This window comes from Elephas maximus, chromosome 20 (genome assembly GCF_024166365.1).
Source record: "Elephas maximus indicus isolate mEleMax1 chromosome 20, mEleMax1 primary haplotype, whole genome shotgun sequence".
NCBI lineage: Eukaryota > Metazoa > Chordata > Mammalia > Proboscidea > Elephantidae > Elephas > Elephas maximus.
Genome location: NC_064838.1, coordinates 76,917,283 through 76,989,371, shown reverse-complemented (window position 1 = coordinate 76,989,371; position 72,089 = coordinate 76,917,283). Strand labels below are relative to the sequence as shown.

The following is a 72,089-nucleotide window of genomic DNA, read 5'->3' as shown; positions in this document are numbered from 1 at the left end:
GAGACTCTGCGAAACTCTTCTATTAGTTTCAGTAGTTTTCTGGAGGATTTCTTAGGGTTTTCTGTGTATAAGATCATGTCATCTGCAAACAGAGATACTTTGACTTCTTCCTTGCCAATCCAGACGCGCCTTATTTCTTTGTCTAGCCTAGTTGCTCTGGCTAGGACCTCTAGCACAATGTTGAATAAGAGCGGTGATAAAGGGCATCCTTGCCTGGTTCCCGTTTTCAAGGGAAATGCTTTCAGGCTCTCTCCATTTAGAGTGATGTTGGTTGTTGGTGATGAATTTTCCTTCAATTCCTATTTTGGTGAGAGCTTTTATCATAAATGGGTGTTGGACTTTGTCAAATGCCTTTTCTGCATCGATTGATAAGATCATGTGGTTTTTGTCTTTTGTTTTATTTATATGGTAGATTACATTAATGGTTTTTCTAATATTAAACCAGCCTTGCATTCCTGGTATAAATCCCACTTGGTCGTGGTGGACTATTTTTTTGATATGTTGTTGAATTCTATTGGCTAGAATTTTCTTGAGGATTTTTGCATCTATGTTCATGAGGGATATAGGTCTGTAATTTTCTTTTTTTGTGATGTCTTTACCTGGTTTTGGTATCAGGGATGTGGTGATTTCATAGAATGAGTTAGGTAATATTCCGTTATTTTCTATGCTTTGAAATACCTTTAGTAGTAGTGGTGTTAACTCTTCTCTTAAAGTTTGGTAGAACTCTGTAGTAAAGCCGTCCGGGCCAGGGCTTTTTTTTTGGGGAGTTTTTTGATGACCGTTTCAATCTCTTTTTTTGTGATGGGTCTATTTAGTCGTTCTACTTCTGATTGTGTTAGTTTAGGTAGGTAGTGTTTTTCTAGGAATTCATCCATTTCTTCTAGGTTTGCAAATTTGTTAGAGTACAATTTTTCATAATAATCTGATATGATTCTTTTAATTTCAGTTGGGTCTGTTGTGATGTGGCCTATCTTCTTTCTTATTCGGGTTATTTGTTTCCTGTATTTCTTTAGTCAGTCTGGCCAATGGTTTATCAATTTTGTTACTTTTTTCAAAGAACCAGCTTTTGGCTTTGTTAATCCTTTCAATTGTTTTTCTGTTCTCTAATTCATTTAGTTCAGCTTTAATTTTTCTTATTTGTTTTCTTCTGGTGCCTGATGGATTTTTTCGTTGTTCACTTTCTATTTGTTCAAGTTGTAGAGACGGTTCTCTGATTTTGGCTCTTTCTTCTTTTTGTATGTGTGCATTTATCGATATAAATTGACCTCTGAGCACTGCTTTTGCTGTGTCCCAGAAGTTTTGATAGGAAGTGTTTTCATTCTCGTTGCATTCTATGAATTTCTTTATTCCCCCTTAATGTCTTCTATAACCCAGTCTTTTTTTCAGCAGGGTATTGTTCAGTTTCCAAGTATTTGATTTCTTTTCCCTAATTTTTCTGTTATTGATTTCCACTTTTATGGCCTTGTGGTCTGAGAAGATGCTTTGTAATATTTCAATGTTTTGGATTCTGACAAGGTTTGTTTTCTGACCTAATATGTGGTCTATTCTAGAGAATGTTCCATGTTTGCTACAAAAAAAGTATACTTTGCAGCTGTTGGGTGGAGTGTTCTGTATAAGTCTATGAGGTCAAGTTGGTTGATTGTTGTAATTAGGTCTTCCGTGTCTGTATTGAGCTTCTTAGTGGAAGTCCTGTCCTTCTGCAAAAGTGGTGTGTTGAAGTCTCCCACTACAATTGTGGAGGTGTCTATCTCACTTTTCAGTTCTGTTAAAGTTTGTTTTATGTATCTTGCAGCCCTGTCATTAGGTGCATCAATATTTAATATGGTTATATCTTCCTGGTCAATTGTCCCTTTAATCATTATGTAGTGTCCTTCTTTATCCTTTGTGGTGGATTTAACTTTAAAGTCTGTTTTGTCAGAAATTAATACTGCCACTCCCACTTTTTTTTGATTGTTGTTTGCTCGAAATATTTTTTTCCGTCCTTTGAGTTTTAGTTTGTTTATATGTCTCTAAGTCTCAGGTGTGTCTCTTGTAGGCAGCATATAGACGGATCGTGTTTCTTTATCCAGTCTGAGACTCTCTGTCTCTTTATTGCTGCATTTAGTCCATTTACATTCAGCATAATTATAGATAAGTATGTGTTTAGTGCTGTCATTTCAATGCCTTTTTATGTGTGTTGTTGACAATTTCATTTTTCCACTTACTTTTTTGGGCTGAGACGTTTTTCTTTGTAAATTGTGTGTTCCTCATTTTCATAGTATTTTACTTTATGTTTGCTGAGTCGTTACTTTTTTCTTGGTTTTTATTTTGAGTTATGGAGTTGTTATACCTCTTTGTGGTTACCTTAATATTTACCCCTATTTTTCTAAGTAAAAACCTAACTTGTATTGTTCTATATCACTTTGTTTCCCTCTCCATGTGGCAGTTCTATGCCACCTGTATTTAGTCCCTCTTTTTGATTATTGTGATCTTTTACATATTGACTTCAATGATTCCCTGTTTTGTGTGTTTTTTTCTTTTTAAAATTAATCTTAATTTTTTTGTGTGATTTCCCTATTTGAGTTGATAACAGGATTTTCTGTTCTGTAACCTTATGTTGTGCTGGTATCTGATATTATTGGTTTTCTGACCAAACAATTTCCTTTAGTATTTCTTGTAGCTTTGGTTTGGTTTTTGTAAATTCTCTAAGCTTGTGTTTATCTGTAAATGTTTTAATTTCACGTTCATATTTGAGAGGGAGTTTTGCTGGATATATGATCCTTGGCTGGCAGTTTTTCTCCTTCAGTGCTCTATATATGTCATCCCATTGCCTTCTTGACTACATGGTTTCTGCTGAGTAGTCTGAACTTATTCTTATTGATTCTCCCTTGTAGGAGACCTTTTTTTTTATCCCTGGCTGCTTTTTAAATTTTCTCTTTATCTTTCGTTTTGGCAAGTTTGATGATAATATGTCTTGGTGATTTTCTTTTTGGATCAGTCTTAAATGAGATTCGATGAGCATCTTGGATAGATATCCTTTCGTCTTTCATGAAGTCAGGCAAGTTTTCTGCCAACAGATCTTCAACTATTCTCTCTGTGTTTTCTGTTATCCCTCCCTGTTCTGGGACTCCAATCACACGCAAGTTATCCTTCTTGATAGAGTCCCACAGGATTCTTAGGGTTTCTTCATTTTTTTTTAATTCTTTTATCTGATTTTTCTTCAACTGTATTGGTGTCAATTGCTTTATCCTCCACCTCCCTCACTCTGCATTCCAATTCCTCGATTATACTCCTCTGAATGCCTGTTGAGCTGTGTAATTCTGTAATTTTACTGTTAATCTCTTGGATTTCTGAATGCTGTCTCTCTATGGATTCTTGCAGCTTATTAATTTTTCCACTATATTCTTGAATAGTCTTTTTGAGTTCTTCAACTGCTTTATCAGGTCGTTCCTTGGCTTTTTCTGAAGATTGCCTTATTTCATTTTTGAGGTCATCCCTGATGTCTTGAAGCATTCTGTAAATTAAATTCCAGGATTGTATCTTCATTTGGGAAAGATTTTGATTGTTTCGTTTGGGGAGTTGTAGAAGCAATCATGGTCTGCTTCTTTATGTGGTTTAATATCAACTGCTGCCTCTGAGACATCTATAAGATATTGTAATGATTTATTCTATATTTGCTCACTGAGTCTTATCTTGTTTTGTTTTCGTTTAATGTACGTAGATGGGCTACTAGATTGTGCTGTCTTGATTGTTGTTGTAGCCCTTGAATCACTTATGTCCTATTACCAGCTGGTTTGAGCTTTTACCAGATATATAAGCCTAAGAGTCCATTCGCTATTCTTGAGTCAAATCTGATTTTGGGTCATCAAGTGTGTGGTGCAGACTGTCACCTATCCTTCTAGAGAAGTAGTGGTGGTAGTTGTGTGCACCAGATTCTCATAGCAGCAGAGTTTCACACTCCGGGGAGGGGGCAGGATGCTGACAGGCATCCCCCAAGTGCCAGTGCAGTAGGTGTGTCTCTATTCCTAAAGAACTTTGGTGGGTGGGCTCTGCAGCTGTACCTTAGGCCCCCAATGCAAGTACCTCTACAGATTGGTAGATGTCACCCTCTTAGACCCCTAAGGCAGGAGGCTAGTTGGTCTGGGGGGAGCTTCAGCCCTCAGTTCCCTGTTGTGGGTCAGTGAGGGCTCTGGTGAATACACAGAGATATCAGACCTGGAAAACTTGTCTTTCCAGTAATCAGCTAAAGCAGTTACATTCAGATCCCTATCAGAAATGCCTATGCATTATAGTAGCCACCTTGTTCCCTGTAGGGATGAAATTCCAAGACTGTGGATCATATATGTTTGGCTGGAGCTGGTTCTGTGTTTTCAGTCCAATTGGGGAAGGTTTTTTGTCCCTGCATTTTCTGTAGCTGCTTCTCTCAGGCCAGGAGAATGGGATAGGAAAAGACCAAAAAAAAAAAAAAAAATCTGCAGCCCACTTCACTCTCTAGCTCAGGAAATTCCAATGTTAATGAAGCCGCCTGGGAAGGGGAGGGGAGGGTCCAGATAAATAGGAGAGAGTAGGACCCCGGAATATAGACAAAGTTGCTTATCTTCCTTGGGATGACTCTTTTGTCTGAGATTCCCGAGGGACAAGGGGCGTGTTGACTGTGTGCGCTGGCTGGGTAGAGATTGCCCCTAAGGGTCAGGCCCTTGTGCTGTGCTTGTGTTGTCTCAGAAGCCATGGTCAGTTCCTTCACTCCCAGTCCAAAGCCGAGCGCCAAGGTTCCCAGGCTGAGACGCTGCACTGCAGGCTCCAAAACCAGTCGCTGCCTCCCGGTGACTGCTCCTCCTGTCAGCCCCATCGCTGTGCTGCCTGCGTGCACTGGCTGGGCTTTCCCCGAGGTCACTTCTGGGGGCTAGGGCTGCATCCCATGTTTGCGCCGTCTCATGATGCTGTGCTCAGCTCCCTTGCACCCAGTCCAAAGCCCGGCACCAAGGTTTCCTGACTGGGACGCTGGCTCCAGGCTTCCCCATGGTTGTTCATTCTCAGTCTCTGTCACTCAGGTCAACTCTTTAGATCTGTGTTTGATGGTCAGGGTTCGCAGATTGTCATGTATGTGATCGATTCACTTGTTTTTCCTAGTCTTTGTTGCAAGTGGAATCTGTGATAGCTTCTACCTAGTCAGCCATCTTGGCCCCGCCTCCCCCATTTACTTTTAATATGATCACTTTATCTCAGTTTTTCATCTATTAGGAAATAGAAAGAAGCCCTGGTACAGAAGTGATTAAAGGCTTGGCTCCTAACCAAAATGTCAGCAGTTCAAATCCATCTGGTGCTTCATGGGAGAAAGATGTGGCAGTTTCCTTTCATAAAGATTTACAGACTTGGAAACCCTGTTTAGTTTATTTTAAGAGGCTCCAGATAAGCAAATCATTATTGAAGAAAAAGAATAAAGTAGGAGGTCTCACACTGCCGCATCTCAGATCCTACTATACAGGCACAGTGTCCAGAACAGCCTGGTTAGTAATGGCACAGTGACTGACAATGGAACAGAATTGAAAACCCAGACATAAATCCATCCACCTATTTTCAGCTGATCTTTGACAAAGGACTGAAATCCATTAAATGGGGAAAAGACAGTCTTCTTAACAAATGATACTGACAAAACTGGATGTCTATTTGTAAAAAAAAGAAAGAAAAAGAAGGTATGTCTTACATGTACACAAAAATTAATTCAAACTGGATTTAAAAAATATATATATAAAATGATAAATATCGTGGAAGAAAAAACAGGGACAATGCTAGGAGCCCTATTACATGGCATATATACTATACAAATCATAATTAACAATGCAAAAACACGAGAAGATAAACTAGACAACTGGGAACACCTAAAAATTAAACAGGCTCATCAAAAGACTAAAAAGAGAATCTACAGATTGTGAGAAAAGAAAAAATTGGCTATGACGTATCCAACAAGGGTCTCATCTCTAAAATGTATACAATATTTTAACACCTCAACAACAAAAAGATGAATAACCCAATTAAAAAATGGGCAAAGGACATGAACAGACACTTCAGTAAAGAAGACATTCAGGCGACTAACAGACAAGTGAGGAAATGCTCGAGATCATCAGCCATTGGAGAAATGCAAATCAAAACTGCAATGAAATCTCACCCGAACAATACTGGCGCTAATCAAGAAAACAAAAAATAACAATTAATGAATTTCTTACAAAAAATGCATAAGAACTAAACATTAAAAACTTAAATAATGATCATAAGTTCAAAATCATATGGCTCTTCCAAACAATTTCTTGAGCCATATAAAATTATTCCACAAATTAATTTTTTCTCCCTCACTAAAACACCTGTTTCTCCCACTATATTGCTGTTTTATTTGGAATTTTATCTAGACTTGAATAGAGAAAGAAGAATGTGCAAGTTAGCCAAGAAAAATTATTAAAAAAAGGTATACCTAATAATTTGAATTTGCTGAATTATGTATGTCTAGATGCAAAAGACTGCTGCTCTTTCATTTTATTTTGAATAAGTTTATGTAGGCAATTACTATGAAACATGTTCTCCAACTTCAAATACTGTTTTTGATTTTTTTTTTTTTAATGATGGGTGAGATTTCTGTTGAGAAGTATTCAGTAATTAGGTCTGTGATCCAAAAATACATATAAAAATGAATAAATTAAGTATATATAATATTTGTGATGGCTGGGTGGCCAAAATAATAGCATGAAAAACAGATTGGGAAGGCATTCATTGTCCCTATCTTTTGCATATGCTGGTTTTCTGAGATCCATTTCTATGCCTCCGGAGCAGACTATCACACTTATTCTGTCTCACAGGAGCTCCTTTGAAAACAAGTTCAGGATTTAGATTATATTTACTGAACTTTGCATACATGCCAAGGTAACCTGTACATAACATATCACATACACACACACACAGATAGAAACACACATTATACAGCATTCACTTTATAATTGACTTAATATTACATTCTTATTTCCTTGAGTTTGTTTGTTCTAGTCTTTCCTGAATAAAATGCCTTCTTCACTGATTCTTCACTGAAATATGTCTTCTAAAATCCTGCCTGTTTTCCAGGCCAACTTCAAATAATACCTCTTTAATGAAGAGGTATTTCTAATGTCCTCAAATGGATTCAAACTATTCCTTGCCCCAAACCTTCCATGATTCTTACCATAGTCTGCCATAGGCAATTTCTTTATTGCCCATCATCACCGTGAGATTATGTATTCTATGAGGGCAAGGCCTAGGTCTTATCTTTACTATAATTTGTAGACTTCCAAGAAAAAAATAAATAACAACAACAAAATGTGTTTATTGAGAAACTACTATACTCCAGGTATCCTATAAGAAAGAAGGGTGGAGTTAATGTTTATTCAATTAAACAAAGTGTCACAGATGATATCTATATTACCTTTTGGCCTTCACTATCAGATTATGAGTTACCTCATGTTATCACAATTTCATAGATTTAAAACTAAAGATGAGATAGATTGCTGGCCTTTGTCCTTAAGAGACAAAACCAAGTTTAACATCTTTAAACCAAAAATTCACTTCCTCACCACTGTACAATATTAACTATTAATTTTATTGATATCTTTAAAAACCATCTTTATGGACACCCCTTACTTACAAGTTAAGGAAATATCCTACTAAAATAACATGCAATGAGAAAAGATTTTAGTGTCCATTATCTTGCTGACTGTATTCTTGACATCCTTATTCCTCAGGCTGTAGATCAACGGATTCAACATGGGGATCACCACTGTGTAAAACACAGAGGCTACTTTGACGGTGTGCCTGGAGTTTTTGGAGTTGGGCACACAATAGAGGAACAGGATGGTGCCATGGAGGATTGTGATAGCAGACAGATGAGAGGCACAGGTAGAGAACGCCTTATGATGACCACTGACTGAATGCATTTTTAAGATGGTGACAACGATAAACACATAAGAACTGAAGATGATGAGTAATGTACTCACCTCATTAAAAGTAACAACGATGAAAAGCAGCAACTGGCTTAGAGAAGTATCAGAGCAAGAAAGAGACAGAAGTGAGGAGAACTCACAGAAGAAGTGATTGATTTTGTTGGGACCACAAAAAGATAATTTCAAAGCAGAGCATGTGGGTATCAAGGAACACCCTACTCCCCATGCATATGATCCCACCGCCAGCATAGCACAGAGTCCCTGGGACATGGCAACTGTGTAGAGCAGAGGGTTGCAAATGGCCACAAAGCAGTCATAGGCCATTACAGCTAATGAAAAGATTTCAGTCACCACAAAGGTACAAAAGAAAAAGAATTGAACTACACATCCTAGAAATGAAATGGTTCTGTCTTCTACAACTAGGTTCACCAGCATTTTGGGAGCAACGATGGAAGAATAGCAGAAATCCATGAATGAGAGGTGGCTGAGGAAAAAGTACATGGGGGTATGCAGTATGGGATTAATTTTAATGATTATAATCATTCCAAGATTCCCTACAACAGTGACACTGTAGATGGCCAGAAATACCAAGAAAAGAGAAACCTGCAGTTCTGGGTAATCTGAGAAACCTAAAAGGGTGAAAGTGGCCCCACTTTTATTTCTCTCCGACAATAACATGGCTTCTGTTTGTCAAAATCTGAAAGTCAGTCCTGGAATTGAAAATATACATATATATTAAAGAGAGTAAGGATATAGGAAGCTTAGTCAACTATCCCTTGCCAAAACTGGAAAAGATATCTTTTTCAGAATCTCTGTATTTGTTTATTAACCAAGGTATGCCAGTGGTTAAGCTTTTGAGGGCTAACCAAAAGATTGGCAGTTCAAATCCACCATCTGCGCAGTGGAGATCTACCGGGACAGTTCTACTCTATCCTATAGGGCCACTCTGGGTCAGAATGGACTAGACAGCAATGGGCTTTTTTTTTTTTTTTTTTTTTTTGTCCCATATTGTTTTCAAGGAGTGGATGATGGATTGGAACTGCTGACTTTTCTGGTTACCAGCCGTAGCATGCTGTAGCTCTTAACCACTGCACCAACAGGGCTCTAAAGTTTGATAAACTTCTAAAATTTTAAAACATGATAACCATTCTTTTTTTTTTTAATTTTCTTGAGAAAAAGAAAACCATTAAACTGAATTTTGCTTAAGTTCTCAACTTTAATTTTTAGTACTTACAAATATATAAAAATGAGATTTAAAGATTATATGATAATTTTAAATAAAATTTTCACATAACACTTCCAGTCTTCCTTCAATGCTTTAAGTTCATAAAAGACAAGCTTAGCCTGAGGCAGTGACAGGTTATGTCAGCTCTACAGTCAATAAAAAATAAGAAAGTCTAAATTATTTTATTCTTTATTTCACATTTATACACCATGCTTAACAATATACAGCCTTAACACTTCCCATTTGTGTTTTTATTGTTAATTTTGTATAGTACTCTAAACTTTGCTTTTTGTTCTGACACAGTAAATCTGATATTGAAATAAATCTTGATTATTTTTTAATAGCCTGTGTGGTGCCAATGGTTAATGCATACAGCAGGAAACCAAAAGTTTGGAGGTTCTAGTCCACCTAGAGGAACCACTGAGAAAACAACTGGTGATCTACTTTTGAAAAATCAGCCATTGAAAACTTTTTGGAGCACACCTCTACTCTTACACAAGGGGTCACCATGATTCCAAGTTGACCTGTTGAAATTTTTTTTTTTTTAAATGTTCTCCAAATCAAAGGAGTCCTAGTATTCAATTCTTCCTCATTTCTTGAGGAATAAATAAATTAAAAAAAAATTAGAACAGATGATAAAGATTATCTAGTCTACATTCTTATTCTAGAGGCAACATAACAGAAGCCAAAAGAAGCCTTGGCTTTCACAGTGACATGCAGATAAAGACCAGTCTATGATCCCCAGCTATGTATCTATTTCTCTACCCTAGACACTGGTCCATCTTATATATCTATCTACTAATACATTTCCTTTGTTAATGCTCACCCCCTTTAACTTAGAGCAAACTAGAGACTGTGAAACTATGGAAAATATTCCAAAGGCACTGTTATGTGCCACAGAGATATACTTGAGGGCAGCATCCAGATGAAACAGAAGAATGGGACTTAGAGATGTTACACACCAGGAGGGGCTCTGGTGGTTCAGTGATTAACAACTTGGCTGCTAATCAAAAGGTCAGCAGATCGAATCCACCAGGGGCTCCTTGGAAACACTATGGGGCAGTTCTACTCTGACCTATATGAGTTGGAATCAACTCGAAGGCAACAAGTTATACACCAGGAATAACTAAAGACTCTTTGACTTAGAAATTCCCTTTTCCAATGTCTTTCCTACTCATTTCTCTTCTTTCAACATGCCTAGGATACTCATTCTCTCCATGTATGATGCATGTATAAGAATTTGAAAAATGGCCTAAAAAAAAAAATCTGTTGCTACTGATTCGATTCCGACTCACACCGACCCTATAGGACAGAGTAAAACTTCCCCATAGGGTTTCCAAAGAGGAGTTGGTGGACTTGATCTGCCAACATTTCAGTTAGCAGTTGAGCTCTTAATCACTGCACCACCAGAGCTTCATGGAGTAGTAGTGCACAATTAAGTCATTTCATGAGGAAACATTAACTCAAAAGAATGATTGTATTTCTAGAATAGGTGCCCAGTACCTCTCAGAACCCAATGTACTGGGAAACTCTTTCTCTGTCTGTGATTTCTGGTAACTTTATTTTTGATTCTGATACCCAGCAAATCATTTTCATATGACCCAGAAATAAAGATGTCAGGTCATGTGCTAGACTGAGATCATCAATGGTCCTACCCTGTTCCTGTATAAATCTGAGTGCTGAAGACAACCTCAAAAGGCAACCTATAGCACAAATAGTCATTTTAATTATCACAGTTTTTTTTAACACCATGTTTCACATATCTAAGGCATTTAAAAATTGACTTTAATCAAGTATGTGTTTAATGTAATGGCTCTTCTTTGTCCCAAATGTTGATATTAAATTGATGATAAATTTATTCTCTCATTTAGTCCAAGAAATGCGATAGCTATAATCTTCTTCCCTATAATTTCCTCCTTTTTTATTGTTCTTTTAATCTCTAGGGGCTCATGTATTCCCTGCTTTTTGTTTTGTAACCTTAATTAAAGCTAAAGACTGGTAGATAGATTAATATAGAGATAGATTTTTCTTACTAAAGATTCTATGCAATCTTTGATTATTCCACTCTGCATAAATACTTGTCTATTCTACCTTCACATCTGCACCGAAAATTTACAAAAGTGAGAAAATACACATTCCGAAACTCAAGGCTCTCCTATTCCCCCACTTCAGGTACCTGTCATCCAGGTCACTATAATTAAGGAGCTCTGATGAACCAGATCCTCTATGCAAAGCTGGGCATAAAGGGTGTACATCCTGTTCTTTGCATTTTCAGATATGTACCTTTCACAAAATAGTACCTTTTGCAATGGCTCATTGGTCCTCAAGAACATCTAAAGATTAAATTTTCCCATTTTCAGGTTGCTTTAAAAAAAATTTTTTTTTTTTTTTTCTAGGTACCCTACATTGACGTTAAAGCCTTTGTCTTTAAAATCTTGAAAACAAACCTGCTAATGGCAAAGAGAAGCCCTCTCCTGCCTCTGGAAAACTTGGTTGGGAATCAAGTATATGTACCTTATATTTGTAGTCACAACCTTGGGACATGAACCCTAGAGACTCTCTGTTGCCCCGTTCTCTAAAGGACGAAAGTCAAACAATTAAAATTAACTACCTGTTCCAGCTGTACTAGAAAATCTAGAGAAAAATTATAGTATCATTAGGAACATTTTATATGAAACAATTTATATTTTAAAGTCATCTTCCCCAGTCTCCTGAACACTCCAATACTTTCCCATATTTATCAAGAATATGTATCTATTGGAGACACAATTATCAAATATTAATTGACTTATTACTATGTGCCATTCTGATAGGTGAGATATGACATCTCATGGTAGTTTTCATTTGTGTTTCTATTATTACAAGTCTGATTGAACAACTCTTCATACCTTTTAGAGATGTTTATATTCATTTAATGAGAACTTTTTAACCATAACTTATGTCCATTTTTCTACAGGACTAATTGTTGTTTCTCCTCCATTCTATGTGATATAAGTGGTAATTTTTTTACTCAGTTTATTTGTCATTTTAAGTTATGTTCTTTTGTTTTTGCTGTGAAGTTTTTTATATTTATGTAATTTAAATTAAAAAAATAAACAACTTTGTTTTCAGAATCTGTTTTGATGTGTGGGGCAAGAAAGAGATCCAATGTTAACTCTTACTCATATGGCTAAGGAAAGATGCCCATTTGGCTTTTAACATCCGTGTGTCCCAATAATACACGATCTTAATAATAAAACCAAAGAAATACAAACCCATTGTTGTTGAGTCAATTCTGATTCACAGTGACTCTAAAGACATTTTAAAATTTATTTTAAACTATGTAGGATTAGCCTGTTTACCCCATACATCTGTCAGTTTGTTGTGCTTGCTCAAAATGAAGAGGACTTGAAGCACTTACTGATGAAGATCAAAGATCACAGCCTTCAGTATGGATTGTACCTCAACATAAAGAAAAAAATCCTCACAAATAGACCAATAAGTAACAGCATGATAAATAGAGAAAAGATTGGAGTTGTCAAGGATTTCATTTTACTTGGATACACAATCAACACCCATGGAAGCAGCAGTCAAGAAATCAAAAGACACATTGCATTGGACGAATCTGCTGCACAGGACCTCTTTAAAGTGTTGAAAAGCAAAGATGTCAACTTGAAGACTAAGGTGGCCTGACCCAAGCCATGGTGTTTTCAATCGCCTCAATATGCATGTGAAAGCTGAACAATGAATAAGGAAGACAAAAGAAGAATTGATACTTTTGAATTGTGGTGTTGGCAAAGAAAATTGAATATACCATGGGCTGCCAAAAGAAGGAAAAAATCTGTCTTGGAAGAAGTGCAACCAGAATGCTCCTTAGAAGCAAAGATGGTGAGATTACGTCTCACATACTTTGGACATATTATCAGAAGGGATCAGTCCCTGGAGAAGGACATCATGCTTGGTAAAAGTACAGGGTCAGTGAAAAAAAGGAAGACCCTCAAGGAGATGGATTGACACAGTGGCTGCGACAATGGGCTCAAGCATAGCAACAATTGTGAGGATGGCACAGGTCTGAGCAGTGTTTCATTCTGTTATGCATAGTGTCGCTGTGAGTGGCAACTGACTCTATAGCATCCAATAACATCAACAGGATTAGCCACCTATTCTAATTTGATTTTTTTGGTCTTTTTTTTCCTGAATATCTGTGATTGTTTATTCATTTTGTATGAACATTAAAGCAGAAGTATTATAGTATGACTCCTTGAGAATCCCAGATGAATTTTGTATTACACTCATCCTGGTCCTAATAAATGTGAACTAAACAGAGCAAATCTTAAAAATATTTCCAGACCTGATACTACCAGTAATTATACTTTTGAGTAAGTAATATTTAAGTGTAATCTAGGAATATTGAAATGGCCTCAGAGATTTCCCTTTCTGAAAGGCAATTTAATATTCATGACCTCTCAGACAGACAGCCTCAGAGATAATAGGGCTAAAGTACAGTAGAATTAGAGTCAAAAGAGCTAAGTTTCTGTCCTAAACGAGTCATTTCTGATTATGTGAAATTTCTGTAAATCAGGAATTCCTTGGGCCTCTGTGTCATCATCTATGCAATGATATGATTCTTTTCACCTCTCCTTTTCAACATGATCTGATTGTTTCAATTGCAAGGCTTCTCATTCATAGAATTCACAGAACCCAAGGAACAAAGGTGTCAAAAAGAATTATTCCCCTTTTCCCACACAGCACAACTTCTGTGTCTCTCAACAGAGACTCTCTCTCTCTTCCACATATTTGAAAACTACCAGTGACACAAAACAGAAATAACTTTAAATGCAAGTCACTCAATGCCATATGAATTAAGAAATAAGAAAAACCTTTTTCTATAGTGTGTTGGCATCATCCTCTCAATATCTTTATTGCCCACATTTAATTGAGAGAGAAGACAACACACTCAGTCATAAAATTTATTGATCTTGTGGGTGATAGTTTAAGCAGATCCATTTACAAGCATCCTTAGATGAAATAGAATTCAGTGTATTTGTTCAGACAGGCAATAAAGAGACAAGGCATTGTGTCTCCGAGAATGCACTAGCCTTCATGATACAGGTTTATTACAAGCCTGATGCCAAGGTTTTGGAATTAGTTCATTCCAAAATAACTATTACCAAAATAACTTTGGTTAGCAACAAAACACTACCAACTCATTGCTTTGTCAAATATATTATTAAGTTGAATAAAAATAAATTCATTAATTAAGCACACCACCACCAAAGGATGTGAATAGACATTTCGCCAAATGGCCACCAAACACTTGAAAAGATGCTTGATGTCATTAGTCATCAGAGAGATACAAATCAAAAACAAAATGAGATATAATTTCATTCCCACTAAGATTGCTAATGGAGTCCTGTTGGTGAAGTGGTTAGCAGCTTGTCTGCTCACCATGAGCTAAGCAGTTTGAATCCACCAGTCTATCCTTGGAAATGATGGTGCATTTGTACCTGTCTTATAGGGTCAAATTGAGTCAGAACTGACTAGACAGCAACAGGTTTGGTTTTTAGTTTAAGATGGCTAATATAAAAAAAAGCAAATATTGGCAAGGTTATGGGAAAATTGGAAACTTTATCCATTACTGGTGGAAATGTGAAACCCTACAGCCTTTGTAGATAATGGTGTGGTGGTTCCTCAAACAACTGAAACTAGAACTATCATATGATCTAGCAATTCCACTCCTAGGTGTATACCCAAAAGACTTGAAAGTAGAGATTTATACAGCAGTATTCATTGCAGCACTATTCATAATAAGCAAGAGGTGGAAGCAAACTAAATGTCCATTAACAGACAAAGAGACAAAAAAAAATGGTACATACATACAATAGAATATAAGTCAGAAGGAGAAATAATGTCTTGATACATGCTACAATATGGGTGGAGCTGGAAGACATTAACCCAAGCTGTATGAAATCAGTCAATTACAAAAGGACAAATATTGTATTACCTCTATTACGTAAAAAGACAAGAAAAGACAAATGCATAGAAAGCAAAGTTTATTAGTGATTACCAGGTGAGGGAGGGTTGGGAAAAGGGTTAATGGTGATGGAAATATCTCTTGATGAATGGTAAATTTATACAGCCAATTATTGTAATTGCTCTCGATAAGTTGTACACCTGTAAAAAATTGAATTGGCAAAAGTTCTGCAATAGATGCATTTACAACAATGACAGAAAGAAAAAAAAAGAGTAGCTGCTGAGGCTGATTATATACAAATGAAAATTCATAGGATTTGATTCCTTTTTTTGGAGGTTTAGGGTCATGGATACCAGGGAGATTTCAGTTAATTGGCCAAATGACATGTTTAATGTTTCCATTCTACTCCTGGCTTGGTGCACAGTGCCTACGATATAAAAAACAGGCAAGTGGCCTTCCAAGCCATGATTGGTCTCTTTTTATCTAGAATAACAGAAGAAGAAGGAAAATAAGAAAAAGGAGAAAGAAATGGAATCTGTGGCTAATTGCTTCCTTGAACAACTGCCTCCTTTGCCATGAGGCTAGAAAAAACTGGATGGTTTCTGGCTACTACTGCTGAACATTTTGATCAAAGATTCTTTAGAAAAATTCTGATCAAAAGGGAGAAAATTTAGGACAGAATTTTAAATTCTCATGGACTCCAGATTTTCTGAAGCCTTGTAGGCTGAATGAACACCAGAACTATAACCCTGAGATAATTTATAAACCTTAAGACCAAAATATCCCCTAAAGTCTTCTTAAAACCAAACAATAGTTTAGTTTACCTAGTAAAAAAAAGTTTTCCTTGAGATTATGCTTTTTTTAAGAACTATCTTTATGGAATCAAAGTGACAACAGCAACACAAAAGATTACATAGGAATCTTAGGGGGTGGTAAGTTTGTTAGTAAGGGAGGAAAAACAAAGAAAATGAGAATGATTGCATATTTCAAAGAATGTAATCAATGTCTGTCTTAGTTACCTAGTGCTGTTATAGCAGAAACACCACAAGTGGATGGCTTTAACAAAAGAAATTTATTCTCTCACAGTTTAGGAGGTTAGAAGTTCAAATTCAAGGTGCTAGCTCCAGGGGAAGTCTTTCTCATTTTGTAGGCTCTGGTGGAAGATCCTTATAATCAGTCTTCTGTTCTAGGCGAGCTTCAGCTCAGGATCTCCAGGTCCAAAGGATGTGCTCTGCTCATGGCACTGCTTTCTTGATGGTTTTAAGTCTTTCTGTCTCTCTACTTCTCTCTTTTATACCTCAAAAGCGATTGACTCAAGAAACAACCTAATCTGGTAGACTGAGTAATGCCTCATTAACGTAACTGCCTCTAATCTTGCCCCATTAATATCATAGAGGTAGGATTTATAACACATAGAAAAATCACATTAGATGACATAATGGTGGACCATCACACAAAACTGGCAATCATGGCCTAGCCAATCTGACACACATTTTTGGGGCGCACTATTGAGTTCATGACATTCCACCATTTTGTTCCCACAAATTCATGTCCTTGCCACATGTAAAACACGTACTCCCCCTCAGATCATAGGAGAAGTCTTAAATCAATTCCAAGTCCAAAATCCAAAAATTCCTGTTCATCTGTAAAATCAAATACACAAGTTATCTACTTCCAAAGTACAGTGGTGGAACAGGCACAAGCTAGACATTTCCATTACAAATGGAAGAATTTGGACAGAAAAAGGAATAACAGGTACCACACAAGTCAGCAGAACACCTTACATTAGCTCCCAAGTCCTAAAAATTTTCCTCTATTCTCTGAGACCATTTAGGCAACCGCCATGCCCTCCAGACTCTTGGTGCTGGCCATACTGTCCAGATTCTGTGTGGAGGCCCCTTGGCTCTAGGATTCAGCTCCACTTTCCAAGCCCACCAAAAAGATAAAGCTACTCCCTTGGATATGGGTAGCCACATTTTCCTAGCACCTCTGAGTGGTAACCCTGCCAAGTCTGCCCCAGCAGGCCCTGCCATTCTTCTGCCCCTTGTGCATGGCAGCCTCATCCCCTCAGCTTTGACCAGTAGACCTGGCCCTATCCCACTGACACTCATGAATGGCACCAAGCTGATCAAGATCTGACTCTTTGATACCTAGAAAGCTGTGGCCCTATGCTTAGAAACTCCAGAAGTGGTGGTCCTACTCTTTGAAACAGAGCCAGCTCTGCTTCCTATTTTCCTAGTCTTTTCAGCTTCCACTACCATGGTTCCTTGGCCTCTCAGCCTCTCAGGCCTTGCCACCTGCATCTTCCCTGCTATGGCAGGTGTTCCAAAGCTCTTTAGCTCCACCAATAATTGCCATTAGGCACCTCACTCTGCCAATAAACTTGGGAAGGCTCTCAGCTCCCTTGCTCCATAGGTTAGTAAACCTAGCTTCACCAATAAGTGGCCAATGGCACCTCATTCTTCCAGAGAGCCTACAGTGCAAAGGCGCTCAGCTCTTTCATCCCTTGGATCAGCTCCAATGCTGTCTCTCACCAGTCTCCTGGGTCTGCTACTGTTTCTCAACATCTGCACCATCTCCAGTGTAACAGCTCTCCTCATTTCCTTCTGAGTCCTCAGCAGAATTGTCTTGACTTCCATAATCCTAACAACAGTCCCTTTAAGGCAACCTAGACTTTTACTACTAGGGACTTCAAAAATCTTCTAGCCTCTACCCATTCACAGTTTCAAAATAGCTTCCACATTTTAGGTATCTGTTAGAGAAGCACCCTACTCTCAGTACCAAATTCTTAATTTTCTAGTGCTGCTATAACAAAAATACCACAAGTGGATGGCTTTAATTAAGACAAATTTATTCTCTCATGGTTTAGGAGGCTAGAGTCAGAATTCATGGTGCCAGCTCCAGGGAAGGTATTCTCTCTCTGTTGGCTCTGTTGTCATCAATCTTCTTCTGGTCTAGTTGCTTTTCGGCTCAGTGACCCTCAGTCAAAAGGATGCATTCTACTCCTGGCAATACTTTCTTGGTGATTTGAGGTCCTTCTGTCTCTCTGCTTGCTTCTCTCTTTTATATCTCAAAAAAGATTGACTCAAGGCACAATCTAATATTGGAGATTGAGTCCTGCCTCATTAACATAACTGCCTTTAAACTTGCTCATTAACATCGTAAAGGGAGGACTTACAACACATAGGAAAATCACATCATATGACAAAATTTTGGACCCTCACACAATTGTGGCAATCATTGCCTAGCCAAGTTCACACACAATTTTGGGGGACACAATTCAATCCATGAGAATACCTGAACTGTACATATAGAAACTGTTGAACTGTTGTATGTTCTCCTCTGTATATTTTCAATCACAACAAATCAAAATAAATTTTATTTTTAATTCCTAAAGTCAAACGAAAATAACACTCAAAATATCAAAACTTTTTGGTACACAGTCAAAGTAGTACTCATAAGGACATTTATAGCAATAAATACATTAAAAAAGAATGATCCAAAATCATTAACTTAAACTGACAATTGAACAAATAGAAAAGGAAGCTCAAAAAAAGTCAAAGGCAACCAGAAAAAAGGAAAAGAATTAAGATCAGGGTAGATATAAACGAAATAGAAGAACAACAAAAAGAATTGACTAAACCAGAAGATGGTTTCTTAAGGGCATATGCAAAGAATTAATAAAATAGACAAACCACTGGATTGAAAAAATAAGATAAAATGGTCAAATAACCAAATGAAGAAAAGAAACTGATGACATTATAACTGACCCAACAGAGATAAAGAAGATCATAACTAACTACTATGAAAAAATGTACTCCAAGAGGTTTGAAAATATAGATGAAAGAGACAAATTCCTAGAAAAGCACTACCTACCCAAACTAACACAGAGAGGTAGAAATTTTAAACAGACCCATTACAAAGAAGAGATAGAAGACACTACTAAAAAAGGGGAAAAAAAGCCCATGACCAGATGGAACACTACCAAACATTCAAAGAAGAGTTGACATCAATCCTACTTAATCTTTTCAAAAATATAGAAGAGGAAAGAACACTACTAATTTCTCCAATTTCTTTCTGTGAAACCAGCATAACTCTGATACTTAAGCCAGTCAAAGACATCACACACACACACACGATACACAACAATATCCTTTATGTACACGTAACCAATTTTTTCTGTGAATTCTAGCCAAAAGACTAAAAATTACCATGATTAAGTGGGTTTCATACCAGGATTACAAGGGTGGCTCAGCATTAGAAAATCAATCAGTACAATCTCCTGTGTAAGCAAAACAAAGGAAAAGAATGACATGATCATACCAGTTAATGCAGAAAAGGCATTTGATAAAAATTCAACAATGTTTTCCTGATAAAAACTTTTGGCAAAATAGGAATAGAAGAAAAATTTCTCAACATGATTAAGGACATATGCAATATATGCAAAAACAGAAGTCAACCTTATAGTAAAAGGAGAAAGACTAAGAGTCTTCTGTTTAGAATGAGAATGAAACAAGGATGCCCATTATCACCACTCTTATTCATCATTGAATAAGAAGTCCTAGCCAGAGCAACAGGAAAAGAAAGAGAAATAATTGTACCCAAATCAGAAAGGAAGAAGTAAAATGATCTGTATTTGCAGATGACATGATCCTATACATACAAGACCCTAAAGATTCCATTAAAAAAAAAAAAAAAAAACCTGCCAGAATTAATAGAAGGATTTAGCAAAACTGCAGGGTACAAGATCAACGTGTAAAAACGACTTGGGTTCCTCTATACTAACAAAGACAACTCTGAAAAATAAAATAAGAAAACAAAACAATTTGCAAAAGTATCAAGTCAATAAAATACCTGGGAATTAACCTAAAGAAAGACATAAAAGACTTAAAAAACACAATGATAATTATAAAACAGTATTACAATAGATTGTAAAGACCTACAAAAATGGAAAGAAATTCCATGCTCATGGACTGGAAAGCTTAAACTGAAAATGTCAATTCTACCTACAGCGATCTATGGATACAATGCAATCCCAATACAAATCCCAACAACATTCTTCACTTAAATGGAATAACTAGTAACCAACTTCGTGTGGAAAGGAAAGAAACCCCAAATAGCCAAAATAATGCAAAGAAAAAGAACAAAGCAGGAAGCCACACACTCTCTGATATCAAAAGATAGTATACAACCACTATAATCAAAACAGCCTGGTACTGGTTGAATGATAGACACACAGACCCATAGAATAGAATTGTTGTTGTTGTTAGGTGCCGTCGAGTCGGTTCTGAATCATAGCGACCCTACGCAAAACAGAATGAAACACTGCCCAGTCTTGCGCCATCCTTACAATGGTTGTTGTACTTGAGCTCATTGTTGCAGCCACTGTGTCAATCCACCCCGTTGAGTGTCTTCCTCTTTTCCGCTGACCCTGTACTCTGCCAAGCATGATGTCCTTCTCCAGGGACTGATCCCTTCTGACAACATGTCCAAAGTATGTAAGACGCAGTCTCGCCATCCTTGTCTCTAAGAATTCTGGCCGCGCTTCTTCCAAGACAGGTTTGTTCATTGTTTTGTCAGTCCATGGTATATTCAGTATTCTTCACCAACACCACAATTCAAAGGCGTCAACTCTTCTTCAGTCTTCCTTAGTCATTGTCCAGCTTTCACATGCATATGATGTGATTGAAAATACCATGGCTTGGGTCAGGCGCACCTTAGTCTTCAGGGTGACATCTTTGCTTTTCAACACTTTGAAGAGGTCCTTTGCAGCAGATTTGCCCAATGCAAGGCGTCTTTTGATTTCTTGACTGCTGCTTCCATGGCTGTTGATTGTGTATCCAAGTAAAATGAAATTCTTGACAACTTCAGTCTTTTCTCCGTTTATCATCATGTTGCTCATTGGTCCAGTTGTGAGGATTTTTGTTTTCTTTATGTTGAAGCGTAATTCATGCTGAAGGCTGTGGTCTTTGATGCGCATTAGTAAGTGCTTCAAGCCCTCTTCACTTTCACCAAGCAAGGTTGTGTCATCTGCATAATGCAGGTTTTTAAATGAGTCTTCCTCCAATCCTGATGCCCCATTCTTCTTCATATACTCCAGCTTCTCCTACTATTTGCTCAGCATACAGATTGAATAGGTATGGTGAAAAAGTACAACCCTGATGAACACCTTTGCTTACTTTAAACCAATCAGTATTCCCTTGTTCTGTTTGAACAGCTGCCTCTTGATCTATGTAAAGGTTCCTCATGAGCACAGTTAAGTGTTCTGGAATTCCCATTCTTTGCACTATTATCCATAATTTGTTATGATCCACACTGTCGAATGCCTTTGCATAGTCAATAAACTACAGGTAAACATCCTTCTGGTATTCTCTGCTCTCAGCCAGGATCGATCTGACATCAGCAATGATATCTCTGGTTCCATGTCTTCTTCTGAAACCAGCCTGAATTTCTGACAGTTCTCTGTTGATATACTGCTGCAGCCATTTCTGAAGGATCTGCATCAAAATTTTGCTTGCATGTGATATTAATGATAAAAAATATATATATATTGTTCTATAATTTCCACATTCGGTTGGATCACCTTTCTTGGGAATAGGCATAAATATGGATCTCTTCCAGTCAGTTGGCCAGGAAGCTGTCCTCCATATTTCTTGGCATAGACGAGTGAGCACCTCCAGTGCTGCATCTGTTTGTTGAAACATCTCAATTAATATTCCATCAATTCCTGGAGCCTTGATTTTTGCCAATGCCTTCAGAGCATCTTGGACTTCCTCCTTCAGTACCATCGGTTCCTGATCATATGCCACCTCTTGAAATGGTTGAATATCGACTAATTATTTTTGGTATAATGACTCTGTGTATTCCTTCCATCTTCTTTTGATGCTTCCTGCATCATTTAATATTTTCCCCATGGAAACCTTCACTATTGCAACTCGAGGCCTGAATTTTTTCTTCAGTTCTTTCAGCTTGAGAAACGCCAGGCGTGTTCTTCCCTTTTGGTTTTCCATTTCTAGCTCTTTGCACATGTCATTAGAATACTTTGTCTTCTCGAGAGGCCCTTTGAAATCTTCTGTTTGGTTCTCTTACTTCTTCAGTTCTTCCTTTTCCTTTAGCTGCTAGACGCTCAACAGCAAGTTTCAGAGTCTCCTCTGACATCCATCTTGGCCTTTTCTTTCTTTCCTGTCTTTTCAGTGACCTCTTGCTTTCTTCATGGATGATGTCCTTGATGTCATTCCACAACTCATCTGGTCTTCAGTCACTAGTGTTCAATGCATCAAATCTATTCTTCAGATGGTGTCTAAATTCAGGTGGGATATACCCAAGGTCATATTTTGGCTGTTGTGGACTTGCTCTGATTTTCTTCAGTTTCAGCTTGAACTAGCATATGAGCAATTGATGGTCTGTTCCACAGTTGGCCCCTGGCCTTGTTCTGACTGATGATATTGAGCTTTTCCGTCGTCTTTTTCCACATGTAGGCAACTTTATTTCTGTGTGTTCCATCTGGTGAGATCTATGTAGTCGCCGTTTATGGTGGTGAAAGAAAGTATTTGCAATGAAGAAGTCGTTGGTCTTGCAAAATTCTATCATTCAGTCTCCAGCATTGTTTCTATCACCAAGGCCATATTTTCCAATTACTGATCCTTCTTCTTTGTTTCCAACTTTTGCATTCCAATCGCTGGTAATTTTCAACGAATCTTGATAGCATGTTGGATCAATTTCAGATTGCAGCAGCTGATAAACATCTTCTATTTCTTCATCTTTGGCCCTAGTGGTTGGTGTGTAAATTTGAATAATAGTCGTATGGATATTATCCTGTTACTGACAGCAATGTACTTCAGGAGGGATCTTGAAATGTTCTTTTTTGGCAATGAATGCCACACCATTCCTCTTCGAGTTGTCATTCCCAGCATAGTAGACTATATGATTGTCAGATTCAAAATGGCCAATACCAGTCCATTTCAGCTCACTAAGGCCTAGGATATCAATGTTTATGAGTTCCATTTCATTTTTGATGATTTCCAATTTTCCTAGATTCATACTTCATACATTCCAGGTTCCGATTATTAATCGATGTTTGCAGCTATTTCTTCTCATTTTGAGTCGTGCCACATCAGCAAATGAAGGTCCCTAAAGCTTTACTCCGTCCATGTCATTAAGGTCGACTCTACTTTGAGGAGGCAGCTTTTCCCTGGTTGTCTTTTGAGTGCCTTCCAACCTGGAGGGCACATCTTCCAGCACTATATCAGACAATGTTCTGCTTCTATTCATAAGGTTTTCACTGGCTAATGGTTTTCATAAGTAGACTGCCACATCCTTCTTCCTAGTCTGTCTTAGTCTGGAAGCTCAGCTGAAACCTGTCCTTCATGTGTGACCCTGCTGGTATCTGAATACCGGTGGCATAGCTTCCAGCAACACAGCAACACACAAGCCCCCACAGTATGACAAACTGAGAGACACGTGGGGGAGAACAGAATTAAGAACTCAAATTTAAACCCAGCCATCTATGGATAACTGATTTTTACCAAGAGATCAAAGTCCACTCTGTGGGGGTAAAAACAGTCTTTTTAGTAAATGGTGCTGCCAAAAATGAATATCACCTGCAGAAAAATGAAACCGAACGCATACCTCACAACATACAAAAAACTAACTGAAAATTCATCAAAGATCTAAATGTTAAACTAAAAGCCATAGAATTCCTGGAAGAAAGTATGGGAAGAAAACTATGGGACATAACCTTTTATAATGATAGGATAACAAACATTACAACAAATGCACAAATAGAAGAAAACAAAGTAGATGAAAGGGAGCTCATAAAAAATTAAAAACTTATGCTCTTCAACAGACTTTATAAAGGAATAAATAAACCTACCCAGAAACCCAACCCAGTGCCGTCGAGTCGATTCTGACTCATAGCGACCCTATAGACGGGAAAAAATCTTCAGAAATGAATTATCTGATGAGGGTGGTGATGGATAAAGTTGTGTGTCAACTTGGCTAGGCCATGATTTTCAGTGGTTTGATAGTCATGTGATGGTGTGATCACTTCCATGATGAGATTTGATGTTATGTGACCACCTCCATGATGGAGTCTCCTTTAAGTAGCCAATCATTTGAAAGGGAGCTTCCCTGGGTGTGTGGCCTGCTTTGAATATAAGTGGATATTCTGGCAGTGTTTATGGGCTTTTGTTCATTCTGGATCCTGCAGCTGGCTCCTGTTCATTTGATCTCCGGTTCTTGGGACTTGAGCTAGCAGTTCACATGCAGTCTTGCCTGCTGATCTCTGGGATTCATTGATCTTCACAGTCCCAGTGGCTACGTGCATCAGGAGAAGCCTCTATTGTGGCCCATGGACTTGGGACGTTCCAGGCTCTACAACCACATGAGCCATTTCCTTGATATAAATCTCTCTCTATATATACATTTATATGCTTTACTGTTTTTGCTTCTCTAGAGAACCTAGTCTAAGACAAGGGCCTAATATCTAAAATCTATGGAAAAGTATAAAAACTCACCAAAAAAAGACAAACAACCCAACTAAAATATGGGCAAAGGACATGAACAGAACCTTCACCAAAGAAATCATCCAAGCAGCCAACAAACATATAAAAATATGTTCACAATCATTAGCCCTTAAAGACAAAGGAATTAAAACTACAAAGAAATACCATCTTACCCTGGCCAAAATGGTACTGATAAAAAAAAGAAAAAAAAAAAAGAGAATAATAAATGTTGGCAAGGATGTGTGGAGATTGGACCACTTGGCCACTGCTGGTAAAACTACAAAATGCTACAACCACTATAGAAAATCGTATGGTGCTTTCTCAAAAAACTAGAACTAGAACTACCCTATGATCCAGCAATCCATGTAGATATATACCCTAAAAAAAAATACCCTAGAGACCTAAAAATAATGACAAGAACAGACATATGCACAACTATATTCACTGCTGCTTTATTCGTAATAGCAAATAAATGAAAACAATGGAAGCGTTCATCAGGGATGAACGGATAATTCAATTGTGGCATATAGTTACAACGGAATGCTATGTATCCATAAAGAACAATGATGAGTTGCAAAACATAGCATGGATTGACATAAGTCAAGCATATAAGGACAAATATTGCATGATCCCTCTTTTACTATTATATATGTAGAGAGACCAATGTTCACAATGTTCATTTGTGATTACCAGGGAAAGGTGGAATGAGGGGAATATACACTTTAGGTCTTGGAGACTTGATTTCTTTTTGGTGATGGGAAGTGTGGCACCAAATGTGGATGTAGTGAGCAGAGCAAAACCAAAGTAAAAATGAATGTTTAAGGACATATGGATGTGTATAATCATATTGGTAAACATGTAGATAGAGATGTGTGCATAAATGAAAACAGAAATAAGTATATGTATATGTAAATATACATATATGGGCACAGGCACATATATTCATTGACAACACAAATACGGATACTCCACAGACATAATCAAACTCTTTCAAAGATTGGGTTTCTGGATTTAAAGCTTAGAACAATAGTCTAATGGAACAATTCAGTAAATTGACACAACATAGCTCACAAAAGTCATAATCTGCATCCTAGTGAAGTGAGTAGCATCTGGGGTCTTAAAAGCTTGTGAGCAGCCATCTAAGACAGAACTACAGGTTTCTACTTTCCAGGAGCAAAACACTAAGAAGCCATCCAAAAACTCAAGAAAAAAACAAATCTATAGGAACCACAACATCATCTATCCTGAGACCAGAGAAGAAGATGGTGCCCAGCTACCAACATTGACCAGGGTCACAAAAGATGGTCCCATAGAGAACTGGAGAAAAATGTGGAGCAGAACACAAATTCTTATTTAAAAAATCCAGACAAATTGGAACATTAGAGAACAAAGGACTCCCTGAGACTGTCACCTCGGGGCTCTCTTTAAACATGTAACCAAGCCTCCCCCATGACGTCATCATATAACCAAATAACAGAGAGGCACACAAAACAAAGCGTATTACCCATAAGGTCAGTTCTCTACTGAAAAACCATCAGTACTAAGAGTACGTGAGAACTAATGGTCAACAATTACACAGAATCAAAGATGAGAAGATAAGGGGGCATGGAAACTAGTGTACTGGAATTGGAACAAACAGAACACAATTAAAGGGAACGTCTACACGTTGTGATAAATATAACCAATGTCACTAAACAATTGGTGTGGAAATTGTCAAATGGGAACCTAACTTGCTGTCTAAACTATTACCAAAAACTTAATTACAAAAAAAAAGGTACAAAAGAAGAAACAATTCCAGGATGGCACCCCGATGTCTAACTGCACCTCTTCCTTGGGTGGTCAGGCTGGCAAATCTTCAATTGTGCTTCTCACAGTTAATTTCTTAGCCCTTGGAGAATAAAATGGCTGTGTCAGGCATTCGAGGTCCTTTTACTACGGATGAACCTCTCAAAAATGTATTTATTAAAACAACAAACATTTGTTATTTGTCACAATTGCACGGGTCAGGTGGATAGTTCTGCTGATCTTATCTATGCTTGACTGACCTTGGCTCAGTTTATGGGATACACTGTCCGGTCAGCTGACTTCAGAGGATCTCATTCTCAAGTCTGGCGGCAGGCTAGATGTCAGCTGGTACAACTGAAGGACTGGGCAGCTGGGCTGTGCTTCTCCCATTAGCCAATACTCTAGTCTGTTTTTATTCATATGACACCTTCACCAGATTACAAGAGAGTGTACAAAAACATCAAAGCCTCGCAAAGTCTTGGAACTGGCCTTTTTGCCACCTCTGTTACCCAAAACAATTCTCAAGAGTGACTACATTCAAGGATTCGTCAAACTGATTCAATCACTTGATGTGTACAGCTGCAAAGGGTACTGGAAGGCTTTGGAAATTTGGACTATGTTTTCATTCTACTATAAAAATGAGTAACAAATCATTTTAAAGGAAAAGTCATTTCTAAAATATTAACTTCCAACAAAATTTGGAAGACAATCTACTTACATTTCAAGCATTTCAAAAAATAATTTTGAATGAAAGATGAACGTGAGAAATTGGCACATAACTTGGATGGAGTTGAAAGAGCTGAGTGCAATTGCTATTACAACATAATTTTCAACAGTTTTTATTTCCATTTGCTTTTAATATGACCAATTTATCACAACATTTTCAGCTATTAAAACATAGAAATAGAATTGATGCTGAAAGTACTGCCTTCTAACATTAAGTTTTGTTCTTACATTAAAATATTAATACATCTAAATTAAAAATCCAAAACTATCCTTCTGACGAAAATATTTCCAATAATGTTTTTTAAGCTTGATTATATTTTTATCTAAATTTGCAATGCAAATACAGCTTTAATAGTGTAGTTATTATTGTATTGTTATAAAATAAATAATTTAAAAAGAACTTTCAATAACACTAAAAGCATTTTAAAATACCCAAACAAACCCGTTGCCATCAAGTCGATTCTGACTCATAGCAATCGTATAGGACAGAGTGGAACCGCCCCACAGGATTTCCAAGGAACCCCTGCTGGATTTAAACTGCCAAACTTCTGTAGCTCTTAATCACTAGGATCTATGGGGACAGTTAAATTGAAATATGAGTTTAGGAGAAGAAGGAAAAACATAAATCTGATTGCTCAAAATGATCTTGTTCATACAGTTTGAATGAATTATGACATGTAATGGAGATTACATTTTTTCTGATATTTATGCATATGATGAAATATTTTATATGTCAGATTGAATTCCCAGGGTGTATATACATTTACAAAACTAATTTAATAGTATGTGGACAAAAAAATTTGAAAACTCACATATTATGTCCAACTTACAGGCGAATGGATCGACCATAATGAACCTGGAATGTCACAATTTGAAAATGAAAGAACATGAGATTGTATGAAAGTATTTACTGGAAAAGGTGTTTACTGGTGTAGCTGGATTCTTAAATGATTGCTGTAATTCTGTCAACAGTTGCTTTTACAATTGTAGCCAAGTTAATTCAACTATATGAGTCTCAGTTTCATCAGAGTAAAAGCTAAGTTGGCTGTGTCACTTCAACCACAAAATGTGGTTATCATTTCCCAACACAGAAAGAAGTGAAAGTTCTCTGTAAAAGGGGGCTGATTACATATCATTGATTCAATTTAAGGTTAATATTGATTATTCCCTAACATAAAAGTAAATTAGGAATTATATGAGTGTCAGATATGTAATGAAAGATAAATTAGTAAATACTCAAAGAAGGAAAAGTTAAACAAATGAAAAACCATTATCTCAGCAGATATTCAATACATAAGATGATGTTTCTACAGTCTTTATATTTGCATGTACAATGACTGTTTAATTAATACCTTCTCAACTAATGCATAAGAAATCTATTGCCATCCAGTGGCACTATAGAACTGAACTATAAACTGAAAATTAAAAATTAGAATAATGATAAGTTTAAAGTCACTTGATTCTTCCAAATAATTTCTTGAGCTATATAAAATTGTCCTGCAAATTATTTTTTTCTCCCTTACTAAAACACCTGACAAACTAATGACTCCCACTATATTAGTGTTTTATTTGGAATTTAATCTAGATGTATTGAGTAAAGAGAAGGACGTACAAGTTAATAAAGCAAAATTGAGTTGTTAAAATGAGATAGATCTAACATTTTGAATTGACTGAATTACAAATGTCTAAATGCAAATGACAGCCTGTCTTTTATTTTATTTAGAGTAAAATTGTGTGGCAATTATTGTGCAACATGTTTGGCAAATCCAGATAATTAATTTGAATTCTTTATGGTGGATTGGAGTACTGTTGAGAAGGATTCAGTAATTATGCTCATGTTTCAAAAAAATATATAAATAAAAATAAATTAATAAAGTACATATAACATTTGGGATGGTTGAGTGGGCAAAATAATAGCACAACACACAGATGGGGCAGGTATACATTGTCCCTATTTTTTGCATATAATTATTTTCTGAGATCCATTTCTAAGCCTCTGGTACAGCCCATCAAAATTATTATTCAGTCACGTTGGAGCTCTTTTGAAAACAAGTTCTGGTTATAGACCAGATTTATTCTACTTTGCATTCATGTATGTAAGATACCACACACACACACACTCACACACACATTATGCAATATTCACAAAATCAAAATTGGTGAACTCAATATTACATTCTCATTTCCTTGAGTTTGCTCATTCTAGTCTCTCCTGAATAAAAAGGCTTCTTCATTGAAATACGTCTCCTAAAATACTGCCCATTATCCAGGCCAATTTCAGATAACAACTCTTTTATGAAGACATATGTCTAATGTCCCTAAATTGATTTGCATTTTTTCTTCCCCCAAGCCTTCTAGGATAAATAATATAGTTGGGCTTATGCAAAAGCACTTTCTTTATGCTCCACCACCCCACTAGATTATACATTCCTCGAAGGCAAGGCTTATGTCTTATTTTTCCTTTCATTTGTGTATATGTGTAAGCAATAAACATGTGTTTGTTGAGAACCTGCTATACTCCAGGAATCTTATAAGAAAGAGGGGTGGAGTTAATGTTTTCTCAGATTATGAAAAGTTCCCCAAAAGATATCTAAATTATCTTTTGGTCTTGATTATCAGATTATGAGCTAGCTCATGGTATCACAGTTTTAGAGATTTAAAACTAAAGATGAGAGAGATTGCTGCTCTTTTCTTTCAATTAACAGACAAAACCAAGTTTGGTTTCTTTGAACCAAACCACATCCTTACTATCGTGCAATATTATCAATAATATTTAAAAGTATGTTCAAAGACAGTCTTTTACACACAGTTTACTTAAAAAAAATTTGTTAGGGACAAATTCTATTAAAATAGTATGCTCAATGAGAAAAGACTTTAGTGTCCATTATCTTGATGACTATATTCTTGACATCCTTATTCCTCAAACGGATCAACGGATTCAACATGGGGGTCACCACTCTGTAAAACACAGAGGCTACTTTGATGGTACTTCTGGAGTTTTTGGTGTTGGGCACACAGTAGAGGAACAGGATGGTGCCATGGAAGATAGTGATGGCAGTCAGATGAGAGGCACAGGTAGAGAACGCCTTACGACGACCACTGGCTGAACGCATTTTCAAGACGGTGACAACGATGGACACATAAGATGTGAGGATGATGAGTAATGTACTCACCTCATTAAAAGTGGCAAAGATGAAAAGCAACAACTGACTAAGAGAAGTATCAGAGGAAGAAAGAGACAGAAGTGAGGAGAACTCACAGAAGAAGTGATTGATTATGTTGAAACCATGAAAAGATAATTTCAAAGCAGAGCATGTCAGAACCAAGGAACATGCTATTCCCCATGCATATGATCCCACCACCAGCATAGCGCAGCATCTCTGGGACATGGCAACTGTGTAGAGCAGAGGGTTGCAAATGGCCACAAAGCTGTCATAGGCCATTACAGCTAATAGAAAGGATTCAGTCACCACAAAGGTACAAAAGAGAAAGAATTGCACTACACATCCTAAAAATGAAATGGTTCTGTCTTCTACAGCTAGGTTCACCAGCATCTTGGGAGCAACGATGGAGGAATAGCAGAAATCCACAAATGAGAGATGGCTGAGGAAAAAGTACATGGGGGTATGCAGTATGGCGTTAATTCTGATGATTACAATCATCCCAAGATTCCCTACAACGGTGACACTGTAGATGGCCAGAAATACCAAGAAGAGGGGAACCATCAGTTCTGGGCAATCTGAGAAGCCCAAAAGGGTGAATGTGGCCACGCTTTTATTTCTGTCTGACAATAACATGGCTTCTGTTTGTCGAAATCTGAAAGTCAGTCCTAGAAATCAAAAAAATATATATATTAAACAGAGTGAGGGTATAGGATGCTTGGCCAAGTACCCCTTGCCAAGACTGGAAAAGATATTTCTTTCAGAATCTCTCTATATATTTATTAAATAAAATGTGGTAAATTTCTCAAATTTTAAAACATAATAAGCATTTATTTTTAAAATTTTCTCAAGGAATTTAGGGACTGTTTGGTAATTTTATGTCAAATTCTTACATAACACTTTCAATTCTCCTTGAATGTTACCAGTTCATAGAAGACAAGCCTGGCCTGATGCTAGATTATGTCAGCCACACAGTCAATAACAAAAATCTGAAAAATCTGAATTATATCAGTTAATTGGCTCATAACATGTAACAGTATGGACATAAAGAATGGACTGCCTTGACAATTCCCATTTGTGTTACTTCTGCATAGTATGTTGATCTTTGTCTTTCTTTCTGACACAGTAAATCTGATATCAAAATAAGTTTTTATTACTTTTTAACAGCTTGTGTGGTGCCATTGGTTAATGCCCTTGGCAACAAACCAAAACTGGAAGGCCTCCTTTCCAGAGGCACCTTGGGAAAAGGACCGGTGATATAATTCTGAAAAATCAGACATTGAAAAATTTATGGAGCACAGTTCTAATCTTACACTGATGGGGTCATCGTGATTCCAAGTTGACTTGTCGACAACATTTTTTTCATTTTTCAAATCTGGGAGTTCTAAATTCTAATTCTCCCTCATGGCTTGAGAAATTAAAAGACTAGAGCAGATTGTTAATATAATCTGGTATACATTCATACTCTAAAGATGGCATAACAGAAGTCAGAAGAATCCTTGACTTTTTCAATGACATGCAGATAAAATCCAGTCTATAACCCACAGCCATGTGTCCATTTCTCCACTCCATACAGTGGTCCCTCTTTTATACTAATATATTTCCTTTGTTAATGATCACCCCCTTAAATTTTGAGCAAACTAGAGACTCTAAAACTATGGGAAATATTCCAGAACATTGTTATGTGCCACAGAGATATAGTAGAGAGCAGCATCCAGATGAAACACAGGAGAATGGGATTTAGAGATGTTTTCACACAGGAATAACTAAAGACTCTTTGAGTTAGAAATTCCCATTCCCAAGGCTCTCTCATTCACTTCTCTTTCTTCAGTATACCTAGGATACTCATTCTGTCCCTGTATTACATATTACAAGAATTAAAAACATGGAGTGGTAGGGCACAATTAGGGCATTTTATGAGAAAACAGTAGCATGCACACACACACACACACACAATCATTGTTTTTCTTGAATTGGTGACGAGCACCTCTCAGGTCCCAACATACTGGGAAACTCTTTCTCCGTCTATGATTTGTGGTAAGTTCATCTCTGATTCTGAAACCCAACAAATCATTTTCAGGTGGTCCAGTAATAAAGATATCAGGTCATGTGCTATACTGAGTTCCTCAATGGTCCCATCCTGTTCCTATATAATCCTGAGTGTTGAAGACAACCTCAAAAGGTAACCCATCACAAAATTAGTCATTCTAATTCACATTTTTTAACAACATATTTCATTTATTTGTCATTTAAATTTTTATTTTAATCCCATACGTGTCTTTAATGTAAAGACTATTTTCTTTCCCAAATGTTTATATTAAATTGATGAGAAATTTATGCTCTCATTTAGTCCAGGAATAAACCCAGGTGCTCCTTGGAAACTCGGTGGGGCAGTTCTACTCTGTCCTATAAGGTCGCTATGAGTCAGAATTGACTCGTCGGCACTGGGTTTGGTTTTTGGTTTGGTTTTAGTCCAGGCATAGGGTAGCTAAAATCTCCTTCCCTATAGTTTCCTCCCATTTTATTGTTCTTTTGATGTCAGGGAACACATGCTTTCCCTCCTTTATGCTTTATGATCATTAAAGGTGGAAGTTTAGATAGATAATAGCTAGATGGATAGATAGATGATAGATAGATAGATAGATAGATAGATAGATAGATAGATAGATAGATAGATAGATAGATAGATAGATAGATAGATAGATAGATAGATGACAGATGATAGATTAGATAGATAGATGATAGATGATGATGATAGATAGAAGATGATAGAAGATAGATAGATAGATAGATAGATATAGATAGATAGATAGATAGATGATAGATAGATAGATAGATAGATAGATAGATAGATAGATAGATAGATAGATAGATAGATAGATAGATAGATAGATAGATAGATGATAGATTCTTTTCCCAAAAGATTCTATTAAATTTCTGTTTATTTCATTCGGTTTAAATACTTGTCTATTCTACCTTGACAACTGCTCTGAAATTTACAAGAGGGAGGGAATACACATTCCCAAACCTCTCATGGCTCCTTTATTCTCCTACCCCAGATACCTCTAATCCACAGCACTGTTATTGAGGAGCTTTGTGAGTTAGATTCAACTCAACAGCAATAGATGAGGTTTTTTTTTTGTTGTTGTTTTGTTTTGTTTAATTAGTCAGGTCCTGTACGCAAAGCTTGGCATAAAGACTGCATATCCTCTTCCTTGCATGTTCAGATATGTACCTTTTGCTGTGGCTCAATATTCCTCAAGTATTCTACTTCTAAAGGTTATGTTTCCACCTTCATATTGTTTCCTAGATATCCTACATTGACATTAATAACGTTATGTCTTTAGAATTTTTAACAAACCTGCTAATGGCAAAGAGAAGGCCTCTCCTGCCTCTGGAAAACCTGAATGGGAGAGAAGTATATGCAACATTACATTTTCTACCCACAGCCTTGGGACATAAACCCTAGAGACTATATGTTGCCCCATTCTCTAGAGGACAAAAAATAAGCAATTAAAATTAACTACCTTTCTCAACTGTGTTGGAAAACCTGGAGAAAAATTACATTGTCATTAGGAACATTTTATAAGAAGCAATTTATATTTTAAAGTCATATTCCCCAGCCTTCTGAACACTCCCCCAAAATCCAATAATTATCAAGTATATGTGACTATTAAAAAAAAAATTGCCATTGAGTCAATTCCAATTCTTACTGAAAGTATATGTAACTATAGGAGTATAATTATTAAATATTAATTGATTAGATACTAAGTACCTTTCTGATAGGTGAGAAATGATATATAAGAGCAGTTTTCACACGTGCTTCTAGCATTTTGACTCAGACTGAACAACTCTTCATATCTTTTGGAGCTATTTGTATTTCCTCAGTGAAGACTCTTTAATCATATCTTCTATTTTACTACAGGACTGACTGTCATTTTCTCCTCTACACTATGTGACATAAGTGGTAATGTTTTCCACATTTTTTCATTTGTGATTCTAATTTACATTCCTTTGTTTTTGGTACAAAGTGTCTGTATAGTCATGTGATCTAAATTTTAAACTTTGTTTTCAGAACCTAATTTCATGCGTGGAGTAAGAAAGAGATCCAATTTTATTCTTTACTTGTATAGCTAAGGAAAGATGCCCATATGGCTCTTGAAAATCTGTTTGCCACAATATGACACTATTTTATTAATAGATACTTTATAATTTTTTTTTAATATTTGGCAGGATTAGCCTTCCTACTCTAATTTGCTTTATTATCTTTTTCAGTCTTTTTTGTCTGAGTATCTTTGATTATTTATACTTTCATGTGAACATTAGGATGGAAATTTTAAAATATGATTCCTTGATATTACCAAATGAATCTTGTAGTACATTCTTCTTCGTCTTAATAAATGTGAACTTAACTAAACAAATCTGAGATTTCTAGACCTGATACTATTGGTCATGCACCTTTGAGTAAATAATATCCAGGCATAATCTAGGAATATTGAAGTGGCCCCAATGATTGTCCTTTCTGAAGGGCTAATTAATATTCATGACCTCTCAGACTGACAGCCTTAGAGATAATAGAATGAAAGTGCTGTAGAATTGGAGACAAAAGAGCTAAGTTCCTGTCCTAAACCAGTCACTTCTGTTTATATGAATTTAAGTGAATTAGAAGTTTATTCAACTTCTGTATTATCCTCTTGCACTGGTACATAATGGTCCTTTTTCTCTCTCCTTCTCAACATAAGCTGATCATTTGAACTTCAAATCTGCTCATTCATAGGATCAACAGAACCAAAGAAACAAAGGTATCAGACAAGAATGATTCGCCTTTATCACCACTGCTATTTGACATTGTGCTGGAAATCCTACCTAGAGCAATAAGGTAAGAGAAAGAAATAAAGGGCATCCAACTTAGAAAGGAAGGGAGAAAACTATCCTTACTCACAGTTGATATGATCGTAATATTACCCAGCATGTGAAAACAGGAGAAATGCTAGGGACCCTTGTATATGGCATAAATTCAATACAAGCCATAACTAACAAACACCAGAAGATAAACTAGATAACTGGGAACACCTAAGAACTAAGCCCAAAGATCCCACAGGATAGCTACTGGAACTAATAGAAAAATTCAGCAGTGTAGCAGGAAACAAGGTTAACATCGAAAAATCCATTGGATTCCTATCCACCAACAAAGAAAAGTTGGAAAAGGAAATTAGGAAAACAATACCATTTATAATAGCCCCTAAAAAGATAAAACACTTAGGAATAAATCTAACCTGGGACATAAAAGACCTGTATAAAGAAAACTACAAAACAGTACTGCAAGAAACCAAGAAAGACTTACATAAATGGAAAAATATACCACGCTCTTGAATAGGTAGACTTAACATTGCAAAAATGTCAATTCTACCCAAAGGGATCTACAGATATAATACAATTCCAATCCAAATACCAAGAGCATTCTTTAACAAAATGCTAAACTATTCGTCCATTTTACATGGAAAAGAATGATGTCCCAGAAAAGCAAAGCATTATTGCAGAAAACAAGCAGAATAGGAGGTCTCACACTACCTGATCTCAGAACCTACTATACAGCCATGGTAGTCAAAACAGCTTGGCACTGGTACAGTGACAGACAGATAGATCAGTGGAACAAAATCAAGAACCCAGGCATAAATCTATCCAACTATGGTCAGCTGATCTTTGACAAAGGATCAAAATACATTGAAGACGGAAAACTAGTCTTTTTAAAAAACAGTGCTGAGCAACCTGGACGTCCTTCTGTAAAAACATGAAACAGGACCCATAATTCACGCCATACACAATGATTAACTCAAAAGGAACCAAAGGCCTAAATATAGAACCTACAATGATAAAGATCATGGAAGAAAAAAAAAAAAAACAGTTGTAATGGTTAAGATTGTGTGTCAACTTCGCTGGGCCTTGATTGGCAGTATTTATATGTGATCACCCCCATGGTAGGATCTGCTGTGAGTAGCCAATCAATTGAAACGGAATTTACTTGGGCGCGTAGCCTGCATCCGAACGTAAGTGGATGTCCTGGCTTTTGCCCTCTCTGGATTCTGCAGCTGTCTCCTGTTCACCTGACCTGCAGTTCTTAGGACTTCAACTAGCAGTTTAACTGCGACCTTGGGATTCACTGATCTTCACAGCCTGTGACCAAGAGCAGTGCTCTCCAACCTGACGATTATGGGTTCATCAGCCCTTGTGGCTATGTGAATCAGGAGAAGCCTCTATTCTGACCCATGGACTTGGGATGTTCCAGCATCTACAATTGCATAAGACATTTCCTTTATATAAATCTCTTTCTGTCTCTCTTTACATATATGTGTGTGTGTATATATATATATATGTATATATACACTTTACTCATTTTGCTTCTCTAGAGAACCTAGCATCAGAAAACAGTGTTAATGTTAGGGGCCTTAGTATACGGCATAATTACAATACAAACCATAACTAACAAACACCGGGAGATAAACTAGATAACTGGGAGCTCCTAAAAACTAAACACTTAAGCTCATCAAAAGAGCAAAAAGTAAACCTACGATTGCGGGGAAACAAAAAAAATTTGGCTATGATATCTCTGACACAGGTCTAATCTCTAAAACCTGTAGAATACTAAACACCTTAACAACAAAAAAAAGAATACTGCCATTACAAAACTAGCAAAAGATATGAATAGACACTTCACCAAAGAAGACATGAAAACAGGTAACAAACACATTAGAAAATGTTTGCAACTATTGGAAATTAGAGAAATGAAAATCAAAACTACAATGAGGTATCATCTCACCTAGACATCACTGGCAAAATTCAAAAACAAAAGAAAAAAACAAATGTAGAAGAAGTTACAGGGAGATTGGAACTCTTATGCTGGTGCGAATCTAAATTGGTACAACTACTCTGGAAAAAAATATGGCACCTCCTTAAAAAGCTAGAAAAAGAAACACCATAAGGTCCAGGAATCCCACTCCTACGAAAATATCCTAGAGAGATAAGAACCGTCACACAAATAGACATATACACACCAGTGTTCATTGCAGCATTATTCACAATAGCAAAAAGATGGAAACAACCTAAGTTCCCATCAACAAGTGGATGGATAAACAAATTATGATGTACACACACAATGGAATACTATGCAATGGTAAACAACAATGATGAAACTTTGAAACCTTTTAAACGTCTTGCAACATGAATGAATCCAGAGGGAATTATGCTAGTGAAATAAGTCAATCAAAAAGGACAAATATTGCATGAGGTCACTATTATAAAAATGCAAGAAAAGGTTTACATACAGAAAAAAAAACAACCTTTGATGGTTATGAGGGAACTGGGGGGTGGGGAGAGAAAATCACTTAATTGTTAACTTTGGTGAAAGGAAAGACAACACACAATACAGGTGAAAGTAGTACATCTTCATGAAAGTAAAGTTGTAGACTCTTCCTAGACACATCCAAATACCTTGAGGGATCAAGTCACTGGGGCTTGGGGCTGAAGACTATGTTCTTGAAGATATCCAGGTCAACTGAAATAACATATTTCATAAAGAAAATGTTCTACATTCCACTTTGATGAGTAGTGTCTACTATCTTAAAAACTTGCAAGTGGCCACCTAAGGTACACATATGGGTTTCATCCCATCTGGAAAAAAGGAAAATGAGGAAAACCAAAGACACTAGGAAAATATTAGTTCAAAGTACTAATGGTTCACATGAACCACAGCCTCCACCAGCCTGATCTCAGAAGAACTAGATGGTGCCTGACTATAGCCATCAACCCCTCTGACAGGGATCGCAATAGAAGGTCCCTGACAGAAAAAAAAAAAAAAAAAAAAAAAAAAATTTTTTTTTTTTTTTTTTTTGTAAGAGAAAAATGTAGAACAAAATTCAAATTCACAAAAAAAACAGAGTTGCTGGTCTGGCAGAGACTGGAGGAACCCCCGATACTATGGCCCACTGACACCATCCTATCTCAGAACTGAAGTTATTACTGAAGTCGAACTTTCAGCCAAAGATTTGACAGGCCTATAAAACAAACAATAACACATGTGAGGAACATACTTCTTAGTTCAATCAGGAATGGAAACCAAATGGGCAACATCTGTCAAAAGCAAAGACACGAAGGCAGGAAGGCACAGGAAACTGGATGAATGGACACCAGGAATCTGGGGTAAAAAGGGAAAGTGGAAAAGAGATGACGCAATGCTCGGTTTATGACTAATGTCACAAAAACAATTAGTCTATGAATTTTTGTATGAGAAATTAATCTGTGCTGCAAATTTTTACCAAAATCACTATAAAATAAAAATAATAATTAATTCACCAAGAGGCTTTACCAAAATAATGAAAACTTGAGCTAAAAAAATGGGAGAATATCTTTGGGAATTATATATTGGATAAGAAGCTAGTAACCAAAATATATTTTAAACTTCAATAACTCAACAACAAAAACACAAATAACCCAATCATAAAATGGCAAAGGACTTGAGCAGACATTTCCCCAAATAGCCACAACACATGAAAAGATCCTCAATGTCATTAGCCATCAGAGAGATACAAATGAAAACCAAAATAAGATATAATTTCATGCCCACTAAGATGGCTAATGGAGCCCTGTTTCTGAAGTGGTTAACAGCTTCCCTGCCAACTAGAGTTCGGCAGTTTGAATCCACCAGCCTATGTTTGGAAATCCTATGGGGCAGTTCTACTCTATCCTATAGGGTCACTATGAGTCAGAGTGGACTCAGCAGCCACAGGTTTGGTTTCATTTTTAAGATAGATAATATTCAATAAAAAGAAAATAACTAGTGCTGGCAAGAATGTGGGGAAATTGGAATCCTTATCCATTGCTGGTGAGAATGTAAAATTGTACAGCCTTTGTGGGAAATAGGGTGGCATTTCCTCAAAAAATTGAAAATACAACTATCGTATGACCTAGCAATTCCACTCCTATGTAAATACCCAACACACTTGAAAGCAGAGTCTCGTACACCAGTGTTTACTGTATCACTATTCGCAATAGCCAAAAGGTGGAAAGATCTTAAATGCTCATTAAAAGAGGAATGGATAAACAAAATGTGGTACATACATACAATGGAATACTACACAGCCAGAAGGAGAAATGTAGTCTTGATACATGCTGCAATATGGATGGAGCTGGAAGAAGACATTATGCTGAGTGAATTCAGTCAATCACAAAAGGACAACCACTGTATTACCTCTATTATATAAAAAAGATAGGAAAAGACAAATGTACAGAAAACAAAGTTTATTAGTGTTTACTGGGGAAGGAAGGGAGGAAGAAAATGTGTTAATGGTGACGGAAATATTGCTTGATAAAGGGTAGAGTTGCATTGCAATTATTCTAATTGCCTCAATAAGTTGAAAGCCTGTAAAAAATTGAGTTGGCAGAAGCTGCCTGATAGATATATTTACAAAGACAAACAAAAACAAAACCAAAAGAGGGTAGTTGCTGAGGTTGATTGTGTACCAACAAAAACCTCATGGGATTTAATTCCATTGTTTGGAGGTTTAGGGTCATGGTTACAAAGGAGATTTCATCTAATTGGAATAATAAGGTATTTAGTGCTTCCTTTCTACCTAGTGGCTCAGTGCACAGTGCCTGGGCTATAAAAAACTTTCAAGTGGCCTTCCAACTCATGATTGGTCTCTATTTATCTGGAACAATTGAGGAAGAAAGAGTAAGGAAAAGAAGGAAGAAATGTAATCCATGGCTAATTGCCTCCTTCAACAACTGCCTCCTTTTCTATGATATCGGAATAGCTCAATGGTTCCTGGCTACTGTTACTGAATATGCTGATCAAAGATTGTATGGAAGAAAGATGATAAAAAAGATGAAAGTTCAGGACAGAATTTTAAAATCTCAGGACTCCAGACTTTCTGAAGCCATGGAGGCTGAATGAACCCCTGGAACTATAGCCCTGAGATAGTTTATAAACCTTAAACCCAAATTATCCCTCAAAGTCTTCTTATAAACCAAAGGACAGTTTAGCTCAACTAGTAAAAACATGTCTTCCTTGAGCATTATTCTCTTTTTAAGAACCATCTATATGGAATCAAAGTGAAAACAGCAACTCAAAAGATGAGCTAGGAACCTCAGGGAGCAGTGTGTTTATGCTAATGGGGGAGGAACAAAAAAGAAAGGGAAAGTGACAATGGTTGCACAATTCAAAGAATATAATCAATGTCTGTCTTAGTTACCTAGTGTTGCTATAGCAGAAATACCACATGAAGGTGGCTTTAACAAAAGAAACTTATTCTCTCACAGTTTAGGAGGCTAGAAGTCCGAATTCAGGGTGCCAGCTTCAGGGGGAGGCTTTTGCTCCCTGTCAGCTCTGGAGGAAGGTCCTTGTAATCAATCTTTTCAGCACAGGGGTTCCAGGTCCATAGGACGCACTCTGCTCAGAGCACTATATTGTTGGTAGTTGGAAGTCCTTCTGTCTCTTTGCTCACTTCTCTCTTTTATATCTCAAAAGTGATTGACTCAAGACACAGTCAAATCTTGCAGACTGAGTCCCACTTCATTAACATAACTGCCTTTATTTTGCCTCATTAACATCATAGACATAAGATTTACAACACATATGAAAATAACATCAGATGACAAAATGGTGGAACATCACGTAATACTGGCAATCATGGCCTAGCCAAGTTGACACATATTTTTGGGGCATACTATTTAATCCATGACATTTCATCATTTGGTCCCCCTAAATTCTTGTTTTTGCCACATGTGAAACACATACACTCCATCACATCATAGCAAAAGTGTTAAATCAACTCCAAGTCCAAAATCCCAAAATTCTTCTTCATCTGTAAAATTGAATATACATGTTATCTGCTTCCAAAGTACAGTGGTGGAACAGGCACAAGCTAGACATTTCCATTACAAATGAGAGAATTTGAAGGAAAAGTGATAACACTTACCAAGAAAGTCAACATAACATATTACATTAGTCCTCAATGCTTAAAAATTATCCTCTGTTTCTGAGACCATTTAGGCAATCGCCCTGCCCTCCAAACTCTTGGTCACACTCTCTGGAATTCTGGGTGGAAGCCCTTTGGGCCTAGACTTTAGCTCCACCTTCCGGGCCCACTGAAAAGACAGCACTGTTCCCTCAGATTTGAGTAGTCACATTCTCCTAGACCACCTGAGTGGTGAACCTGCTGCCTTGGCCCCAGCAGACCCCACCATTTTTCTACCCCTTGGGCATGGCAGACCAATCACCTCAGCTTTGGTCAGCAAATCTGGCCCCATGCCTCTGGCACTCATGAAAGGCAGTCCCACACACTGGAACTGGATTGGTAAACCTAGCTCCACCAATAAATGCCAAATGTAACATCACTCCTCCAGAAAGCCTCCTGTGCAAAGCCACACAGCTCTTTCCCTACTTGGGTCTGTTGCAGACCTGTCTTGCACCAGTCTTCTGGTTTGTTGCTGCTTTTTGCCTTCTGAGCCATCTCTAGCCTAACAGCTCTCCTTATTTCTTTCTGAGTCCTCACCAGAATTGTCTTTGATGTGCACAATCCCACCAACAGTCTCTTCAAGACAATCTATGCTTTTATTATTAGGCACTTCAAACTCTTCCAGCCTCTAGCCATTCAGTTTCAAAATAGCTTCCACATTTTAAGTATCTATTAGAGCAGCACCCCACTCTTGATACCAAATTCTATCTTAGTTATCTAGTGCTGCTATAACAGGAATACCACAAGTGGATGGCTTTAACAAAGAGAAATTTATTCTCTCACAGTTTAGGACGCTAAAAGTCCCAATTCAGGGTGTCAGCTTCAAGAGAAGCTTTTACTTTCTGTTGGCTCTGGGGGAAAGTCTTTGTCATCAGTCTTCCACTGGTCTAAGAGCTTCTTAGTACAGTGACCCTGAGCCCAAAGGAAAGGATCTGTTCCTGACACTATGTTACTGGTGGTTTGAGACCCTTCTGTCTCTCTGCTTACTTCTCTAGTTTATATCTCAAAAGAAACTGACTCAAGACACATCCTAATGTTGTGGATTGAGTCCTGCCTCATTAACATTACTGAGGTAGAATTTATAAGGCAGTGAAAAAGGATGTCAGATGACAAAATGGTGGACAATCACACAATATTGGCAATCATGTCCTAAACAAATAGACAATTTTGAGGGAAACAATTCAATCCATAAAATGTCTGAACTATACATATAGAAACTGTTGGACTGATATATGTTTTGCCACTTACATTCTCAAAAAGAACAAAATAAAACAGATTTAAAAAAAAAAATCCTAAAATCAAATGAAAATGACAACACAAAGTGCGAAACCTTTGGGGCATAGCAAAAATGGTACTTAAGGAAATTTACAGCAATAAATACCTACATTGCAAAAGAAGAAAGACCTACAATTAACTTAAACTGACAACTTGAACAAATAGAAAAGAAAACACAAAAGATGTCAAAAGCTACCAGAAAAAAAAGGAAATAATTAATATCAGGGTAAAAATAAACAAAACAGAAAAACGATAGAAAGAATTAACTAAATTAGAAGCTTGCTCTTTAAAGACATATGCAAAGGATCAATAAAATAGACAAACCACTAGATAGGCTGACAAAATGAAATAAAACAGAAGAGTCAACTAACCAAATGAAGAAATAAAATTGATGATATTACAACCGATTCAACAGACATAAAGAAGATTATAACTGATTACTATGAAAAAAATGTGCTCCAAAAGATTTGGAAACATAGATAAAATAGAGAAATTCCTAAAAAAAATACATACCCAAACTAACACAAAAAGAGTGAGAAAATTTAAACAGGCCCATTACAAAGACGGGACAGATATCATTAAAAAAAAAAAAAAAAAAAAAGCCTATGACCAGATGGAATACTATCAAACATTCAGAGAAGAACCCAACACTACTTAATCTTTTAAGGAACGTAGAAGAGGAAGGAAAACTACCAAACTTTCTAGGAAGCCAGCATAATTCTGATACCTAAACCAGTCAAAGACATTAAGAAAAAAAAAAAAAATTACAGAAGAATATTCTTCATGCACAGATACAATTTTTTTTCAAGAAATGCTAACCAACAGACTAAAAAATAAACAAAAAAGTCATACTCCATCATAATATGGGTTTCATACAGGATTACAAAGGTGGTTCAATATTAAAAATCAATCAGTGCAATCCACCACGTAAATAAAACAAAGGAAAAGAATCATATGGTTACATCAGTTGATGCAGAAAAGCCATTTGATAAAAATTCAACAATTCTTTCCTGGTAAAAACTTTCACCAAAATAGGAATAGAAGGGAAATTTCTCAACATAATTAAGGACATATGCAATATATGCAAAAACAAAGTCAACCTTATACTTGAAGGAGAAAGGCTGAGAATCTTCTGTTTAGAATGAGACAAGAAATCCCATTATCACCACTCTGATTCACCATTGTACTGGAAATCCTAGCCAGAGCAATAAGAAAAGAAAGAGAAATAAAATGTATTCAAATCAGAAAGAAAAAAATAAAATGATCTCTATTTGCAGATGACATGAACTATACATACAAGATCCTAAAGATTCCACAAGAAAAGTGCTGGAACTAATAGAATTTAGCAATGTCACAGGGTACAAGATCAACACATAAAAATCAGTTGGGTTCCTTTACACTAACAAAGACTACTACCCAGTACCCAGTGCTGTCAAGTCGATTTCGACTCATAGCGACCTTATAGGACAGAGTAGAACTGCCCCATAGAGTTTCCAAGGAGCGCCTGGCAGATTCAAACTGCCAACCTTTTGCTTAGCAGCAGTAGCACTTAACCACTACTATGAAAAATAAATCAAGACCATTTACAATAGCCACAACTCAATAAAATACCTAGGAATCAACCTAACTAAAGACATAAAAGACTTATACGATGATATCATAAAACATTATTACAGTGGAATGTAAAGACCTACAAAAATTGAAAGAAATTCCATGCTTATGTATGCGCAGACTTAATAAAATGAAAATGTCAATTCTACCTAAAATGATCAATGGATACAATGCAATCCGGATACAAATCCCAACAACATTTTTCACTTAAATGAAATAACTACTAGCCAACTTCATATGGAAAGGAAATAAACTGCCAATAGTCAAAGCAATAGTGAAGAAAAAGAACAAAGTAGGAGACCTCACACTCCCTGATATCAAAAGATACTGTACAGACACTAATCAAAACAGCCTTGTATTGGTTCAACAATATACACATAGACCAGTAAAGTAGAATTAAGAACTCAGATTTAAACTCAGCCATCTATGGATAACCGATTTTCAACAAAAGGTCAAAGACCATGGTAGAAACAGTCTAATAAATTGAGCTGTCAAAACTGAATATTCACCTGCAGAAAAATGAAACAGAATCCATACCTCACACCATACATAAAATTAACTCAAAATGCATTAAAGATCTAAACGTTAAACCTAAAACCGTAGAATTTCTGGACGACATCAAAGGAAGAAAACTATGGGACGTAACCTTTGGTAATATAGGATGACAAACATTACAACCAATGCACTAATACAAGAAAACAAAATAGATGATTGGGAGTTCATAAAAATAAAAAAAATGTATGCTCTTCAAAAGGCTTTATAAAGAGTAGGTAGACAACCTACTGGAGGGAAAAAAAAATCTTTGGAAACCAGAAATCTGATAAGGGTCCAATGTATAAAATATATGGAAAACTACAAAAACTCACCAACAGATACAAAAACAACTGAATTACAAAAAGGGCAAAGGACACGGACAGAATGTTCACCAAAGAGGTGATCCAGGCAGACAACAAACATATAAAAAGATATCTGCAATCATTAGGCCTTAGAGACATGACAAACATAACTATAATTAGATACCATCTTTCCCTGGCCAAAATGGAACTGATAAAAAAAGAGAATAATATTTGTTGGAGAGGATGTGGGGAGGTTGGAACCCTTGGCCGTTGCTGGTAGGACTGTAAAATGCTACAATCACTATGGAAAATGGTATGGTACTTTCTCAAAAAAACTAGAAACAGAACTACCCTATGATCCAGCCATCCAACTCCTAGATGCATACCCTAGAGACCTAAAAATAAAGACAAGAACAGACATATGCACAACTATAGTCATTGCTGCTTTATTCACAATATCAAATAAATGGAAACAATTGAAGTGTCCATCAAGGAATGAACAGATAAGCAAACTGTGGCACATACTTACACAGGAATACTATGTAACCATAAAGAACAGTGATGAGTTGCAAAAAATGTTACAGGATGGATGGACATGGAGGGAATAATGCTAATTGAAATAAGTCAAACATATAAGGAGAAATATTGTATGATTGTTCTTTTACAAGAAGAGAAGGTGGGGTGAGAGGAATGTACACTTTAGATTGTAGAGACTTGATACATTTATTTTTGGTGATAGGAAGTGTGGCACCGAATGTGGATGTAGTGAGCACAGCACAACCAATGTAAAAATGAGTAATTGAGCACATGTGGGTGGGTATAAACATATCGGCATTTGGGTAGATAGAGATGTGTGCATAGATGAGAACAGAAAGAAATATCTATAGGTACGTGTAAATACAGGTGCTGTCACACACATTCATTGAAGACTAAAATACAGGTACCTCATGGACAGAACCAAACTCTTTCCAAAATTGGTTTTCTGGATTGAAAGCTCAGGACAACAGTCTCATAAGATGATTCAATAAATTGGCATAACACAATTTACAAAAATCATAATCTGTGTCCTAGTGAAGTGAGTAGTATCTGAGGTCTTAAAAGCTTGTGAGCAGCTATCTAAGGCAGTACTACAGGTTTCTACTCTGCAGGAGCAATAAAGTAAGAAGCCATCCAAAAACTAAGGGAGAAACAAGCCTACAGGAGCTATAACTTCATTTACCCTGAGGCCAGAAGAACTAGATGGTGCCCAGCTACCAACATTGAACAGGGTCAAAAAAGATGATTCTGGGTAGAGGTGGAGAAAAATGTGGAGCAGAACACAAACTCTTATTTAAAAATTCAGGCAAATTGGAACATGAGAGTTCAAAGTTCTCCCTAAGACTGTCACCCCAAGACACTCTTTAAACATATAACCAAGGCTGCCCCTTGACATCATATTATAAGGAAATAGCAAAGAGGCACACAAAATAAAGGTTATTACCCGTAAGATCAGTGCTCTACCAAAAACTACCAGTATGATAACTAAGGGCCAACAATTACTCAAAAGCAAAGATGAGAAGATAAGGAGACGGGGAAACTAGAGTACTGGTATTGGAAAAAATAGAACACAATTAAAGGGAATGTCTGCACATCATGATAATGTAACTAATGTCAGTAAAAAAAATGTATGGAAATTGTCAAATGGAAACCTAACTTGCTGTATAAACTATTATCAAAAACTAAATAAAAAAAAAGAAAGATACAATTCCAGGATGGCGCCCAGATGTCTAACTTTATCTCTTGTTTGGGTGGTCAGGCTGGCAACTCTTGGCAAATCTTCAATTGTGCTTCTCACAGTGAATTGTATAGCCCTGGGAATGGCTGTATCAGGTATCTGGGATCCCTTTACCATGGACAACCCTCTCAAAACTGTATTTATTAAAACAACAACCATTTGTTATTCCTCACTATTGCATGGGTCAGTTGGACAGTTTTGTTGACCTTATATATGCTTGGCTGATCTTGCCTCACCTTATGGGAAAATCTATCAGGTCAGTTGATTTAAGAGGGTCTCATTCTCAGGTCTGGCCATAGACTAGACATCAGCTGGTATGATTGAAGAACTGGGCAGCTGGGCTATGTTTCTCCCATTAGCCAATGTTCTAGTCTCTTTATTCATTTATTTTTTCATATGGCAGTTTCACAGGGTTCCAAGAGAGTGTGCAAAAACATCAAAGCCTCTCAAAGTCCTGGAACTGGCCTCAGTGTCACTTTTGTCACCCCTGCTAGCCAAAACAATTCTCAAGGGTAGACTACATTCAAGGATTGGTCAAATTGATTCAACCACTAGATGTGTACAGCCGCAAAGAGTGATGGAAGGCTTGGGGAATTTGGCCTATGTTTTCATTTCACCATAATGAGTAGTAAATCTTTGTGAAGTAAAAGTTGTTTCTAAATATTAGCTTTTAGAAAGCAATCTACTTATGTTTCATGTGTTTTTAAAAATTATTTTTGATGAAAGATGGACATGAGAAATTGGCACATAACTGGGATGGAACTGAAAGAGTTGAGTGCAGTTGCTGTTACAACACAGTTTTCAAAAGATTCTATCCCAGTTTTTAATATGACCAAATAATCTCAGCATTTGCAACTATTAAAAAATCGGATTAGAATTGACACTGAATTTATGGACTTCTAGCATTGTTTTATTCTTCCATGGATACACTAATAAATCTAAATTAAAAATCCAGAATTATTCTCCTGATAAAAGCAAATATTTCGAAAAAAATTTTTTTTTTAATTTTGGTATTTTTTTCTAAATTTGAAGTTCACTTACTACTCCATAGTGTAATTAGTATTGTATTGTTATAAAATAAACTTACTTGAAATAGAACTTTCAATAACACTAAAAGCATTATAAAAAATTAAAAATAAGAATGTGATTCAAAACATACCAGTATCTATGAGGAAAGTTCAATTGAAATATGATTTTAGGAGAAGGAAAAAGGTAAACCTAATAGTTCAAAATGATCTTGTTCATATAGTTTGAATGAATCACAATGGGTAATGGAGATAACAGTTTTTTCTGATATTTAAGCTTATGATGAAATATTTTATATGTCAGATAGAATTCCTGGGGTATATACACATTTCCAAAACTAATTTAATGGTAGATGTACAACGAGTTTGGAAACACTATTCTTATATATTAATTTCAACTTACAGGCAAAAGGATCTGCCTTAAAGAACCCAGAATGTCACAATTTGAGAATGAAAGAACATGACATTGTATGAAAGTATTTACTAGAAAAGGTGTCTGCCAGTGCGGGTGGATTCTTAAATGAAACCAACTTAATTCAACTGTATGAGTCTCAATTTCATCAGAGTAAAAGCTAAATTGGCTGTTTCACTTCAATCACATAATGAGATTATCATTTCCCACAACAGGAGAGAAGTGAATGTTGTCTGTAAAACAGTATTGATTACCCATAATTGATTCAATTTAAGATAAACACCAATTATTTCCTAACATCAAAGATAATTATAAATTACATGTGTCAGGTATGTAGTGAAAGATAAATTTGTAAATACTCAGAGAAACAGAAGCTAAATAAATGAAAAACCATTATCTCATTAGACACTCTATTACTAAGACAATGTTTCTATAGTCTTTATATTTGCTTATACAATATTTAATTCACTCTTAATGAACTAATGCATGAAAAAACCCATTAGCATTCAATGCATTCCACCTGACAGTGACACTATAGAACTGCAAAATTAAAAATTAAAAAACTGATCATGATTTTAAAGTCATGATACCTCCAAGTAATTTCTTAGGCCATATAAAATTGTTCTGCACAGTATTTCTTTCTACATAACTAAAACACCTGACAAACCATTTCTCCCAATACATTTTTGTTTTATTTGGAATTTAATCTGGACATATTGAGTAGAGAAAAGAGAAGGATCTACAAGTTATTCAAGCAAAGTTGAGTTAATAAAACTGATACGCCTATTTGCAAATGATAGGCTGCATTTCATTTTATTTGAATAAGTTTAGGTGAATATTACTGTAGAACACATTTGGCAAGTTCAAATGATTTTTTTGGATTTTTTTTATGGTGGATGGGAGTCCTATTGAGAAGGACTCAGTAATTACACCCATGTTGGAAAAAATGTACAAAAATAAATTAATAAAGTATATACACCATTTTGATGTTTGAGTGAGGAAAATAATAGCATGAAACACAGATAGGGCAGGTACTCATTGCTGCTAATTTTTGCATATTCTTGTTTTCTCAGATCCATTTCTAAGCCTCTGGTACAGCCTATCAAAATTATCATTCAGTCACATTGGAGCTCTTTGGAAAACATGTTCAGGTTATAGACCAGATTTACTCAACTTTGCTTTAATGTGTATAAGACACCACATATACACACACACAGAGGCACGCACAGACAAACACATACAGTATTCACTCAACAAAAATTGGTGGACTCAATATTACATTCCCATTTCCTTGAGTTTGTTTATTCCAGTCTGTCCTGAATAAAATGCCTTCTTCACTGAAATGTGTCTCCTAAAATCCTGCACATTCTCCATGCCAACTTCAATAATAGCTCTTTTATGAGGACGTAATTCTAATGTCTCTAAATTGATTCCAATTATTCCTTACCCCAAACCTTCTATGGTAATTGTTATTGTTGGCTTTATGCAATAGCCACTTTCTTTATTGCTCCAGTATCACCATTAGATTATACACATTCCTTGAAAGAATGTCTTACCTTTAATTCCGTTTGTGTGTGTGTGTGTGTGTATATATATATACACATATGCAAAAAAGGTGTATTTACTGAGAACCGACTCTACTCCACATGTCTTCTATGAAAGAGGTATAGAATTAATGTTTATTCAGATAATGCAAGATGTCCCACGTGATATCCATATTATCTTTTGACCTTCACCATCAGATTATGAGCTAGCTCGTGGTATCACAGTTTAAAAATCTAAAACTAAAAATGAAAGAGATTGTGGTCTTTTCTTGCAATTACAAGACAAGCCCAAGTTTAGTTCCTTTGATCCAGGGTCCACATCCTTTCTATTGTGCAATGTTACTTGTAATTTTTTTAAAGATATCTTTAGAAACATGTTTTTTGGACACACTTTATTTAAAAGTTAGGGACAAATACTACTGAAATAATATGTTCAACGAAAAAAAGAGTTTAATGCCTTTATCTTGCTGACTGTACTCTTGACATCCTTATTCCTCAGGCTGTAGGTCAAGGGATTCAACATGGGGATCACCACTGTGTAAAACACAGAGGCTACTTTGATGGTACGTCTGGAGTTTTTGGAGTTGGACACACAGTAGGGGAAGAGGATGGTGCCATGGAAGATGCTGATGGCAGTCAGGTGAGAAGCAAAGGTAGAAAACGCCTTCTGATGACCACTGGCTGAACACATTTTCAAGATGGTGACAACGATAAGCACATAAGAAGTGAGAATGATGAGTAATGTACTCACCTCATTAAAAGCGGCAAAGATGAAAAGTAGTAACTGGCTGAGAGAAGTATCAGAGCAAGAAAGAGAGAGAAGTGAGGAAAGCTCACAGTAGAAGTGATTGATTATTTTGAAACAATGGAAAGATAATTGGAAAGTAGAGCATGTGATTACCAAGGAAGCTACTACTCCCCATGCATATGATCCCACCACCAGCATAGCGCAGCGTCTCTGGGACATGGCAACTGTGTAGAGCAAAGGGTTACAAATGGCCACAAAGCAGTCATAGGCCATTACAGCCAATAGAAATGTCAGTCACCACAAAGGCACAGAAGAGAAAGAATTGCACTACACATCCTAAAAGTGAAACGGTTCTGCCTTCTACAACTAGGTTCACCAGCATTTTGGGAGCAATGACAGAGGAATAGAAGAAATCCACAAATGAGAGGTGGCTGAGGAAAAAGTACATGGGGGTGTGCAGCTTGGCGTTTATTTTGATGATTACAATCATCCCAATATTCCCTACAACAGTGACACTGTAGATGGCCAGAAATACCAAGAAGAGGGGAACCTGCAGTTCTGGGCTATCCGAGAAGCCCAAAAGAGTGAACGTGACACCACTTTTATTTCTTTCTGACAATGACATGGCTTCAGTTTGTCAAAATGCGAAAGTCAGTCCTAGGAATTAAAAAATAAATAAATGAATAAGGATAGTGGGGATATAGGAAGCTTAATAATTTCTGCTAGCCAAGACTGAAAAGCATATCTCTTTCAGAATTTATGTTTTTATTAACTGAAATATGGTAAATTTCTAAAATTTTAAAACACGATTACCATTTTTTAAAATTTTCTTAAAGGATTTAAAGATTGTATAGTAACTTTAAATCAAATTTTAACATTACAGTTTCAGTTCTTCTTCAATGTTACCAGTTCATAGAAGACAAGCCTGGCCTGATGCTGGATTATGTCAGCCTCACCGTCAATAACAAAAAATCAAAATTATATCATTTAATCAGTTCATAACATGTACACACTATGGACATAAAGAATGGACAGCCTTGACACTTCCCATTTGTGTTTTTATTGTTAATTCTGCGTAGTACTTTAATCTATAATTTTTTTTTTTCTGACACACTATAAACCTGATATCAAAACAAATCTCAATTACTTTTTAACAGTCTGTGTGGTAGCACTGTGTAATGCCCTTGGCTAGAAACCGAAAACTGAATGTTCCTGTCCACCCACAGGCACCTTTGGAAAAAGCACTGGTGGTCTAATTCTGAAAAATCAGACATTGAAAAATATATGGAGCACAGTTCTACTCAAAATTCATGAGATTACAAGCGGACTTGTCAACAACCTTTTTTTTGTTGTTGTTCTTCAAATCTGGAATTTCTGAGTTCCAATTCTCCCTCACTGTTTGAGGAATATAAAGACTAGAGCAGATGATAGACATAATCTAGTCTATACTCTTACTATAAAGGTGGCATAACAGGAGTCAGAACAAGCCTTGATTCTTACAATGACATGCAAATTAAATCCAGTCTCTGATCCACAGCCTTGTATCCATTTTTCCACCCCATACAATGGTCCATTTTAAGTCTATCTACTAATGTGTTTCCTTTGTAAATGATTACCTCCTTAAATTTTGAGCAAACTATAGACTCTAAAACTATGGGAAATATTCTAGTGACGCTGTTATGTGTCACTTAGATATAGAAGAGAGCAGCATCCAGATGAGACACAAGAGAATAGGATTTAAAGATTTTTTTCACACAGGAGTGACTAAAGACTCTTTGACTTAGAAATTCCCATTCCCACAGTCTCTCCAGTTCACTTCTCTTCCATCAACACACCTAGCATACTCATTCTCTCCCTTTATTACATATGTATAAGAATTCAAAACATGGAGTAGAAGGGCAAAATTAAGGCATTTTATGAGAAAACAGTAACACACACACAATTATTGTGTTTCTTAAATTGGTTACCAGCACCTTTCAGATCGCAACATACTGGGAAACTCTTTCTCTGTCTATGTTTTGTGGTAAGTTCGTCTCTGATTTTGAAACCCAACAAATCATTTTCAGACGGTCCAGAAATAAAGATGTCAGATCATGTGCTATACTGAGTCCCTCAATGGCCCCACCCTTTTCCTATAAAAACCTGAATGTTGAAGACAACCTCAAAGGCAACCCATTGCACAACTAGTCATTCTAATTATCACATTTTTTAACAACATATTTCATTTATTTAAGGCATTTAAAATTTAACTGTAATCAAATATATGTCTTTAATGTAATGACGATTTTCTGTCTCAAGTGTTGATATTAAACTGATGACAAATTTATTCTCTCATTTAGTCCAGAAAACAGGATAGCTAAAATCTCCTTCCCATTAATTTCCTCCCATTTTATTGTTCTTTTGGTCTCAGGGAACACTTGATTCCTCTGCTTTACGCTGTGTAATTGTTAAAGCTGGAAGCTTGGATAGAAAGATAGGTGATAGATGATGATAGATTAGATAGATGATAGATAGATGATAGATAGATAGATAGATAGATAGATAGATAGATAGATAGATAGATAGATAGATAGATAGATAGATAGATAGATAGATAGATGATAGATAGATAGATAGATAAATAGATAGATGATAGATAGATAGATGATAGATGACACATTGATGCTTTTTTCCAAATGATTCTATTCAATTTCTGTTTAAATACTTGTCTATTCTACTTTGACAACTGTTCCAGAAATTTACAAGAGGAAGAAAGCAATCTCAAGCCTCTCATGACTCCTCTATTCCCCTACTCCAGGTACCTGTCATCCAGGGCACTGTTATTCAAAACCCTCTGCCCCACTGCCGTGGAGTCGATCTCGACTCATAGCAACCCTATAGTGAGGAGCTTTGTAAATTTGATTCAACTGAACAGCAATATGTTAGGTTTTTTTTTTTTTTTAATGAGCCAGGTTCTCTATGCAAAGCTTGGCATAAAGAGTGCACATCCTGTTCCTTGCATGTTCAGATACGTACCTTTTGTTTTGACTCAATATTCTTCAAGAATTCTACTTCTAAAGGTTATGTTTTCCCCTTCGTATTGTTTCCTAGATATCATACATTGACGTTAATGTCATTCTGTCTTTAGAGATTTTATATACACCTGCTAATGGCAAAGAGAAGGCCTCTCCTGCCTCTGGGAAACTGAATGGGAGTGAAGTATATGGAACATTACATTTGTACTCACAACCTTGGGACATAAACCCTAGAGACTGTATGTTGCCAGATTCTCTAGAGGACAAAAGATAAACAATTAACTACCTTTCTTAGCTGTACTGGAAAACCTGGAGGAAAATTATATTATCATTAGGAACATTTTATAAGAAGCAATTTATATTTTAAAGTCATCTTCCCCAGCCTTCTGAACACTTCCATAATATCCAATAGTTACCAACTATATGTGACTATGAAAAAAAGAAAAAAAGTTTCCATTTAGTTGATTCCAATTCCTACTGATCTTATATGTAACTATAGGAGATATAATTACCAAATATTCGTTGACTAATTGCTAAGTACCCTTCTGATAGGGGAGAAATGATATCCTAGTGCACTTTTCAAATGTGCTTCTACTATTTTGACTCAGATTGAACAAACCTTCATATCTTTTGGAGCTATTTGTATTTCCTTAATGAAGACTCTTTAATCATATCTTACATCCATTTTTTACAAGACTGTCATTTTCTCCCTACTCAATGTAACATAAGTGGTAATTTTTTCCACATTTTTTCATTTGTGATTTTAATTTATGTTCTTTTATTTTTGCTACAAACTTTCTGTAGCAAATTTTAAACTTTGTTTTCAGAACCTAATTTCATGCGTGGAGTAAGAAAGAGATCCAATTTTATTCTTTGCTTGTATGGCTAAGGAAAGATGCGTATAAGGCTCTTGAGCATCTGTTTGCCCCAATAGTACCCTATTTTAATAATAGATACTTTATAATTTTTTCTAAGACTTTGCAGGATTAGCCTTCTTACTCTAATTTGGTTTATTATCTTTTTTACTCTTTTTTTTCCCCCAGGTATCTTTGATTTTTTGTTCTTTCATACGAACATTAAAGCAGAAATTTTAAAATATGATTCCTTGATATTACCAGATGAATCTTGTAGTACATTCTTCTTGGTCTTAATAAATGTGAGCTTAAATAAACAGACCTTAGAAAGATTTCTAGACCTAATATTACTGGTCGTGGAACATCTGAGTAAATTATATCCAGGCGTAATCTAGAAATACCAAAAGGGACCCAATGATTGTCCTTTCTGAAGGGCAAATTAATATTCATGACCTCTCATACTGACAGCCTTAGAGATAATAGAATGAAAGTGCAGTAGAATTGGAGACAATAGAGGTAAGTTCCTGTTCTAAACCAGTCACTTTTGTTTATACAAATTTGTGCGAATTACAAATTCCTTCAACTTCTGTATTATCATCTATGCACTGGTATATAATGGTCCTTTTCCTCTCTCCTTCTCAACATAAGCTGATCATTTAAACTGCAAGGTTGCTCATTCATAGGATCCACAGAACCAAAGGAACAAAGGTGTCAGACAAGATGATTCCCCTTTATCACCACTGATTCACTGATGGGCCAAACAAAAATACCAAACCTGGTGCTGTCGCTTTGATTCTGACTCAGAGTGACCGTAAGTGTAACACCTGTCAAAAACAAAGACACGAAGGCAGGAAGGGACATGAAACTGGATGAATGGGCACTGGGAACCTGGGGTGAAAAGAGAAAGGGGAAAAGAGAATGTGAAATGGTGGGTTTGCAACTAATGTCACAAAAATAATTAGTGTATAAATTTTTGAATGAGAAATTAATCTGTGTTGCAAATTTTTGCCTAAATCACTACAAAATGAAATGTAATAATAATTCAAAACTTTTCTTCACCAAAAGGCTTTACCAAAAAAGTGAAAAGATGAGCTAAAAAAACTGGGAGAATATCTTTGGAAATCATACATTAGGTAAGAATCAAGTAACCAAAATATATTTTAAACTTCAATAATTCAACAACAAAGAGGCAAATAATCCAATCACAAAACTGGAAAAGGACTTGAATAGACATTTCACCAAATGGCCACCAAACACATGAAAAGATGCTCAATGTCATTAGCCATCAGAGAGATCCCAATCAAAACCAAAATGAGATATAGTTTCATACCCACTAAGATGGCTAACGGAGCCCTGTTGGTGAAGTGGTTAACAGCTTCCCTGCCAACTAGAGTTCGGCAGTTTGAATCCACCAGCCTATGTTTGGAAACCCTATGGGGCAGTTCTACTCTATCCTATAGGGTCGCTATGAGTCAGAATGGACTCGACAGCCACAGGTTTGCTTTCAGTTTTAAGATAGATAATATTCAAAAAAAGAAAATCAGAAATGTTGGCAAGGATGTGGGGAAATTGGAATCCTTATCCATTGCTGGTGAGAATGTCAAATTGTACAGCCTTTGTGGGAAACAGTGTGGCAGTTCCTCCAAAGACTGAAAATAGAACTATCATATAACTCAGCAATTCCACTCCTCTGTACATACCCAAAACACTTGAAAGCAGAGACTTGTACACCAGTGTTTGCTGCATCACTATTCTCAATAGCTAAAAGCTGGAAACATCCTAAATGCTCATTAACAGATGAGTGGGTAAACTAAATGTGACACATACAAACAATGGAATACTAGTTAGCCAGAAGGAGAAATGAAGTCTTGATACATGCTGCAATATGGATGGAGCTGGAAGACATTATGCTGAGTGAAATTAGTCAGTCACAAAAGGACAACCATTATATTACCTGTATCATATAAAAAGACAAGAAAAGACAAACGTACAGAAAACAAAGTTTATTAGTGGTTATTGGGGGAGGTAGGGAGGAGGAAATATGGGTGAATGGTGATGGAAATATTGCTTGCTGAAGGGTAGAATTGTGCTGCAATTACTGTAATTGTGTCAATAATTTGAACACATGTAAAAATTGAGTTGGCATAAGTTGCCTAATAGAAATATTTACAATGACAAACAAACCAAAACAATAACAAGAGAGGGTATTTGCTGAGGTAGATTATGTACAAACAAAAACCTTATGGGATTTAATTCCGTTGTTTGGAGGTTGAGGGTCATGGTTACAAAGGAGGTTTCAGTTAATTGGCCTAATAAGGTATTTAATGTTTCCTATCTGCTTTCTGGCTAAGTGCACAGTGCCTGGGCTATAAAAAACTTGCATGTGGTCTTCCAAGTCATGACTGGTCTCTATTTGTCTGGAATAATTGGGTAAGAAAGAGTAAGGAAAAGGAGGAAGAAATGGAATCTGTGCCTGATTGCTTCCTTGAACAACTGCCTCCTTTGCTATGAGATCAAAAAACACTCTGGTTCTTGGCTACTATTACTGAATACGGTGATCAAAGATTGTATAGAAGAATTCTGATAAAAAAAGAGGGAAAGTTCAGGACAGAATTTTAAATTCTCAGGGACTCCAGCTTTCTGAAGCCATGCAGGCTGGATGCGCTCCTGAAACTATAGCCCAGAGTTAATTTATAAATCTTAAACCCAAATTATCCCTCAAAGTGTTCTTAAAACCAAAGGACAGTTCAGCTTAATTAGTAAAAAAAAATGTCTTCCTTGAGCATTAATCTCTTTTTAAGAATCATCTGCATGGAATCAAAAAATGCAGATAACAACAACTCAAAAGATTAGAGAGGAACCTTAGGGAGCAGTGTGTTTATGCCAATGGGGAAGGAACCACAAAAAAGGTATACAATTCAAAGAATATAAACTATGTCTGTCTTAGTTATCTAGTGTTGCTGTAGCAGAAATAACACATGTGGATGGCTTTAACAAAAGAAATTTATTCTCTCACAGTTTAGGAGCATAGAAGTCTGAGTTCAGGATACCAGCTTCAGGGGAAGGCTTTTGCTCTCTGTCAGATCTGGAGGAAGGTCTTTGTCATCAATCTTTCCCTGGTCTAGGAGATTTTCAGCACAGGGATTCCAAAGGATGCACTCTGGTCAGGGCACTACTTTCTTGGTGGTTTGAGGTCCTTCTGTCTCTCTGCACACTTCTCTCTTTTATAGCTCAAAAGTGATTGACTTAAGACACAACCAAATCTTACAGACTGTCTTCTGCTTCATTAACATAACTGCCTTTATCTTGCCTCATTAACATCATAGAGGTAGGATTCACAACACATGAAAATAACATCAGATGAGAAAATGGTGGAATATCACACAATACTGGTAATCATGGCCTAGCCAAGGTGACACACATTTTGGGGGCATAGTATTTAATCCATGATAGTCTACAATTTGGTCTCCCAAAATTCATGTTCTTGACACATGTAAAACACATACACTCCATCATACCATAGCAAAAGTCTTAAATAAACTCCAAGCCCAAAATTCCTCTTCATCTGTAAAATTGAATATACCTGTTATCTGCTTCCAAATTACAGTGGTGGAACAGGCACAAGCTAGACATTTCCATTGCTAATGACAGAATTTGAAGGGAAAAAGTAATAACAGGCACCAAGCAAGTCAATATACCACATTACACTAGCTCTCAGTGCTTAAAAATTATCCTCTCTTCTCTGAGAACATTTAGGCCATCTCCCTGCCCTCCAGACTCTTGGTTTTGGTCACACTCTCTGGGATTCTGGGTAGAATCCCCTTTGCCCTGGACTTCAGCTCCACCTTCCAGGCTCACTGAAAAGACAACGCTGCTCCCTCAGATTTGGGTAGCCATGTTCTCCTAGTCCATCTGAGTGGTGAAACTGCTTCCTTGGCCTCAGCAGGCCCCACCATTTTTCTACCCCTTGGGCATGGCAGTCTAATCCCTTCAGCTGTGGGCTGCAAATCCAACCCCATGCCTCTGACACTCATGAAAGGCAGCCTCCACACTGAAACTGGATTGGTAAATCTAGTTCCACCGATAAATGCCAAATGGCACTTCACTCCTCCAGAAAGCCTCCTGTGCAAAGGGCACTCAGCTCTTTCCCTACTTGGGGCTCTTCCAGACCTGTCTTGCATCAGTCTCCTGGTTCTGTTGCTGCTTTTTGCCTTCTGAGCCCTCTCCAGTGTAACAGCTCCCCTCATTTCCTTCTGAGTCCTCACCAGAATTGACTTTGATGTCCATAATTCTGCCAACAGTCTCTTCAAGAAAATCTAGGCTTTTACTATTACGGACTTTGAACTCTTCCAGCCTCTATCCATGCAGTTTCAAAACAGCTTCCCCATTTTAGGTATCTCTTAGAGCAGGTGGTTTACAGCAGCACTCCACTCTTGGTACCAATTTTGTCTTAGTTATCTAGTGCTGCTATAACAGAAATACCACAAGTGGATGGCTTTAACAAAAAGAAATTTATTCTCTCACAATATAGGAGGCTAGAAGTCTGAATTCAGAGTGTCAGGTTCAGGGGAAGGCTTTCAATCTCTGTTGGTCCCAAGGGAAGGTCCTTGTCATCAGTCTTCCACTGGTCTCTGAGCTTCTTAGCACAGTGATCCTGAGTCCAAAGGACATGATCTGTTCCTGGCACTACTTTCTTGGTGGTTTGAGACCCTTCTGTCTCTCTGCTCACTTCTCTCTTTTATGTCTCGAAAGAAATTGACTCAAGACACATCCCAATCTTGTAGTTTGAGTCTTGCCTAATTAACATCATTTCCTATGACCTAGCCTCATTAACATCACAGAGGTGGGATTTACAAGGCAGTGAAAAGGACATCAGATGACAAAATGGTGGACAATCATACAATATTGGAAATTATGGCCTAGCCAAGTTGATACACAATTTTGGGGGAAACAATTCAATCTGTGACAATGTCTGAACTCTACATATAGAAACTGTTGAACTGATGTATGTTTTGACAGGTATATTCTCAACAATAACACAACAAAATAAATTTTTTTTTAAATCCCTAAAATCAAATCAAAATGACAACACAAAATATGAAAGCCTTTGGGGCAGAACAAAAGCAGTACTCACAGGGAAATTTATAACAATAAATACCAGCACTGAAAAAGAAGAAAGATCTACAGTTATTAACTTAAACTGACAACTGGAACAAATAGAAAATGAAGCACAAAAGAAGCCAAAAGCTACCAGAAACAAAGGAAATAATTAAGATCAGGGTAGAAATAAACAAAATAGAAAAACAAAAGAAAGAATTGACTAAATTAGAAGTTTATTCTTTAAAGACATACACAAAGGAACAATAAAATAGACAAACCACTGGATAGACTGACAAAATAAAATAAAACAGAATAGTAAACTAACCAAATGAAGAAATGAAACACATTACAACCGATTCAACAGAGATAAAGATTATAACAGACTATTATGAAAAAATGTGCTCGATAAGATTTGAAAATATAGATGAAATAGACAAATTCCTAGAAAAACATACATACCCAAACTAAGACAAAGAGAGCGAGAAAATTTAAACAGACCCACTACAAAGAAGGGATAGATACCATATAGAAAAAAAAAAAAGGCCCACGACTACCAAACATTCAGAGAAGATATCAATCTTACTTAATCTTTTAAAGAACATAGAAGAGGAAGGGACACTATCAAACTCTTTCTAGGAAGCCAGCATAACTTTGTTACCTAAGCCACTCAAAGGCATCACAAAAAAAGAAAAAAAAAAATTACAGAGCAATATTCTTCATGTACCTAGACACACAATTTTTGTTCAACAAATTCTAGCCAACAGACTAAAAAACAAAGAAAGAAAAAAACCATACCCCATGATAATGTGGATTTCATACAGGATTACAAGGGTGGTTCAATATAGGAAAATCAATCAGAGCAATCCACCATGTAAATAAAAGAATCATATGGTCTTATCAATTGATGTAGAGAAGCCATTTGATAAAAATTCAACAACCCTCTCCTGATAAAAACTTTCAGTAAAATAGGAATAGAATGGAAATTTCTCAACATAATTAAGAACATATGCAATATATACAAAAACAACAGTCAACATTGTACTCAAAGGAGAACGGCTGAGAGTCTTCCATTTAGAATGAGACAAGATTACCATTACCACCACTCTGAAACACCATTGTACTGGAAATTCTAGCCAGAGCAATAAGAAAAGAAAGAGAAATAAAAGGTGCTCAAATCAGAAAGAAAAAAGGAAAAAGCTCTCTATTTGCAGATGACATGATCTATACATACAAGACCTTAAAGATTCCACAGGAAAAGTGCTGAAACTAATAGAAGAATTTAGCAACGTTGCAGTGTACAAGATTAACAAAAAATAAATCAATAAGTTGGGCTCCTTTACACTAATGAAGACTAAAAAATAAATCAAGAGAATACCATTTACAATAGCCCCAACTTGATAAAATACCTAGGAATTAACCTAACTAAAAACATAGAAGAGTTATACAGTGATAATTACAAAACACTATTACAATGGACTGCAAAGTCCTATAAAAATGGAAAGAAAACTCACTCTCATGTTTTGGAAGACTTAATACAATGAAAATGTCAATTCTACCTAAAATGACCTATGGATACGATGGAATCCTGATACAAATCCCAACACCATTCTTCACTTAAATGGAATAACCAATAGCTAACTTCATACGGAAAGGAAATAAACTGCAAATAGTCAAAGCAATAGTGTAGAAAAAGAACAAAGTAGGAGGTCTCACACTCCCTAATATCAAAAGATGCTATACAGTACTGTAATGGAAAAAGCCTAGTATTGGTTCAATTCACATAGATCAATAGAGTAGAATTAAGAACTCAGATTTAAACCCAGCCATTTAAGGATAACTGATTTTCAACAAGAGGTCAAAGTCCATTCAATGGGGTAGAAACTGTTTCTTTAATAACTGGAGCTGTCAAAACTGGATATTCACCTGCAGAAAAATGAAACAGGATCCACTCCTCACACCACATGTAAAATTAACTCAAAATGCATTAAAGATCTAAATGTTAAACATTAAACCATAGAATTTTTGGAAGTCTTCAAAGGAAGAAAACTATGGGATGTAACTGATTGTAATGATAAGATTACAAACATTATAACAATGTACTAATAGAAAAAAAAACAGATGATTGAGAGCTTATTAAAAAAAAGTGTGCTCTTCAAAAGGCTTTATAAAAGAGTACATAGACAGCCTATGACTGGAAAAAATCTTTGGAAACCAATAACCTGATAAAGGTCTAATGTCTAAAATATATGGAAAGCTGCAAAAACTCACCAGCAGATAAAAAAAACAACCCAATCACAGAATGGGCAAAGGACATGGACAGAACCTTAACCAAAGAGGTTACCCAAACAGTCAAACATATGAAAAGATGTCCACAATCATTAGACCTTAGAGACATAAAAATCAAAACCACAATGAGAATTCATCTTACCCTGGCCAAAATGGAACTGATTAAATAAATAAATACAAAGAAAGAGAATAGTATGCATTGGCAAGGATGTGGGAAGATTGGAACTATTGGCCATTGCTGGTGTAGAACGCTACATACATGATGGAAAATGGTATAGCACTTTCTCTAAAAAATAGGAATAGAACTGCTCTCTGATCCAGCAATCCAACTTCTAGATACATACCCTAGATGCCTGAAGATGATGACACGAACAGACATATACATACTTATATTCATTGCTGCCTTATTAACAATAGCAAATAAGTGGAAACAACTGAAGTGCCCATCAAAGAATGAATGGAAGAGCAAATTGTGGCACATATAGACAATGGAATACTATGTAACCATAAAGAACGATGATGACTTGCAAAACGTATTATAGCATGGGTGGCCACGGAGGGAATGAAGCTAACTGAAATAAGCCAAGCAAATAAGAACAAATATCTTATGATCCCTATTTTACAAGAGGACAAGAATATACACAGAGAGAGACTAATGTTCATTGGTGGTTACCAAGGAAAGGTGGGGGGAGGGGAATGTACAATTTAGATCATAGAGACTTGACACTTTTTTTTTTGGTGATAGGAAGTGTGGCACCAAATGTGAATGTAGTGAGCACAGCAGAACCAAAGTAAAAATCAGTGTTTGAGCACATGTGGGTGCATATAATCATATTGGCATTTGGGTAGATAGAGCTGTGTGTGTAGATGAGAACAGAAAGAAGTAAAAAGGTATGTGTAAATACAGATATGTGAGTGCTGTCAAATACATTCATTGACTCCTAAAATATAAGTACCTCACAGACATAAGCAAACTCCTTCCAAGACTGGTTTTCTGGATTTAAAGCTTAACACAATAGTCTCGTGGGACAATTCAGTAAACTGGCATAACATAGTTTACAAAAATCGTAATCTTCATCCTAGTGAAGTGAGTAGTATCTGAGGCCTTGAAAGCTTGTGAGCAGCCATCTAAGACAGAACCACGGGTTTCTACTCTGCAGGAGCAAAACACTAAGAAGCCATCCAAAACCTCAGGGAAGAAACACGTCTACAGGAACTATGACTTCATTTACCCCCGGGACTTGAGGAAGTACATGGTGCCCAGCTACCAACATCGAACAGGGTCAAAAAAAGATGATTCTGGATGGAGTTGGAGAAAAATGTGGAGCATAACACAAACTCTTATTTAAAAATCCAGACAAACTGGAACATAAGAGAACAAAGAACTCCCTGAGATTGTAACCCCGAGACACTCTTTAAACATATAACCAAGCTTGCACCTTGGCATCACCATATAAGAAAATAGTAGAGAGGCACACAAAATAAAGGTTATTACCCATAAGATCAGTGCTCTACAGAAAAACCATCAGTATGAGAACTAATGGTCAACAATTACACAAAAGCAAAGATGAGAAGATAATGGGGCAGGGAAACTAGAGTAATGGGTTTGTAACAAACATAACACAATTAAAGGGAATGTCAACACATTGTAATAAGTGTAATTAATGTCACTAAAAAAATTTGTGTGGAAATAGTCACCTGGGAACTTGACTTGCTGTATAAACTATGAACAAAAACTAAATTAAAAAAAAAAAAGGAAGATACAATTCCGAGATGGTGCCCAGATATCTAAGTTTATCTCTCCCTAGGTGGTCAGGCTGGCAAATCTTGGCAAATCTTCAACTGTGCTTCTCACAGTGAGTTGTGTAGCCCTAGGAATGGCTGTGCCAAGTATTTTGGGTCCCTTTCCCATGGAAAAACCTCTCAAAAAATGTATTTATTAAAACAACCACCATTTGTTTTTTCTCACAATTGCATGGGTCAGGTGGGCAGTTCTGCTGATGTCATCTATGCTTGGCTGATCTTGGCTTACCTTATGGGAAAAGCCATCAGGTCAGTTGATTTAAGAGGGTCTCATTCTCAAGTCTGGCGGTGGGCTAGACATTAGCTGGTATGATTGAAGAACAGGATAACTGGGCTATGTTTCTCCCATTAGCCAATATTCTAGTCTCTTTTTTTTTTTTTCATATGGCAGTTTCACATTGTTTCAAGAGAGTGTGCAAAAGCATCAAAGCCTCTCAAAGTCTTGGAGCTGGACTCAATGTCACTTTTGTCACCTCTGTTAGCCAAAACAATTCTCAAGAGTAAACTGTAAACTACATTCAAGGATCGGTCAAATTGATTCAACCACTCGGTGTGTAGAGCTGCAAAGTGTACTGGAAGGCTTGGAGATTTGGGGCTATGTTTTCAGTCCACCATAATGAGTAGCAAATCTTTGTGAAGGAAAAGTTGTTTCCAAAATATTAGCTTACAACAAAATTTGGAACGCAATCTACTTATGTTTCACGCATTTCAAAAAATACTTTGATGAAAGATGAACGTGAGAAATTGGCACATAACTTGGATAGAGTTGAAAGAATTGAGTGTAATTGCTCAATTCAATTACAACACAATTTTCAACAGTTTCTATTCCCGTTTACTTTTTTTTTTTTTAATTTTTATTAAGCTTCAAGTGAACATTTACCATTCCAATCAGTCTGTCACATGTAGGTTTACATACATCTTACTCCCTTCTCCCACTTGCTCTCCCCCTATTGAGTCAGCCCTTTCAGTCTCTCATTTCGTGCCAATTTTGCCATCTTCCCTCTCTCTCTATCTTCCCATCCCCCCTCCAGTAAAGATCCCGTTTACTTTTAATGTGACCAAATTATCTTAACATTTTCAGCTATTAAAAAATAGAAACAGAATTGAGGCTGAATTTATTGACTTCTAGGTAAGTTTTTTTTTTTTTTTTTAGGTAAGTTTTATTCTTTCATGGATACATTAATAAACCTAAATTAAAAATCAAAAGTATTCTGATGAAAACAAATATTCCCAATGATATTTTTTCAATTCTGATTAATTATATTTTTATCTAAATTTGCAATTCAATTACAACTCAATAGTGTAATTATTATTGTATTATTATAAAACAATCGAAAGAGAACTTTCAATAACACTAAATGCACTATAAGAAATTAAAAATAAGAATGTGATTCATAAAATGCCCGTATCTATGAGGAAAGTTAAATTGAAATATGACTTCAGGAGAAGAAGGAAAAATGTAAATCTGATTGTTCAAAATGATCTTGTTCATAGTTTGAATGAATTATAAAGTATAATGGAGATGATACTTCTTTCTGATATTTAAGCTTATGATGAATTATTTTATATGTCAAATTCAATTCCTGGGGTCTATATACATTTACAAAACTAATTTAATAGTATATGGGCACAAATTTTGAAAACTACTCTTACATATTAAGTTCAACTTACAGGCAAAGAGATCTGCCATAAAGAACCAGGAGTCACAATTTGAGAATGAAAGAACATGAGATTGTATGAAAGTAATTACTATAAAAGGTGTTTGGCGGTGTGGCTGGGTTCTGACATGATTGCTCCAATTCTGTCAACAAATGGTTTTTCAACCGTAGCCAAGTTAATTCAACTGAATGTGTGTCAATTGCATCAGAGTAAAAGCTAAATCGGCTGTCACTTCAACCACAAAATGAGGTTATCACTTCGCACAACAGGAGAGAAGGGAAAGTTCTCCATATAAAGGGATTGATTACCCATCATTGATTCAATCTAAGATAAATACCAGTTATTTCCTAAGACCAAAGAAAATTATACATTATGTAAGTGTCAGATATGTAGTGAAAGCTAAATTTGTAAATACCCAGAGAAACAGAAGTTAAATAAATGAAAAACCATTACCTCATCAGACACTCAACTACTAAGACAGTCTTTATATCTGCATGTACAATGACTGTTTAATTCATTCTTTATCAACTAATGCATTAAAAAAACCACTGACATCCAATGGATTCCACCTGACAGTGACAGTATAGAACTGAAAGTTAAAAAGTAGAATAATGATCATAGGTTTAAAGTCATAGGACTCTTTCAAATAATTTCTTTGGTCATATAAAATTGTTCTACAAATTATTTTTTCTCCCTCACTAAAAAGCACCTGGCAAATTAATTCTTCCACTATATTTTTGTTTTATTTGAAATTTAATCCAGACATATTGAGTAGAGAAAAGAGAAGGATGTACAAGTGAGTCAAAAAGATAGAGTTGTTATGTCTAGTTTCAAATGACAGCTTGCATTTCATTTTATTTTGAATAAGTTTAGGTGAACATTTCTGTGTAACACATTTGGCAAATTCAAATAATTTTTTTGGATTTTTCTATGCTGGATGGGAGTCCTGTTGACAAACATTTACTAATTATGCTCATGTTCCAAATATATATATGTATAAGTAAACAAAATAATTAATAAAGTATATATAACACTTGCGATGGTTAAGTGGGCAAAACAATAGCATGAAACAGGTCATGTACTCATTGTCTCTATTTTTTGCATATTCTTATTTTCTGAGATACATTTCTAAGCCTATCAAAACTATCATTCAGTCATGTTGGAGCTCTTTTGAAAACATGTTCAGGTTATAGACCTCACTTATTCAGCTTAGCATTCATGAATATAGGATACCACATACACACATACACACAGATGCACACACAGACATACACATACAGTACGCACTCAATAAAAATTGGTGGACGCAGTGCTACATTCCCATTTCCTTGAGTTTGTTCATTCTAGTCTGTCCTGAATAAAATACCTTCTTCACCGAAATGTGTGTCCTAAAATCCTGCCCATTTTCCAGGCCATCATCAAATGATATCTCTTTTATGATGACATATGTCAAATGTCCCAAAATTCATTTGAATTGTTCCTTGCTTCAAACCTTTTAGGATAATTATTATAGTTTGTCTTATGCGATAGCCACTTTATTGCTCCAGCAATAGAGAGTATGCATTCCTTGAAGGCATGTCTTATCTTTAATTCCATTTGTGTATATATATATACATATATATATACATATGCAAAAAAAGTGTGTTTCTTGACAACCTACTATACTCCATTTATCTTATAAGACAGAGGGATAGAATTAGTTTTTTTTTCGGGTAACGAAAGGTGCTTCGCATGATATCTGTATTATCTTTTGGTCTTTATCAGATAATGAGCTATCTCATGGTATCACATTTTCGTAGACTTTAAACTAAAAATGAAAGAGACTATGGTCTTTTCTTACAATTACAAGACAAACCCAAGTTTAGTCACTTTGAGCCAAAAATCCATATCCTTACTACTATGCAATATTACTTATAATTTTTAAAGATATCTTCAGAAACAAGCTTTTTGGACAAACTTCATTTACAGTTAGGGAAAAATACTACTGAAATACTATGTTTAACGAAAAAAGAATTTAATATCCTTTATCCTGCTGAATGTATTCTTGACATCCTTATTCCTCAGGCTGTAGATCAAGGGATTCAACATAGGGATCACCACTGTGTAAAACACAGAGGCTACTTTGAAGGTGTATCTGGAGTTTTTTGAGTTGGGCACACAGTAGAGGAAGAGGATGGTGCCATGGAAGAGGGTGATGGCAGTCAGATGAGATGCACAAGTAGAAAATGCCTTAGACGACCGCTGGCTGAACGCATTTTCAAGATGGTGGCAACAATAAACACGTAAGAGGTGAGAATGATGAGTAATGTGATCACATCATTCAAAGTGACAAAGATAAAAAGCAGTAACTGGGTGAGAGAAGTATCAGAGCAAGAAAGAGTGAGAACTGAGGAGAGCTCACAGAAGAAGTGATTGACTGTGTTGAAACCACGAAAAGATAATTTGAAAGTAGAGCATGTGTTTACCAAGGAACACACTACTCCCCATGCGTATGATCCCAACACCAGCATAGAACAGAGTCTCCGGGACATGGCAACAGTGTAGAGCAGAGGGTTGCAAATGGCCACAAAGCGGTCATAGGCCATTACTGATAATAAAAAGGATTCAGTCACTACAAAGGTACCAAAGAGAAAGAACTGCAATACACATCCTAAAAGTGAAATGGTTCTGTCTTCAACAACTAGGTTCTCCAGCATCTTGGGAGCAACAATGGAGGAATAGCAGAAATCCACAAATGAGAGGTGGCTGAGGAAAAAGTATGTGGGGGTGTGCAGTTTGGGGTTAATTTTGATGATTACAATCATCCCAATATTCCCTACAACAGAAACACTGTAGATGGTCAGAAATACAAAGAAGAGGGGTACCTGTACTTCTGGGTAATCTGAGAAGCCCAAAAGGGTGAATGTGACACCACTTTTATTACACTCTGACAACAACATGGCTTCTGTTTGTCAAAATCTGAAAGCCAATCCTAGAAGTTGCTATTGGGTGGAGTGTTCTGTATGTCTATGATGTCAAGTTGGTTGATTGTGGCATTTAGATCTTCCGTGTCTTTACTGAGCTTCTTTCTGGGTGTCCTGTCCTTCACCAAAAGTGGTGTGTTGAAGTCTTCTACTATTATTGTGGAGCTGTCTCTCTCACTTTTCAAAGCTGATAGAGTTTGTTTTATTTATCTTGCATCCCTCTTACTTCGTGTATAAATATTTAATATAGTTATATCTTCTCGGTATATTGTTCCTTTAATAATTATATAGCGTTCTTCCTTATCTTTTGTGGTCGATTTAATTTTAAAGTCTATTTTGTCAGAAATTAATATTGCCACTCCTGCTCTTTTTTTTTTTAAATAACTTTTATTAAGCTTCAAGTGAACGTTTACAAATCCAATCAGTCTGTCACATATAAGTTTACATACATCTCACTCCCTACTCCCACTTGCTCTCCCCCTCTTGAGTCAGCCCTTTCAGTCTCTCCTTTCTTGACAATTTTGCCGGCTTCCCTCTCTCTCTATCCTCCCATCCCCCCTCCAGACAAGAGTTGCCAACACAATCTCGAGTGTCCACCTGATATCATTAGCTCACTCTTCATCAGCGTCTCTCTCCCACCCGCTAACCAGTCCCTTTCATTTCTGATGAGTTGTCTTCGGGGATGGTTCCTGTCCTGTGTCAACTGAAGGTCTGGGGAGCATGGCCGCCGGGATTCCTCCAGTCTCAGTCAGACCATTAAGTTTGGTCTTTTTATGAGAATTTGGGGTCTGTATCCCACTGATCTCCTGCTCCCTCAGGGGTCCTCTGCTGTGCTCCCTGTCAGGGCAGTCATCGATTGTGACCGGGCACCAACTAGTTCTTCTGGTCTCAGGATGATGTAGGTCTCTGGTTCATGTGGCCCTTTCTGTCTCTTGGGCTCTTAGTTGTCGTTTGGCCTTGGTGTTCTTCATTTTCCTTTGTTCCAGGAGGGTTGAGACCAATTGCTGCATCTTAGATGGCCGCTTGTTAGCATTTAAGACCCCAGACGCCACATTTCAAAGTGGGATGCAGAATGATTTCATAATAGAATTATTTTGCCAATTGACTTAGAAGTCCCCGCAAACCATGTTCCCCAGACCCCCGCGCTTGCTCCGCTGAGCTTTGAAGCATTCATTTTATCCCGGAAACTTCTTTGCTTTTGGTCCAGTCCAATTGAGCTGACCTTCCATGTATTGAGTGTTGTCTTTCCCTTCACCTAAAGCAGTTCTTATCTACTGATTAATCAATAAAAAACCCTCTCCCACCCTCCCTCCCTCCCCCCCTAGTAACCACAAAAGTATGTGTTCTTCTCAGGTTTACTATTTCTCAAGATCTTATAATAGTGGTCTTATACAATATTTGTCCTTTTGCCTCTGACTAATTTCGCTCAGCATAAAGCCTTCCAGGTTCCTCCATGTTATGAAATGTTTCACAGATTCGTCACTGTTCTTTATCGATGTGTAGTATTCCATTGTGTGAATATACCACAATTTATTTACCCATTCATCCGTTGATGGACACCTTGGTTGCTTCCAGCTTTTTGCTATTGTAAACAGAGCTGTAATAAACATGGGTGTGCATATATCTGTTTGTGTGAAGGCTCTTATTTCTCTTGGGTATATTCCGAGGAGTGGGATTTCTGGGTTGTATGGTAGTTCTATTTCTAACTGTTTAAGATAACACCAGATGGACTTCCAAAGTGGTTGTACCATTTGACATTCCCACCAGCAGTGTATGAGAGTTCCAATCTCTCCGCAGCCTCTCCAACATTTATTATTTTGTGCTTTTTGGATTAATGCCAGCCTTGCTGGTGTGAGATGGAATCTCATCGTAGTTTTAATTTGCATTTCTCTAATGGCTAATGATCGAGAGCATTTTCTCATGTATCTGTTGGCTGCCTGAATATCTTCTTTAGTGAAATGTGTGTTCATATCCTTTGCCCACTTCTTGATTGGGTTGTTTGTCTTTTTGTGGTTGAGTTTTGACAGAATCATGTAGATTTTAGAGATCAGGCGCTGGTCAGAGATGTCATAGCTGAAAATTCTTTCCCAGTCTGTAGGTGGTCTTTTTACTCTTTTGGAGAAGTCTTTAGATGAGCATAGGTGTTTGATTTTTAGGAGCTCCCAGTTATCGGGTTTCTCTTCATCATTTTCAGTAATGTTTTGTATTCTGTTTATACCTTGTATTAGGGCTCCTAGGGTATCCCAATTTTTTCTTCCATGATCTTTATCGTTTTAGTCTTTATGTTTAGGTCTTTGATCCACTTGCAGTTAGTTTTTGTGCATGGTGTGAGGTATGGGTCCTGTTTCATTTTTTTGCAAATGGATATCCAGTTATGCCAGCACCATTTGTTAAAAAGGCTATCTTTTCCCCAGTTAATTAACACTGGTCCTTTGTCAAATATCAGCTGCTCATACGTGGATGGATCTATGTCTGGGTTCTCAATTCTGTTCCATTGGTCTATGTGTCTGTTGTTTTACCAATACCAGGCTGTTTTGACTACTGTGGCTGTATAGTAGGTTCTGAAGTCAGGTAAGGTGAGGCCTCCCACTTTCTTCTTCTTTTTCAGTAGTGCTTTGCTTATCCGGGGCTTCTTTCCCTTCCATATGAAATTGGTGATTTGTTTCTCTATCCCCTTAAAATATGACATTGGAACTTGGATCGGAAGTGCATTAAATGTATAGATGGCTTTTGGTAGAATAGACATTTTTACTATGTTAAGTCTTCCTATCCATGAGCAGGGTATGTTTTTCCACTTAAGTATGTCCTTTTGAATTTCTTGTAGTAGAGCTCTGTAGTTTTCTTTGTATAGGTCTTTTATTCCTAAGTATCTTATCTTCTTGGGGGCTACTGTGAATGGTATTGATTTGGTTATTTCCTCTTCGGTGTTCTTTTTGTTGATGTAGAGGAATCCAAGTGATTTTTATGTTTATTTTATAACCTGAGACTCTGCCAAACTCTTTTATTAGTTTCAGTAGTTTTCTGGAGGATTCCTTAGGGTTTTCTGTGTATATAATCATGTCATCTGCAGATAGTGATAACTTTACTTCTTCCTTGCCAATCCGGATACCTTTTATTTCTTTGTCTAGCCTAATTGCCCTGGCTAGGACTTCTAGCACAATGTTGAATAAGAGCGGTGATAAAGGGCATCCTTATCTGGTTCCCGTTCTCAAGGGAAATGCTTTCAGGTTCTCTCCATTTAGAGTGATATTGGCTGTTGGCTTTGCATAGATGCCCTTTATTATGTTGAGGAATTTTCCTTCAATTCCTATTTTGGTAAGAGTTTTTATCATGAATGGGTGTTGGACTTTGTCAAATGCCTTTTCTGCATCAATTGATAAGATCATGTGGTTTTTGTCTTTTGCTTTATTTATGTGATGGATTACATTAATGGTTTTTCTGATATTAAACCAGCCTTGCATACCTGGTATAAATCCCACTTGATCAGGGTGAATTATTTTTTTGATGTGTTGTTGGATTCTATTGGCTAGAATTTTGTTGAGGATTTTTGCATCAATGTTCATGAGGGATATAGGTCTATAATTTTCTTTTTTTGTAACGTCTTTACCTGGTTTTGGTATCAGGGAGATGGTGGCTTCATAGAATGAGTTGGGTAGTATTCCGTCATTTTCTATGCTTTGGAATACCTTTAGTAGTAGTGGTGTTAACTCTTCTCTGAAAGTTTGGTACAACTCTGCAGTGAAGCCGTCCGTGCCAGGGCTTTTTTTGTTGGGAGTTTTTTGATTACCGTTTCAATCTCTTTTTTTGTTATGGGTCTATTTAGTTGTTCTACTTCTGAATGTGTTAGTTTAGGTAGGTAGTGTTTTTCTAGGAATTCATCCAT

General features: G+C 36.5%; 2 protein-coding genes and 3 pseudogenes across 2 annotated transcripts; all 5 read right to left on the bottom strand.

The window, feature by feature from the left end:
• LOC126063717 (olfactory receptor 5L1-like) overlaps nucleotides 1–7,221 on the bottom strand; it is a 22,686-nt pseudogene extending 15,465 nt beyond the window's left edge.
• A 440-nt stretch (nucleotides 7,222–7,661) lies between these two features.
• LOC126063716 (olfactory receptor 5D18-like) lies at nucleotides 7,662–8,615 on the bottom strand. The gene has a single exon (XM_049862114.1). The coding sequence runs from the start codon at nucleotides 8,613–8,615 to the stop codon at nucleotides 7,662–7,664; it is 954 nt and encodes a 317-aa protein (XP_049718071.1).
• Nucleotides 8,616–29,987: 21,372 nt separating this feature from the next.
• On the bottom strand, nucleotides 29,988–30,926 carry LOC126064083 (olfactory receptor 5D18-like). Its single transcript, XM_049862713.1, has one exon. It carries the CDS (start codon nucleotides 30,924–30,926, stop codon nucleotides 29,988–29,990), a length of 939 nt encoding a protein of 312 aa, XP_049718670.1.
• Nucleotides 30,927–50,212: 19,286 nt separating this feature from the next.
• LOC126063715 (olfactory receptor 5D18-like) lies at nucleotides 50,213–51,152 on the bottom strand (annotated as a pseudogene).
• A 16,089-nt stretch (nucleotides 51,153–67,241) lies between these two features.
• LOC126064082 (olfactory receptor 5D18-like) lies at nucleotides 67,242–68,182 on the bottom strand (annotated as a pseudogene).
• Between the last annotated feature and the right edge of the window lie 3,907 nt (nucleotides 68,183–72,089).

Bases quoted from the DNA above. Each gene is read 5' to 3' on its own strand.
- LOC126063716 (XM_049862114.1), bottom strand. From the start codon at position 8,615: ATGTTATTGTCGGAGAGAAATAAAAGTGGGGCCACTTTCACCCTTTTA.
- LOC126064083 (XM_049862713.1), bottom strand. From the start codon at position 30,926: ATGTTATTGTCAGACAGAAATAAAAGCGTGGCCACATTCACCCTTTTG.